At 39.5% G+C, this 72089-nt stretch overlaps 1 protein-coding gene and 1 long non-coding RNA gene across 3 annotated transcripts; one reads left to right on the top strand and one right to left on the bottom strand.

The window, feature by feature from the left end:
- Positions 1-42050: 42050 nt before the first annotated feature.
- Positions 42051-44928, top strand: LOC110872727. Of its 2 annotated transcripts, XR_004865041.1 has the most exons (5): positions 42051-42558; positions 42978-43045; positions 43553-43693; positions 44092-44183; positions 44621-44928. It is a non-coding gene; the product is annotated as an uncharacterized LOC110872727 (long non-coding RNA). The 2 variants fall into 2 exon arrangements; XR_002554668.2 differs by having other exon boundaries at positions 43553-44183.
- A 17223-nt stretch (positions 44929-62151) lies between these two features.
- On the bottom strand, positions 62152-63151 carry LOC110869912. The gene is made up of 2 exons (XM_022119115.1): positions 62971-63151; positions 62152-62771 (listed from the first exon to the last, which is right to left on the bottom strand). The coding sequence occupies exons 1-2, from the start codon at positions 63149-63151 to the stop codon at positions 62152-62154; spliced, it is 801 nt and encodes a 266-aa protein (XP_021974807.1).
- Positions 63152-72089: the final 8938 nt, after the last annotated feature.

Here is a 72089-nt window from a genome sequence, read left to right as displayed (position 1 = left end):
CCTATGCAACTTGGAAGCTTCGACGTTATTGTGGGTATGGATTGGTTAGCCAAGTATCACGCGAAGATAGTTTGTTTCGAGAAGATCATTCGTATGCCGCTTTCGACAGGTGAGATCCTACAGGTTCGTGGTGAGAAACCTGTTGGTGGTCTCAAACTCATGTCTTGTTTTAAAGCTCGGAAGTATCTGCGAAAGAACTATGTGGCATTGTTTGGCACATGTTGTAGCAGATAAGGGCAAAGGTAAGTCTATTCAAGATATTCCTGTTGTACGGGATTATTCTGAAGTTTTTCCTGAAGAGTTACCTGGTCTACCCCCAGCACGCCAAGTCGAGTTCCGTATTGATCTTAAAACGGTTTGGTGTTGACCATAGAATTGCTACTCCCTATCACCCGCAAACAAGCGGGCAAGTCGAGGTGTCAAATAGGCAAATCAAAGAGATTTTGCAAAAGACCGTGCAGGCGGACCGTAAGGATTGGTCAATTAAGTTGAACGATGCTTTATGGGCCTACTGTACGACACATAAGACACCCATTGGCCGAATTCGATAAACAATAACACATATAGACCTTTAATTTGCTTAAAGGTCTATCACCACAGTCACAAAGGCTTGAATGTATGCATTTTCACAATACCGCATAAATGTTTGTATCAGTATAGCATGCAATTGTTCCACAAAATGTAACTTTGACTTAAACTATGTTTAATTCAATACCCTGTTTTGTGCATTTTTACCTATGGCCCAATTGATATATTTTCACATGCCATACATGATATTTTGGATACACATTACATAATTTACATTAAACATAAACAATTTGACATTGATATACACATTTGGTGGTTTACATTAGACATGGACATTTTGATATGGTTTACACAATAACACTTGACAATTGATTTATACATGAACAATATACTTTGGGGGTTGGTTTGGATAAATGGTTTGAGTAACGTGGCGTATGTAATATGATACAAACATGGTGGATACGCCGCTGGTACTTCCTATATATAAGTGTTTGTATAATATTACATATCGTAGCGTTATCTAAATCATTTCAGTTTAGACATATTACGTTTTACACAAATAACATATTCTTTACAAGACTTTATTTTTACAAACAACTTATCTTATACAAACTCATTTTACTAGGTTATTCATTTAACCTTACATTTAATTATACACATCATCTGATCTTATCGTTTTTCAAATGATTTACAAGACAAAGCAAATTACAAGGTTCATGACTAAACATTTTCTCAAACATAAGTCATGAATTCGATTTTCACAAAACCTATGTATCTCACAGGCATTTTTATGCTGACGTACCTACTTTCAAATGTGTTTTCGGGAGCTGTTGCTTAGGATGATGATTCTGACACTAGGGCGGACCTGTGTCTTAGAGACATAAAACGAAGGTAGACTTAGTTTAATTATGTTATAAACTCTTTATTTCCTGTTTAATGACAATGTAACACGTTTGTTTGTTAAATAAAATATAACTTTGTATGCCATGGTTATGAAACAATTAATTCTGTCTCAACACTCCCCGACGTTTCCGCCGCGGTTGCATGTTATACCCGGTCGGGGTGTGACAGAAGAGTTGGTATCAGAGCCAATGGTTATAGGGAATTAGGTTATTAGTAATGCTTTGGCCTAGACTATAACTTTCTAGGACCCTAACACAAGTTATCTTGTGTTTACATTTTAAAACATGCACTTCACCTATCCTTAGGTGATAACCACAACGAGAACTTCGATTCCGAATCCGCTTTGAAAATTAATCATCTGTTCTAGGATGATTGATTACTAGGTTTTGAACCCTCTGTTATAAGGTTTTGAACCCTTTTGAATTTTCAAAAATCTCGTCAAAGTTTTGGGTTTTAATACTGTGAACACGTGCAAACTGGAAGAGTGAATGCCTGTACCCTGAGTTTTCTGTCTAAGGCTAGAGTGTTCGTACAAATCCACATGATCGGACCAGTCACTCTTACCTGGGAACTCTTGGGGTGAGTGTTCACTTATAGGCGAACATGTCTTCGCGATACATTGTTTTAACCCGTTTACTTTGAATAGACACTGTGTATCGCTTATTTGCTTTGCGATGCGGACGAATAACCACCATCTTTGCTTTTGTTGATTTTGCTTCATCTCATTCTCTTCATCCAATCATCTCACCCGTTTCGTTTCATGTTTTCCTCTTTTAGAATGCCTCCTCGACGCGAAAACCAGATAGCAACTGCCGAGCTGGCAGAAATTATTGCGCAGCAAATGGCTGCTCAGTTCCCAAATCTCTTTGCTCAATGGAACCAAGCCAACAACAACAACAATGCTCCATGCAATTTCAAGAATTTTAACTCGGCTAAACCACTCAAGTTTAGTGGTTCTGAGGGAGCAACTGGGCTTCTTCAGTGGTTCGAGAGCATTGAGAATACATTCCGGCACGTGCAGTGTCCTGACAATCGCAAGGTCGAGTTTTCTTCGAGTGTGTTTCAGAAGAGGGCTCTTACGTGGTGGAACGGGGTTATGAGGGATCGCGGTGCAGAAGTTGCTCTAGCTCAGACATGGGCTGAACTTAGGGCACTGATGATGAGGGAGTTCTGTCCTCGTCATGAGCAGCGGGCTTTGGAGAAGGAGTTTGATGACTTAAAATAATACAGTGGCGAGCACCGGGCATATACTGATAGGTTTGAGGAGTTGAGTCTGCTTTGCCCGACAATGGTTGCCCCACTCGACAAGGCCGTCGAAAGGTACACCGACGGCCTACCTGACTCGGTACAAGACATCATTACTGGTAGTAACCCTACCACACTCCGTCAGGCGATCGAGTTATCAGCGACACTGACTGGGTCGCAGATTCGAAAGGGAAAGCTTCACAAAAAGGGTGACAAGGGTAAGAAGCAGGCAGCTGAGAAAGAAGATAGCAAGAAAGGTCAAAACAAGAAGGGAAAGGATTCTGGTTCCTCAAGGGGGTCAAGGAAGCGTAAGGCTTCCCAAAATTTTGCTGTCACTGCCCAGGTTAACCAGGCAGCTACCAACCAACCCGCACAGCCTCCAGCGAAGAAACCTTATGCAGGGAATGCACCTTTGTGCAATAGATGCAACGGTCACCATCAACCGCAATTTCCGTGCCGTATCTGTACTAACTGTGGGAAGCCAGGTCATCTTGCTGGTGTTTGTCGTTTTGCTCAGAATCAGGCAGTTCAGAACCCGGTTCAACAAGTTGCTCAGCCTCTTGCTCAGCAACAAGGTCAAGCTGCACGACCTCATTTTCCTCCTGGTTCGTGCTACAATTGTGGGGATGTGACCCACTACAGAAACCGGTGGCCAAGACTAGCCAACCAGAACCAGAATCAGAATCAAGCTCAGGCTCGAGGCCGAGTCTTCAACATGAACGCACAAGAGGCACAAGCAGATGATAATGTGGTGAACGGTACGTTCTTTATTAATAATCAGCCAGCATCTGTTCTTTTTGATTCGGGTGCCGATAAGAGTTTTGTGTCTTTATTTTTTGAGTCATTGCTTCGCGTGTCTAGAACGAAACTAGGTAAACCATTGACAGTAGAAGTGGCTAATGGTGAACCCATTGTTCTTGATTCTGTTCTCCACAACTGCCAGTTGAACCTTAGCAACCATCTTTTTCCTTTTGACCTCACGCCTATGCAACTTGGAAGCTTCGACGTTATTGTGGGTATGGATTGGTTAGCCAAGTATCACGCGAAGATAGTTTGTTTCGAGAAGATCATTCGTATGCCGCTTTCGACAGGTGAGATCCTACAGGTTCGTGGTGAGAAACCTGTTGGTGGTCTCAAACTCATGTCTTGTTTTAAAGCTCGGAAGTATCTGCGAAAGAACTATGTGGCATTTTTTGGCACATGTTGTAGCAGATAAGGGCAAAGGTAAGTCTATTCAAGATATTCCTGTTGTACGGGATTATTCTGAAGTTTTTCCTGAAGAGTTACCTGGTCTACCCCCAGCACGCCAAGTCGAGTTCCGTATTGATCTTGTACCTGGTGCAAACCCAATTGCCAGAGCTCCATATCGACTTGCACCGTCTGAGATGCAAGAATTGTCTAAGCAGCTTCAGGAACTCTCCGACAAAGGTTTTATCCGTCCTAGCTTTTCACCTTGGGGTGCTCCCGTTCTTTTTGTCAAAAAGAAGGATGGATCTTTTAGGATGTGTATCGATTATCGTGAGCTTAACAATCTCACCATCAAGAATCGATATCCCCTACCTCGCATCGATGATCTCTTTGATCAATTACAAGGCGCTTCTTATTTTTCAAAGATTGATCTGCGGTCTGGATATCATCAACTTCGTGTGCATGAAGAAGATATTCCCAAGACAGCGTTCCGCACTCGTTATGGACATTATGAGTTCACAGTCATGCCATTCGGTTTGACTAATGCTCCTGCTGTTTTCATGGACTTGATGAATAGGGTCTGCAAGCCTTATTTGGATAAGTTCATCATCGTTTTCATTGATGACATCTTGATATATTCTAAGACGCGAGCTGATCATGAGCAACATCTTTGTCTTACGTTGGAACTCCTAAAGAAAGAACAACTTTTCGCCAAATTCTCCAAGTGTGAATTTTGGCTTAAAGAGGTTCAATTCTTAGGACATATTGTCAACGAACAAGGTATTCATGTAGATCCCTCCAAGATCAGTGCGATTAAGGATTGGGATACGCCTACTACTCCTACTGAAGTTCGTTCTTTTCTTGGTCTTGCGGGTTATTATCGCTGCTTCATTGAAAATTTCTCGAAGATTGCAGTTCCTCTAACTACTCTAACTCAGAAGAACAAGCCATTTGATTGGGGATTCAAGCAAGAGGAAGCGTTTCTGACTTTGAAACAAAAACTTTGCGACGCGCCTGTCCTAACTTTGCCCAAGGGCAATGATGATTTCGTCGTTTATTGCGATGCATCTAAATTAGGTCTTGGCTGCGTCCTGATGCAAAGAAACAAAGTCATAGCATACACATCAAGACAGTTGAAGATACATGAGAAGAACTACACCACTCATGATCATGAGTTGGGTGCAGTTGTCTTCGCTCTTAAGATTCGGAGACACTATTTGTACGGTACAAAATGTGTGGTTTTCACGGACCACAAAAGTCTTCAGCATATCTTCAATCAGAAAGAGCTCAACATGAGGCAACGATGCTGGGTGGAGCTTCTAAACGACTATGACTGCGAAATTCGCTACCATCCTGGTAAGGCGAATGTCGTAGCTAATGCTTTGAGTCACAAAGAACGTACTAAGCTTCATTGTGTTCGTGTTCAATCTGATATTCAAGCTCAAACCGATATCCAAGCCCGTATTTCTCAGGCTCAACAAGCTTGTGTTTCACAAGGTTTGATGGATAAGGAATTTCCTTATCACATAACACCTGCTCTTGAACTAAAGGACAATGGATCGTATTACTTCATGGACCGTTTGTGGGTCCCAAGCCAAGATAATCTTCGTACCTTGCTTATGGATGAAGCCCATAAGTCTCGTTATTCCATTCATCCTGGCTCAGATAAGATGTATAAGGATCTTCGTATTCAGTATTGGTGGCCTGGTATGAAGAAAGACATTGCCTTATATGTATCAAAATGCCTTACTTGTCTTAAGGTTAAGACTGAACATCAGCGTCCTTCTGGTTTATTGGAACAACCAGAGATCCCAGTTTGGAAATGGGAAAACATTACTATGGATCTCATTACTAAACTCCCGCGCACAAAGAAAGGTCACGATGCCATCTGGGTAGTTGTTGATCGTCTTACTAAGTCAGCGCATTTCTTGCCAATCCGTGAGGATTTTTCGGCTGACAAACTTGCTCAAATCTACGTGGATGAAATTGTAGCTCGACATGGTGTTCCTTTGAACATCATTTCTGACAGAGATGCTCGTTTCACTTCTCATTTTTGGAGAACCATGCAATCCGCTATGGGGTCCCAACTTAATCTGAGCACAGCTTATCATCCGCAAACGGATGGTCAATCTGAAAGAACAATCCAGACTCTGGAGGATATGCTTAGAGCTTGTGTGATCGATTTTGGTGGTAGTTGGGATTCACATCTTCCGTTGATTGAACACTCCTACAACAACAGTTATCACTCCAGCATCAACATGGCTCCTTTCGAGGCTCTCTATGGTCGAAAATGTCGTTCACCAGTCTGCTGGAATGAGATCAGCGAGGCTCAGCTTACTGGACCTGCCCTCATTTTAGAGACAACAGATAAGGTTAAGAAAGTTCGTGATAACCTTCAGACAGCTAGAAGCCGTCAAAAGAGTTACGCGGACCTAAAACGCAAGCCCTTGGATTTTCAAGTCGGTGATCGTGTATTACTTAAGGTCTCACCTTGGAAAGGTGTGACAGATTTGGGAAGAAAGGAAAACTTGCACCTAGATACGTTGGACCATTCAAGATCGTCGAAAGAATCGGTAAGGTAGCCTACAGACTTGAGTTACCTCCTGAACTTGGAAATGTTCATCCAACCTTTCACGTGTCCAATCTCAAGAGGTGTTTAGCTGATGAGAACCTCCACATACCGCTTGACGAAATTCGTGTTGACAAAACACTGAAGTTTGTTGAGAAACCGGTGGAAATCATGGAACGTGAAGTCAAGTGGCTCAAGCGCAAGCGCATTCCTTTGGTCAAGGTTCACTGGGAATCTAAGCGTGGACCCGAGTTTACTTGGGAACGCGAAGATCAAATGAAGGCAAAGTATCCGCATCTTTTTCCACGAGTTTCCTCTAAATAAATTTCGGGACGAAATTTCCACAAGTAGGGGAGACTGTAACATTTGTGCTTAAAATCATTGTGAATAGTTCAGTATCAATAAAACAAAGTTATTTGATCCCAATGTTTGTTTGGTTGTGTTTTACATTTTTCATGTTTTGACTTTTGTTCGATTTTAAACTCGGCATCGCTTTCTAGAGAATTATACGCAAACTGGTGCGTAAGCGTACTCAGTTTAATGCGAAAAATACTCCGGAACATCAAAATATACTCAACATACATTAAATAACCTTTACATAACTTAGAAATAAGTTTTGGAGGCCTTGGTATGACAAAAACAAGTTAATTTGCCTACAGGGACTAAATCCGACAAACTGCGAATGTATGCCAATTTGAACTGTAACAGACATTCCGGAACATGACCATAAGTTAAACACACCTTAAAAATCCTTTACATAGCTTAGAAATAGGCTATGAGGTGTTCGGTGTGCTAAAATAAACTTTTGGATCATTCAGGGACTAAAAGTGTCAAAAAGTGCATAAGTTTGCACTTTCGCGCATAACTTACGTTTTGAACACATCCGGACATCCAAAAATTTATGTAAGCATCATAATATTATGCCTTAGTGTTTAGCATGAGAAAAATCCATTCGTCGCGCAATTTGGATCGTTTTTCGCGCCTATGCGCATTCCGTCGTAATTAACCGAACATCGCGGTCGTACAGCCAAACGAACCAACATCCGACATATTTTTGAGCATGTTTCATGTCTTCAATGTTTAGGCATCATTTTAGGGCCTTAAAGATGGCTTAACGGGCCTTGAACGTGTCGGAAACGACCTTAAACCATAACAGGGACCAAAACTGTCATTTTTGAAACTTGGCTTTTTATCAGAACCTCCAGGCGACCCGCGTAAGACTAAGGGCAACCTTCACGTGGGCCGCGTCAGCCCTGCAGATGCAGAAACTCGTTTTCCTTGCAAAAAATGGCCTTTCAAGCATCCAAGGGGCAATGTCGCTTCATCTGGGGTTGGGGTCACATTTTGATACCACAACATCTTGACAAGTGTACGAATGAGATCAAGGCATGATATTCAAGAAACGATCCTAACGGTCTTGCTTTTCCTATAAATACCCCCCCCCCATTTTGGTTAAAACCCACAAAATCTGATCTAAAGCTCTAAGTTGAGGCCTTTGCTTCATACCTGAGCTCGTGGATCGAGATTAGCTTTCGGGGACCCTTCGTAAGTGTTCTTTCGTTCTTTTATCGCTTTTCGAGTGCTAAAGTCAAACTTTGTTTGACTTTCTGCGTTGACCAGCTTATGGTCAACACGAAGTTCGTTGGAACTTCATAACGTGAGCGTGATCACGATGGTTATAGTCCGTAGTGACTATACCTACTGATTACCACGTTATCTAGGCTCAGTGACGAGTCGTAGTTTCGGCCAAAATGCGCATTCTTGCGTATTTTGTAACCAAACTACTCGTGGGTATCAAAACCGTTTGTTTTGATACCAAACCTGTTTTCTCAACTTAGTTAAGCATGTTCTAACAGGATTAGCTCGTCACTTTTAGTATAGTGCTTATATAGGGTCGTATGGTAAGCGATCTAAACAATCGCTTATACTTTCGAACCCGACCCATTTGGTCGATCATTAGGATCCGACCAAACACATTAGGTGACCATAGTTGTATAGGGAATAACCTTCCGAGGTTATACCTTATGGTCACGACGTTAGGCGTTCCAAACGCGTTTTACGCGAATGACGCGTTAAGGTAGCATAAGCTACCTAAACGGGTCGTAATGAGTCGTAAGCACTTAGGTTAGGTTTCATTTTAGTATAAAGGCTTTGTTAAACCATATTACACGAGTCTCCATACTCGTTTGGTTTATAAACCCGCATACTATCCGATCCTTCGATTTAGGTCCGGTATATTAACATAGTTACCTATATTAGGTGCCGTTTGATATCCGTGATCTCTAGCATTATTTGGTTGTTATACAAGAACTTCAAAGCAATCTCAGGTGAGTACATAGACCCCTCTTTTACTGTTTTCCAAACTGTTTTGGGGTGAAACACATGTGCCTACTTGTTACTTTCATGCTTTCATATCATATGCTTGTTATGTTCAATAGTACATTTATAGTACACGATTTCATTACATTCTATGCTATGTATACCCGTTGTGTGCGTAGTTAGTACATTGTTTTACATTACATTCTATGCTATGTATGCCCATTGTGTGCGTACTTAGTACATTGTTTTACATTACATTCTATGCTATGTATGCCCATTGTGTGCGTACTTAGTACATTGTTTTACATTACATTCTATGCTATGTATGCCCATTGTGTACGTACTTAGTACATTGTTTTACATTACATTTTATGCTATGTATGCCCATTGTGTGCGTACTTAGTACATTATTTTACATTACATTTTATGCTATGTATGCCCATTGTGTGCGTACTTAGTACATTTATTCATCACATGCTCACTTTTTGGTATGACATTTGGTTTGTTTAAATTATACAATGTACATTCATTAACACCGATCATGCCACCCGTTAGTAGGTAATGGTACCATAGGACTTGACAACTCCCATTCTTGAAATCCCGGGTTTGTTTGGATTGGAAGGAATGGCCGAATTCGATAAACAATAACACATATAGACCTTTAATTTGCTTAAAGGTCTATCACCACAGTCACAAAGGCTTGAATGTATGCATTTTCACAATACCGCATAAATGTTTGTATCAATATAGCATGCAATTGTTCCACAAAACGTAACTTTTACTTAAACTATGTTTAATTCAATATCCTGTTTTTGTGCATTTTTACCTATGGCCCAATTGATATATTTTCACATGCCATACATGATATTTTGGATACACATTACATAATTTACATTAAACATAAACAATTTGACATTGATATACACATTTGGTGGTTTACATTAGACATGGACATTTTGATATGGTTTACACAATAACACTTGACAATTGATTTATACATGAACAATATACTTTGGGAGTTGGTTTGGATAAATGGTTTGAGTAACGTGGCGTATGTAATATGATACAAACATGGTGGATACGCCGCTGGTACTTCCTATATATAAGTGTTTGTATAATATTATATATCGTAGCGTTATCTAAATCATTTCAGTTTAGACATATTACGTTTTACACAAATAACATATTCTTCACAAGACTTTATTTTTACAAACAACTTATCTTATACAAACTCATTTTACTAGGTTATTCATTTAACCTTACATTTAATTATACATATCATCTGATCTTATCGTTTTTCAAATGATTTACAAGACAAAGCAAATTACAAGGTTCATGACTAAACATTTTCTCAAACATAAGTCATGAATTCGATTTTCACAAAACCTATGTATCTCACAGGCATTTTTATGCTGGCGTACCTACTTTCACATGTGTTTTCAGGAGCTGTTGCTTAGGATGATGATTGTGACACTAGGGCGGACCTGTGCCTTAGAGACATAAAACGAAGATAGACTTAGTTTAATTATGTTATAAACTCTTTATTTCCTGTTTAATGACAATGTAACACGTTTGTTTGATAAATAACATATAACTTTGTATGCCATGGTTGTGAATGTGACAACCCGAGTTTTCAAGTTCGTTATTCGACTTAACCTTGTACTTACTTAATTTGCAAAGTGTGCCTTATATATCTATTTGAGATGCAATATACGTGTTATTCGTGATGTGTATATTATGTGTGTGTATGTGTATTACATAATATATGATTGTATAATTATTAGAATGAAACCTTTGGCTGAAAACCCTTTACTCACGAAAACACACCTCACGAAAACACTTCATGTGTTTTCGTCCACCATGAAGCCAATGAAAACAACAGTGGGCTTCGGCCCAGTAATGATTGAATAAAAGAATTTGTTTTAACTTCGTGCACGAAATCGATACTTGGCATATGTGTGTGTATGTGTATTACATAATATATGATTGTATAATTATTAGAATGAAACCTTTGGCTGAAAACCCTTTACTCACGAAAACACACCTCACGAAAACACTTCATGTGTTTTCGTCCACCATGAAGCCAATGAAAACAACAGTGGGCTTCGGCCCAGTAATGATTGAATAAAAGAATTTGTTTTAACTTCGTGCACGAAATCGATACTTGGCAAACCTTAATCACATCTCCTCTCTCTCATCTGCTTTGAACCCGACGGCTATCCTCTCTCCTTCGAAGCCCGACTCTCTTTGCTCAATCACTCTTGGTTTCGGTTAGTGATTTATACGTTTAGTTGCTTAGTTCTTGATTTTGTTATGCTTGGTTAATTGGTTATGTAATTGTATGCGGAACATGATATGGATTTAGGGTTCTAGGATTTATGATTGGATGTGTAATCTTGAATCATATTGATGGGATCGTGGTGTGGGGGCATGCAAGTAATTTGAAATGGTTCGTTTACGTGATAGCCATGTTAACCGATTGATTATGTATGTAAACTAGGGTTCATGTTAGATGTTATATATGTCTCTGTGATGCTCCTGTTACAATGGTTAGTAGTACTTGTGAGTGTCATGATTGATTAACAACTATACGGTTAATAGTAAAGGATGATCAAGGATAATCGAATTCGGTTGCTGTGTTGTTTGTAACTGTTGATTGATGATGATGCCGTGACCACGAAGACACAGACACCACGAAAACACAAGGGTCAGACGAAATCCCTTTGTGTTTTCGTCACACCTCAAATTCAACGAAAACCCTAGGGATTTCGCCAATAGTGATTTCGTTCAATAAGGTTTTCGTCCAACTAGTGTTTTCGCCACAATGGGGATTTCGGCACTAGTGATTTCGCCACTATGGGATTTCGCCTAGCTTTCTGCACAGTAACGTTGTTAGCTAGTTACTTAAACCCTGTTAGTTTGTTGAATACTGTTAGTTGTTAACTTTATTAAGTCAGTGACACAGTTAAGCTATTTACTTGATTAACCCTATTATATGTATTAATTTAGTTAAACTTGTTAACTCTGTTATGCATGCTAAGAATGTAAACTCAGTTAAATCTATTAACTCTGGTTAGTTTATGTACCCTGTCAAACTCGTTAACTATGTTACGTCACTAACTCGGTTAAGAGTGTTATTGGACAATTATGTTAGAATAAACTGCAAAAGACCTTGATGTGGTACATGAACTGTACGGATGCAATTAACTGTTTGTGTTGCATGATGATTAACTGCCAAACACACTCTGTGATATTACTGTGATGCTAGTTACATGTGAAACATTTCGAACGTGAACTGATTAAGTATACGTGCACTATAGGACTTGACTGGTTGTTTGTGAGCACATAACTTAGCATACCGAGCAAACCAAGGTGAGTTCACACAGCCAAGGCATGGGGTTCCCGGGTGGGAATGGGATTGGATGACTTATTGCATATACTCAGATGATAGAACCCAACGATAAGATATGGCTAGACTAGTAACACTTATTGAACTGATCTTCGCACACCTGCCAAGGGTTGGCCGCGATATTATGACTGACTTCGCATACCTGCCTTAGGAAGGCCGCGAACTAAATTTACTAATCTTCGCATACCTGCCTGGGAGGCCGCGATACAAATAAACCTAGTCTAGAATACTTGGGAAGAACATCCCCTAATCTTCGCATACCTGCCTGGGAGGCCGCGATGGAAACCATTACGATACATGACATAACGAACGAACATAATGCTATTCATACTATTACCATTACTGAACTATACACTGTGAACTCGCTCAACTAGTTGTTGACTCTCTACTGCATGCCTTGCAGGACCTTAGGTACTTATGGAGCTTGCACTAGGAGGAGCAGGTCGTTGTGGAACATGGATCGTGGATGCCATGTTAAAACGTTTAAACAATCAAACTTAACATTACTTTGGGTTTACACTTACATACTTTGTATTTTCATTATTACGCTTCCGCTATTGATATTATGTTTGGTTTAGAACATCAATTGTATTGAATTGGGTTTTACGAACTATCTTATTTATATTATGCTATGTTCAATATGATTGATGGCTTGATCCTGGTCATGTCACGCCTCCAAGCGGTGGTACTCCGCGTGTGGATTTTGGGGTTGTGACAGATTGGTATCAGAGCCATTGGTTATAGAGAACTCGGTTTTAATATGGGAAAACGTTTTATTAAAACCAGACTATAACTAGAACAGTGCTCTCAACGATCCACAACGACGCTTCGCTCCACGTGCAAGACTCGACATCCTAGGTAATAAGGTTTATGTTTATTACCTGCTTGCTAGAACTGCATAGAACTTTGCTCGTAGTATGCTAGATTACATTGCTTACTATACGTCGTTACATGAGAACCCCTATGTGCTTACACTCTTCTGTCATCGCTCTATTTGCGAACCTCTCTAACTCACGTTGCATTTGCTATGAAGATCATGTCTGGACGTGTGAACATGACTCAAGCCCAGTTGATGGCTTTCGTTAATGAACAAATTGCTGCGGCACTTGCAGCTGCTCAAGCAGGTAGTATACCTTGCAGTATAGACTCACACTAGGATCTTTAGATCCTACATTAACTCTCGTATTTAACTTTGTCCTATTCGTACACAATAGGTCAACACGCGCAGCAGCCTGTCTGCACTTTCAAGAACTTCATGGACTGTCGTCCAAGCTCATTCAGTGGCACCGAGGGGGCAGTGGGACTCCTCCATTGGTTTGAGAAGCTAGAGTCGGTGTTTGAAATGTGCGAATGCCCTGAGGCTCGCAGGGTCAAGTATGCCACTGGCACGTTGGAAGGGATTGTGCTCACCTGGTGGAACGCGCAAGTACAGATCCTAGGGTTGGCAGCTGCTAACGCCACACCTTGGGAGGATTTCAAGGAATTGATTAAACGTGAGTACTGCACACGAGACGACATTCACAAGTTGGAGAATGAGCTATACCACTTGAAGATGACGGGGTCAGAGATTGAGGCTTACACGAAACGGTCGAATGAACTGGCCATCTTATGTCCAACGATGGTGGACCCTCCAGTTAAGCGCATCGAGTTGTATCTTAAGGGGCTTGCGCCAGAGATTCAGAGCCACGTGACGTCGGCTAACCTCAACAATATCCAAGACATTCAGCGTCTTGCCCACCGACTCACCGATCAGGCAGTGGAGCAGAACAAGCTGCCAAAACGCATCAGTGCTACCACTACTGCGACTACTACTCCAGCTACTACTTCTGCCACACCCAGCGAGAACAAAAGAAAGTGGGATGGGGATTCCAGCAAGGGATCAGTTTCTGTTCAGTCCCAAACACAGCAGCGCCGCACCAACGACTACCAGAGTCCGAATCAGCAATCATCAGGCAGTCAGGGGCAGGGTGGATATCGGGGAATTCACCCATGGTGTAGTAGGTGCAACAAACACCACAGTGGAAGATGTCGCAGGGAACGTTGTCAAAGATGCCTCAAGCCGGGTCATGAGGCTAAGGATTGTAGAAGCTCACGGCCAGCAAATCAGAACCAGCAACTCCCACCGCCAGCTCCACAGAACAAACAGCAGCAGCCACAGCGTGGAAATCGGGGATGTTTCCAGTGTGGGGCTGAAGGTCACTTCAAACGTGATTGCCCTCAATTGAACCAGAACCAGAATCAGAATCGCAACAACAACAATAACCAGGGCAACGGGAACAACAACAACGGGGGGAACAACAACAACAATGGCAACGAAGCTCGAGGTCGTGCTTTTGTGCTGGGTCGGGGCGACGCAATGAATGATCCCAATGTGGTTATGGGTAAGTTTCTTCTCGACGATATTTATGTTACTGTCTTATTTGATTCGGGTGCTGATACAAGTTACATGTCCTTGAAAATGAGTAAATTGTTAAAACGTACACCAACACCCCTAAACACCAAACATGTCGTAGAATTAGCGAATGGTAAAAGTGTAGAAGCCGCACATGTAATCAAGGGTTGTAGCATCGTTTTAGCTGGTCAGACCTTCTCGATTGATCTTATACCAATAGTTTTGGGTAGTTTCGACGTCGTCATCGGTATGGATTGGCTATCCCAACATCACGCAGAAATTTTATGCAAGGAAAAGATCATTCGTATTCCTCGCTCTAGTCAAGAACCTCTTGAAGTTCAAGGCGACAAGAGTGGTGCTGTGGTTGGCATCATCTCTTTCTTAAAGGCGCAGAAATGTTTACGAAAAGGGCACACTGCAATTCTGGCACTTGTCACTGACGCATCAACAAAGGAAAAGAAGCTGGAGGATATTCCAGTTGTACGTGACTTTCCCCAGGTGTTTCCTGAAGATTTACCCGGTTTACCACCTCACCGCCAAGTCGAATTCCAGATTGAGTTAGCTCCTAGAGCAGCACCAACAGCCCGCGCACCGTATCGTTTAGCCCCAACCGAACTGGAAGAACTGTCGAAGCAGCTACAAGAGCTCTTGGAAAAGGGCTTTATTCGTCCAAGCTCATCGCCTTGGGGAGCTCCAGTACTTTTCGTGAAAAAGAAGGATGGCACTTTCAGGATGTGAATCGACTACCGTGAACTGAACAAGGTGACGGTGAAGAACCGTTATCCTCTTCTGCGTATAGACGATTTATTCGACCAGTTGCAGGGGTCGAGTTACTACTCCAAGATAGACTTGAGGTCAGGGTATCATCAGCTGAGAGTCCGGGATGAGGACGTCTCCAAAACCGCATTCAGAACTCGCTACGGTCACTACGAGTTTCTTGTCATGCCATTTGGGTTAACGAATGCGCCTGCCGTGTTTATGGATCTGATGAACAGGGTGTGCAAGCCATACTTGGACAAGTTTGTGATTGTCTTCATCGATGACATTCTGATTTACTCCAAGAGTCAAGAGGAGCACGAACAGCACCTACGATTGATCTTGGAACTTCTTCGAAAGGAACAACTGTACGCCAAGTTTTCTAAATGCGACTTCTGGCTTCGTGAAGTCCACTTCTTAGGCCATGTGGTGAACAGGGATGGGATTCATGTCGATCCATCCAAGGTGGATTCGATCAGGAACTGGCCTGCACCGCGTACACCAACGGAAATACGCCAATTCTTGGGTTTGGCGGGTTACTACAGACGGTTTATCAAAGACTTCTCCAAGATCGCACAGCCGCTTACACTACTGACACAGAAGGGTGTCACCTACCGTTGGGGAGGTCCCCAGGAAACCGCTTTTCAGTACCTAAAGGATAGGCTTTGCAGCGCACCTATTCTCTCACTGCCAGAGGGCACGGATGATTTTGTGGTTTATTGTGACGCATCGATACAGGGGCTTGGTTGTGATTTGATGCAACGGGATAAAGTTATTTCCTACGCTTCTCGTCAACTCAAGGTTCATGAACGGAACTACACGACGCACGATTTAGAGCTGGGAGCTGTTGTTTTCGCGCTTAAGATATGGCGACACTACCTGTACGGTACCAAGTGCATAATTTACACCGATCACAGGAGTCTCGAGCATATCCTTAAGCAAAAGGATTTGAACATGCGTCAACGAAGATGGGTTGAACTTCTGAACGATTACGAATGCGCCATCAAGTACCATCCAGGCAAGGCCAATGTTGTGGCTGATGCCCTCAGTCGGAAAGATACTACACCTAGGCGTGTACGAGCTTTGCAACTCACCATTCAGTCCAGTCTTCCTGCACAGATACGAACCGCTCAGATAGAAGCATTGAAACCCGAAAACGTCAAAGCTGAAGCCTTACGCGGCTCAAGGCAACGAATGGAACAAAAGGAAGACGGCGCCTACTATGTAACGGGGCGTATTTGGGTCCCACTTTATGGCGGTTTACGAGAGCTTGTGATGGACGAAGCACACAAGTCTCGCTACTCGATACATCCAGGTTCGGATAAAATGTACCATGACATCAGAACCACGTATTGGTGGCCTAGCATGAAGGCCCACATCGCTACTTACGTCGGCAAGTGTTTGACATGTGCAAAGGTCAAAGTGGAATATCAGAAACCAGCGGGCCTACTTCAGCAACCTAAGATACCACAATGGAAATGGGAAGAAATTTCCATGGATTTTGTTACAGGCCTACCCAGATCCCAGCGTGGGAATGACACCATATGGGTGATCGTGGATCGACTCACTAAGTCTGCACACTTCCTGGCCATAAAGGAAACAGATAAGTTCTCCACTCTCGCAGACGTTTATCTCAAAGAAGTTGTTTCGAGGCACGGGGTGCCCACCTCCATCATTTCGGATCGGGATGCACGATTTACGTCAGAGCTATGGCAAGCGATGCATAAATCTTTCGGCTCACGGTTAGACATGAGCACAGCATATCATCCTCAGACGGATGGACAGTCTGAGCGAACGATCCAGACTCTTGAAGACATGCTTCGGGCATGTGTTATTGATTTCGGCAACGGCTGGGAAAAGCACCTCCCTTTGGTGGAGTTCTCATACAATAACAGTTATCACAACAGCATACAAGCCGCTCCATTCGAGGCATTGTACGGGCGTAAATACCGGTCACCTCTCTGTTGGGCAGAGGTGGGGGATAGTCAGATTACGGGTCCTGAGATTGTAGTGGACGCCACGGAAAAGATTGCGTAAATACGACAACGCATGGCGGCAGCACGCGACCGTCAGAAAGCCTACGCGGATAAGCGTAGGAAGCCACTGGAATTTCAGGTCGGGGACCGGGTTTTACTTAAAGTCTCACCCTGGAAGGGTGTGGTTCGCTTTGGCAAACGGGGCAAACTAAATCCGCGGTATGTCGGACCGTTCGAAATCGTTGAGAAAATAGGCAAAGTGGCCTACAAGCTAAACCTACCAGCTGAACTCGGTGCAGTGCACAATGTATTTCACGTGTCGAATCTGAAGAAGTGCCTGTCAGATGAGACCCTCATAGTTCCTTTTAAGGAACTCACTATCGACGAGCGGTTGCAGTTCGTCGAGGAGCCAGTTGAAATCACGGACCGGGATGTTAAGGTCCTCAAAAACAAGAGAATCCCTCTTGTTCGAGTTCGTTGGAACTCCCGTCGGGGCCCAGAGTACACCTGGGAACGCGAAGACCAGATGACAGAAAAGTATCCCCAGTTATTCGAAACCAACACAACCACTGCTGAGGCTGAAGCTACTACCACGGAATTTCGGGACGAAATTCCAGATCAACGGGGGGAGGATGTGACACCCCAAAAAAACCAGTGAACGATGCAACCTATCTAGCTTCCTAAGTGGGTACGTACTAAATTTCGGGATGAAATTTCTTTTAAGTTGGGGATAATGTGACAACCCGAGTTTTCAAGTTCGTTATTCGACTTAACCTTGTACTTACTTAATTTGCAAAGTGTGCCTTATATATCTATTTGAGATGCAATATACGTGTTATTCGTGATGTGTATATTATGTGTGTGTATGTGTATTACATAATATATGATTGTATAATTATTAGAATGAAACCTTTGGCTGAAAACCCTTTACTCACGAAAACACACCTCACGAAAACACTTCATGTGTTTTCGTCCACCATGAAGCCAACGAAAACAACAGTGGGCTTCGGCCCAGTAATGATTGAATAAAAGAATTTGTTTTAACTTCGTGCACGAAATCGATACTTGGCAAACCCTAATCACATCTCCTCTCTCTCATCTGCTTTGAACCCGACGGCTATCCTCTCTCCTTCGAAGCCCGACTCTCTTTGCTCAATCACTCTTGGTTTCGGTTAGTGATTTATACGTTTAGTTGCTTAGTTCTTGATTTTGTTATGCTTGGTTAATTGGTTATGTAATTGTATGCGGAACATGATATGGATTTAGGGTTCTAGGATTTATGATTGGATGTGTAATCTTGAATCATATTGATGGGATCGTGGTGCGGGGGCATGCAAGTAATTTGAAATGGTTCATTTACGTGATAGCTATGTTAACCGATTGATTATGTATGTAAACTAGGGTTCATGTTAGATGTTATATATGTCTCTGTGATGCTCCTGTTACAATGGTTAGTAGTACTTGTGAGTGTCATGATTGATTAACAACTATACGGTTAATAGTAAAGGATGATCAAGGATAATCGAATTCGGTTGCTGTGTTGTTTGTAACTGTTGATTGATGATGATGCCGTGACCACGAAGACACAGACACCACGAAAACACAAGGGTCAGACGAAATCCCTTTGTGTTTTCATCACACCTCAAATTCAACGAAAACCCTAGGGATTTCGCCAATAGTGATTTCGTTCAATAGGGTTTTCGTCCAACTAGTGTTTTCGCCACAATGGGGAATTCGGCACTAGTGATTTCGCCACTATGGGATTTCGCCTAGCTTTCTGCACAGTAACGTTGTTAGCTAGTTACTTAAACCCTGTTAGTTTGTTGAATACTGTTAGTTGTTAACTTTATTAAGTCAGTGACACAGTTAAGCTATTTACTTGATTAACCCTATTATATGTATTAATTTAGTTAAACTTGTTAACTCTGTTATGCATGCTAAGAATGTAAACTCAGTTAAATCTATTAACTCTGGTTAGTTTATGTACCCTGTCAAACTCGTTAACTATGTTACGTCACTAACTCGGTTAAGAGTGTTATTGGACAATTATGTTAGAATAAACTGCAAAAGACCTTGATGTGGTACATGAACTGTACGGATGCAATTAACTGTTTGTGTTGCATGATGATTAACTGCCAAACACACTCTGTGATATTACTGTGATGCTAGTTACATGTGAAACATTTCGAACGTGAACTGATTGAGTATACGTGCACTATAGGACTTGACTGGTTGTTTGTGAGCACATAACTTAGCATACCGAGCAAACCAAGGTGAGTTCACACAGCCAAGGCATGGGGTTCCCGGGTGGGAATGGGATTGGATGACTTATTGCATATACTCAGATGATAGAACCCAACGATAAGATATGGCTAGACTAGTAACACTTATTGAACTGATCTTCGCACACCTGCCAAGGGTTGGCCGCGATATTATGACTGACTTCGCATACCTGCCTTAGGAAGGCCGCGAACTAAATTTACTAATCTTCGCATACCTGCCTGGGAGGCCGCGATACAAATAAACCTAGTATAGAATACTTGGGAAGAACATCCCCTAATCTTCGCATACCTGCCTGGGAGGCCGCGATGGAAACCATTACGATACATGACATAACGAACGAACATAATGCTATTCATACTATTACCATTACTGAACTATACACTGTGAACTCGCTCAACTAGTTGTTGACTCTCTGCTGCATGCCTTGCAGGACCTTAGGTACTTATGGAGCTTGCACTAGGAGGAGCAGGTCGTTGTGGAGCATGGATCGTGGATGCCATGTTAAAACGTTTAAACAATCAAACTTAACATTACTTTGGGTTTACACTTACATACTTTGGATTTTCATTATTACGCTTCCGCTATTGATATTATGTTTGGTTTAGAACATCAATTGTATTGAATTGGGTTTTACGAACTATCTTATTTATATTATGCTATGTTCAATATGATTGATGGCTTGATCCTGGTCATGTCACGCCTCCAAGCGGTGGTACTCCGCGTGTGGATTTTGGGGGTGTGACAGTGAAACAATTAATTCTGTCTCAACACTCCCCGACGTTTCCGCCGCGGTTGCATGTTATACGCGGTCGGGGTGTGACATGAGAAATTGTCGGGGCAAAAATTTTATTGCTTCTTAGATGGCTATTCTGGTTATAACCAAATTGCCATCCATCCGGAAGATCAATCAAAGACCACCTTTACTATTCCCTACGGCACCTTCGCATTTAGGCGAATGCCGTTTGGATTATGTAACGCCCCAGCCACCTTCCAAAGGTGTATGATGAGTATCTTTTCAGATATGGTGGGGAAGTCTTTGGAAATCTTCATGGATGATTTCTCAATTTTTGGGTCATCATTTGAGGCTTGTTTGGACCAACTAGATAAAGTGTTAAAAAGGTGTGTCGAAACTAGTTTGGTCCTAAGTTGGGAAAAGAGCCATTTTATGGTTCAAGAGGGAATTGTGTTGGGACATGTGGTGTCAAGTCGTGGGATAGAGGTTGATCGTGCAAAGGTACAAGTTATATCTACTTTACCGTATCCCACGACTGTTAAAGGTGTTAGGTCATTTCTAGGTCATGCGGGTTTTTATCGGCGGTTTATTAAGGGTTTTAGTGACATAACCAAGCCCCTATGTAACTTGTTGTTAAAAGATCAACCGTTTGATTTTAACGAAAATTGTCAAAACTCTTTTAACAAATTGAAAGAAAAGTTAGTTGAAGCCCCAATCTTGCAATCGCCTAATTGGTCTCTACCTTTTGAAATTATGTGCGATGCAAGTGATTATGCGGTGGGGGCCATGTTGGGACAACGGGTTGATAAGAAACCCGTTGCCATATACTACACGAGTAAGACTCTTTCGGATGCACAATTGAATTACACCACTACCGAAAAAGAGCTACTCGCGATGGTATATACATTGGATAAATTTCGGTCATATATATGGGGTAGTAAAGTGATTATTTATTCTGATCACACTGCAGTTAGGTACCTCATGGAGAAGAAAGATGCTAAACCGAGATTGATCCGATGGGTATTGTTGCTCCAAGAATTTGATTTGGAGATACGGGATAAGAAGGGTATTGAGAATGTGGTAGCGGACCACTTGTCCCGGTTGATGGTCGAAGAGGATCCTAAGTCATTAGAGATCAATGAGTCTTTTCCCGATGAGCATATTATGAAATTAGATAAATTACCATGGTATGCTAACATTGTAAATTATCTTGTTACAGGTGACATGCCAGCACAATGGGATAGACGGAAGAGGCAACACTTCATGTCTCAAATCAAGTATTACCGGTTGGAAGAACCGCACTTGTGGAAGGAATGTGCGGATCAAGTGATAAGAAGATGCATAGATGATGAGGAAATTCTAAGCGTGTTGCAGCATCTACACTCGTTTGCGTGTGGTGGCCATTTTAGTGGTTACAAAATGGGTCATAAAGTGTTGAATAGTGGTCTTTATTGGCCTATTATTTTTAAAGATGCAAATGAGTTTTCAAAGAATTGCATAGAGTGCCAAAAAATGGGGGGTATTTCAAAAAGGGATGAGATGCCCATGCAACCAATCCTTGTAGTCGATGTTTTCGATGTGTGGGGTATTGATTTCATGGGCCCATTCCCCAATTCTTATGGCAACTTGTACATCTTGGTGGCCGTTGACTACGTGTCAAAGTGGGTCGAAGCAATAGCCACCAAGACAAATGACCATTCCTTGGTTTGCAATTTTGTTCAAACCAATATTTTTTCAAGGTTTGGGATTCGTCGTGTCATCATAAGTGATGGAGGATCTCATTTCAAAAATTTTCAGTTTGGAAAACTCTTAAAACGGTTTGGTGTTGACCATAGAATTGCTACTCCCTATCACCCGCAAACAAGCGGGCAAGTCGAGGTGTCAAATAGGCAAATCAAAGAGATTTTGCAAAAGACCGTGTGGGCGGACCGTAAGGATTGGTCAATTAAGTTGAACGATGCTTTATGGGCCTACCGTACGGCACATAAGACACCCATTGGCACTACACCTTACCGGTTGGTTTATGGTAAAAATTGTCATTTACCGGTTGAACTTGTGCACAAATCGCTATGGGCTATTAAAGAGGTTAATGTTCAATATGATGATGCAGGTAAGGAAAGGAAACTCAAACTATGCGAGTTGGAGGAGCTAAGGGAAATGGCATATGAATGCACGTCCAAATACAAGGACGGAATGAAGAAGGCGCATGATGCTAAGTTGAGAAAGAAAGATTTCGAGGTTGGGCAAAAGGTGTGGCTTTACAATTCGAAGCTCAAGTTCTTTCCTGGAAAGCTCCGGAGCAAATGGATGGGACCCTATGTGATCACTCGGGTCGGACAATTGGGTGATGTTACGATCGAGGACCAGAAGGATGGGTCACGGCAAACGGTAAATGGACATTGGCTAAAACCGTTTCTCGATGGTAACGAAAAGATGGATGAAAACAAGGAATCAGTGAGCTTCGTGGTAAGCATCCCGGTTTATGAGGTCGAATGAAAAGGACCGGTAACGTTTGGTGTAAAGTAATGTATAATTATTTAATTGTTTGTGTGCTTCGGATATAATCGTTTTCGTTTCATACTAACCCCGTGTGATTGTGTGAAGTCGGATATTCCGAACGAGTTTTGAAGACGTGGGTATGTTTTTAGACTTTGTCATGTGCATTGAGTACAATACACGGCTATTCGGGGGGTGGTAGGGTCGTTAACGGTTTTCGTGTTTTCAAAAATTAACAAAAACAATTTTAATAATTTTTAGGATTTTTTATTGTACATAGTTCCTTTATTAAAAGTTCATATTTCCTTATATTTTTCATAAAAAAAATTAAAAATAAAAAAATGGAAGTTCTGTATACCGTCCCGACGACGTGTTTGGTCGTCGCCTACGGCCCCTACAACATGCCCGTCGCCCAGTTTTCATCGTAGGCAGCGAGTTAGGGCGTCACCCAAAAGGTTGATCTCCCGTGTCCGTCGCCGACGGACCTTCCCACCGTCGCCGACGGTGCCCTGAAATTCACTCGACGCAGGTTCAAGTTTAAGCTTTATAACCCGAATTCAATTAGTCGCGTGGGTATCCAAACGTGACGCGACTCAGTTACTGACCACACAACTCACCCAAATTCGATCCCACATCCATCAAACACCTAAAAACCTCATCAAATCAGTATCTACGTCACTTTCTCTCTCCTTAATCTCCATCTTCTTCCCCAACTCACCTTAAAACCCTAATCCTTCTCCTTCTCATAACTCCTTCAAATCTCCACCAAATCGAGTGATTCTTGAGCCTAACTTGTGTAGTTTTTCGAGAGGAACAAAACCCCCTTAACAGTTTCCATCAATTCTTGCTCGTTTGCAAGAATTCTGGGCGTGAGTTTTTAGGGTTTTGAAGAGTGTTCATCCAAGTCTCTTGCTTTGCACTTTTCCTTAGTTCTTCTTGTTATTCAACATCAAAGGTATGAACTTTCAGTAAATTTATGTATGACTTGCATATGTATTGTCGATTTCTTTCGAAATTTTAAGCCTAGTGTTTAAGAGTAGATTGTTTATCCTAATGTATGATGTTGTAGCATAAATTTAAGAATGTTTGCTTGATTTGGGTGGGATTTGAACATGCTCTAGTCTTGGTGATGTGATTACACTAGATAGTTGCATGATTGAACATAGTTGTGATGTTGAATATTGTTAAAACCATGAATTTTTGAGAAATTTTATGATTAAACATGTTTAATTGATATAGATGATAAGATGTGCGACTTTGGAAGTTTAAAAAGGCGATTTTACATCTAATTATTGATTGAAATTCAACATTGCATATTATGTTCAAAGTTTGAGATTATTTGAAGATTTGGGGTATACTAATTGTTGTTTTCTTTGTCTTTTGATTGTAGTCATGTTTCGAGGAAGCAAGAAAGCAAAAACCTCCGGTCAAGATTCATCTTCGGGAGCCGGTTCAGGCTCAGGGATATATCAAAGGCGTTGGGAACAACTAAGTAATGTAGAGGAAGGTGATGGGCAACTTGGCCGACAAGATTGGGATTGGGAGGAAGCCAAGAATAGTAGGTCGGCTTCGGCATGGAAAGACGACAAGTTGAAAGCTCTTTCTCGGTACCGAAACAAGAAATTGGATGCGAAGATGTGGAAGATGAAGATGGTTACGGGTGTCTCAAAGCCCGTACCCGAGAGGGCAGTGTGTGAACATACCGTGAATGTCGAAGAGTTCCGAAAAATAGGCATAGTTCAAAGGTTCAAAAAGATTGGTTGGGAACGAGTGCTTGACTGGTGCGAGGATATCACCACTCGGGTGTATTTGGGGGCTGTTTGTGAGTGGTTGTCTACTCTCCGTTTTGAGAATTCTGATGGGCCAGCTCCTACGTGGCAGTTGGTTGGCAAATGTCGTCGGGTAGTGTTAACTTCCCCACCATTCTTGTAACTGTCACCTGTAATCCTTATTGGAAAAAACCAAATGACCATGTCATTCGTACACATGAATGCTATAGCAAGGTTTGATTCGCTTGGGATTGAAGCGTATGATTACTATGGGTATGATCAGTTTTTGGATAATAAAAGAAATGACGCTGATCCGGTGCGAATGTTAGCATCCATATTGCCAGGTTCCGGGGGTGCAGGGGATTCAAGAAACGACTTGTCTTTGGAGGGCAAAATACTTCAAGGCATTTCGTTAGAGAATGTTATGGTACGGTTTGGGGACCGTGGAACGGTGAAGGCACCCGACTGTCAGGTTTTGCATGCGTTGTTATATGGGACGCCCAAGCTATCATGGCGTCAAATTGTGATGATCAATACCTGGGACACAAGGGAATCATTCAAGCGGAAGATGATTCCTTATGTCAGGTTGATTAGCGCAATGATTCTGCAGCAGAATGCATTGCCTCAGGAGTCACTGTGGGTGTCTAAGCCCATCGATCAGTTCAACTTCGCCACCATGAGGCGACATTGGAAGATAACTGTGAAAGCTTTTGGTCACCTTCACTCGGTTAAAGATGAACAAGGAGATAGTTACCGATTCAATGAACATAGAGAAGGTGATGAAGAGGGTGACGAAGAAGAAGGTGATGAGGAGATGCCTGATGTTGAGGAGGAGACGGATCCTTCTGGTCAGCGGGGACCAAGGCGGAGGTACAGGAAGCAGCATAGGGAAATCTCTGCCAATGTGGCAGACTTTGTGAACCAAAGGCAGATACCGTCATACCGGTTGTGGACCCGTGAGCAACAAGCGGTTTACGATAATGTCTCGGCCGGCATTGGTGAAGCGAGAGAATACCATGCGAGCAGGAGAGAATGGGAAGAGGCGCAAGGGGCGTACTCGCAAGAGCAATGGGGTTTCAAAGCATCCTTTCGTGCGAGGGTAGAGAAACAGATGGGGGAGCAACAACTGCAACAAGCGTTACAACAGTCACAAATGGAACGCTTGCTACAGTTGCAAGAGGAAGAAAGGGCCCACAGACGGGCATGGGAAGAAGAGGAGGCTAGGCGTCAAACTGCACAAAGGGAATTGGATCAACGCCGATGGGGAGCGTTGGCTTTCTCTAACCAAATGGCGATTAATAACGCTAAGGTGCTCCACGATCAAGTGCGCCATCAAAGAGATTATCAAGCCGGTCTCCCTTTTGCCGAACACTCGGGGTGGACCGATTACCCCAACCTTCCTCATCCGCAAGGCCCATCCGATCCAACCCCTCATTGGCCCGAGGCAGTCGGCTCTAGTTTCATTCCGATCCCGTACCAACCGCCACCTCAAGGAGAGTCGAGCCCACTAGATAACTACAAGGATATGTTTGAGGCCCTCACTGGTTATCCATACCAGCCGAACCCGCCAGTGAACCTAACGAGAGATATCAGCGGTAAAGGCAAGGTATGTTTTTGTTGTTGTTGTTGTATATTATTTTGTTTTCATTGTTTTTGTTTCGTTTTATTTAAATTTTTGCCTAGTTAAATGAACGTTGTGGGTGTGTGAGCCCCATAGCATAAGACGTTAAACCAAAACAGCGGAAGCATAAGAAAGTTAACCAAGTTCAAATTAAACAGCGGAAGCATAAGACGTTAAACCAAAACATAAGTTTCATAAGTTCATAAAATTTATTTATTGAGTACGGGACAAAATGGTTCGCATCCCACAACGACCACCTCCATGTGGCATCTAGCGACCTGCAAAGCATGTAACAACGAGTCAACAACAAAGTTGAGTGAGTTCAAGGTTGGTTGTCCATTTTAGAGTTATTTCCAAAAACGTAGTTAATTCTTAATCAGCTATCCAGCCGTGGGGGTTACCCCATAGTTCGAAAACGTTTATCAGTTAACCATCCCATATCCACCTTCCCTGGCTATCCAGCCCGGCACTCTGGCCGTGGGGGCTACCCCATTATTTAAACTACCAGACTCGTTTATCATATCGACTACTAACAAAGATAAATTGTGCCCTAGCGTTGGTGTCTATCATCACCGACGTGCCATAGTCCATTAGTACACACCCGTCCCACTGGCACGGTGTGAGGTTTGTTAAACCTAATAGCGCTATTAACTAATGACCCGCTCAACATAGCCTCGGTGATTAAGTCGATACAAAAGGGAGGGACTTCGCTGATAGAGTTCTAGTCCAGTAAGTCTAAGTACGTCCCAAGGACGAGGAATTCACATTCCTGAACGCGTCCCAAAGGACGAGGAATCCCTATTCCTGAACCCATTCCCATTCCCACTGGGAATTTACCATGCTTTGTAGAAAAGTGTGAACTCACCTCGGTTTACTCGGTTAGATTAGTTACTCTAATAATCAGGAAATCAAGCACGTCCTAATAAGGTACAGATAACAATCAATTTCTCATGCTCAACACGTATGGTTTATCTACCCATTACTTCTATCACATATCACACAATTTAAACGTCAACGCACTTTGTTAAGTTATATATTATTTTACCCTAAAATAATATAACGGAAAAATAAACAAATATTCACACAAGAGATTTTAGTATACAATATATATATTTTATATATATATATATATATATATATATATATTTATCAAATTTTATTTACGAAAGTCAACCTCCGATATTTGGTGTTTCGTTACAAAAATTATGGCAAAGTTTATATTCGAAGAGCAAGTTATAAAATACACTCGTAACGCTTGTTTTAGAAAAATATTTTATACAATATATATATTTTAAATATATATATATTGATCAAATTTTATTTACGAAAGTCAACCTCCGATATTTGGTGTTTCGTTACAAAAATTATGGCGAAGTTTATATTCGAAGAGCAAATTATAAAATACACTCGTAACGCTTGTTTTAGAAAAATATTTTCTAAGTGTTGGGATTTTAGAAAATTTCGCCAGAGTTTCCTTTGTAAATGGAGGTATCCATGCTTACTAGCATATCATTTTCTTTTCAAAAATTCATTCAAACAACTCTCAATCATTAACATACAATCCCTATTTACCAAACTTGTCAAAAACAAGCATAAACTATAAACTTAGGGTATAAGGAGTGGTTAAACACTTTAAAGTGGCAAACCAAAAAACCGACCAATGAGAGCGCGCCATGTCAATTAGGCAAAAGTGTTTAAACTTTGGTGAAAAGTGTTGGCAATGGTTTAAACACTTGGTGAAGCGGTAAACTATTTTTTTAAAAAAAAGGAAAAAGGTGTGATTGGTTGAGATAGGAATGGACCCCACCCACAATACCCTCCCTCTCTCTCCTTCTCCCTCTTCTCGAATCGGTAATCCATCACCGATTTTGCTCCTTTGCCGCGTCCCAAGTTTGCCGGCGGCGGTGTTTGCCGCTCGGCAAACACGTTTGCCATTGATTGCCGCATGCCACTCCGTATCCCCTTATGAACTTGAATATTTAGGAAAATATGTAGTAATCTTACTAGTATACTTAGTAAGTCTTGTTACCTTCCAAAATGTGATTAGTTCTTTAAAAACTTTATTTTTAAAGACTTTAAGTGTTTACAACTTCCACCATATTTTCTAAAAATATTTCCTCATGAAAGTTTCTAGTTACACAAGTGTTTCTACACTTGTTTATTCACCAAAAATGTGTTAAGTTTATGTAAGATCCATGTTTTATCTCAACTCATACTTTTCACTTGGTTCTTTCGAAAAACCACTCATGGATCTTTAGATCTACAAGATTATAACTCACTTTGATCTCTATTTTTCAAGAAAACATTTATTTATTCAAGTTCATAGTTTATGTGTGGATGATTCCATCATCCTACACATTTCTAACTTTCTCATCTTGCTAAATCATGTTTTTAATCATGATTTAGCAAGACCATATGATGATGCATCAACTACATAAGTAACAACAACCAACAATCATCACAACACATGAATATCATAATTTCTTCATCTTTTAACCATACTTCTATCACCAACTAGTTTATGTTCAAGACTTCTTCACAAGATTCATTAGAGTTCTTATCATTTTGATCATTAAACACTATTAACCACTAAAACAAGATGTAAAAAGCAAAGATCTAAGTTCTTACCACTAGTTCAAGACTAGGGAAGTTCAAGTGAAGAAATGTGGTGGTTAATAGCAAATAGAGAAGGTCCTTCCACTTCCGAGAGTACCAAGCTTCGTGATTCACCTTGGTGCACCTTGGGATAAGCTTGGAACACTTGAACAAGAACCGAAAATTTGATGGTGGTGGCAAGGGGGTTCGGCCGAGATTTCTTAGAGGGAGAGAGAGAGGTGTTTGTGATGAGGAAGATGATAAGAGTGAGGGACTTGTGGTTTATAAATAATCATCTTCCAACATGTCCTAATCCTTTGGTCCATGTGTCTACCAAAGTACTAACATAATCTATTAAACAATTACAATAAATCAAGGGGTGGGGGACATCTCATAACCGGTTGGGGGGGGGGGTAGGTCTAGTTGGGTTTCAATTGTTTAGTTGCAAGCTAGTTAGAATTCAAGTGTTAAGTTGGTGCATTATGGTGTGTCATATATTATATGGTGTGTTAGGGTGTTCGGGGACCCTAACTAGCTCAGAAAAATAAGAACAATGTGTTTGACAATATTTTTATGTTTCGGGTAAAGTCCGGTTGTTCGGTTCGGTGTTGTTCCGTTAAAGTGCTTAATTATTCCGTAACGTGTCCTATATATATATATATTTTTGTAACACTTTTAATTCTCAACACTTAGGAAAGCACACATGACTATTTAGTAACTTTTCTTTATGCTACTAGTATGTTAACAAGCATATGTAAGTATAACACAGTAACCAGAAAGCAGTTAAGTAATTCCACACAGTCATCAAGCACTTTAATTATCATTAATAAATTGTACGGTTACATGGAATTATGAGGGTTGTCACATTCTCCCCATGTTAAGAAAATTTCGTCCCGAAATTTAGCTCGTGGTTACTGAGGAAGCTAGTTATGTTGCGTTGGTTTCCTGGTTTTCCTGGGGTGTCACATCATCCCCCCGTTGGTTTGGAATTTCGTCCCGAAATTCTACAGTAGCTTCAGCCTCAGTAGTGGTTGCACTTTTCTTAAACAGCTGGGGATACTTGAGTTTCATTTGGTCTTCTCGTTCCCAGGTATACTCTGGGCCACGACGGGAATCCCAACAGACTCGGACGAGAGGTATTCTGGTGCGTTTGAGAATCTTAACATCTCGATCAGTGATCTCTACTGGTTCATCGACGAATCGCAGCTGGTCGTCGATAGTGAGCTCCTTTAGGGTCTCATCTGACAGACACTTCTTCAGATTCGACCCGTGGAAAACATTGTGAACTCCGCTGAGTTCTTCAAGTAGGTTCAACCTGCATCAATGTTCAAACGACTCGGCCTAGGAAAAACAAGCCCTACAGAGATGAGTATACAACTTGCCAACAGATCCGTCAAATACCCGCAAGGTTTCGCTGAAAATCTATTGGTCAAAGTCGACAATTTCATCTACCCGGCCGAATTTGTCATACTAGATATGGAAGAGGACACCGAAGTCCCCCTCATTTTAGGGAGGCCATTTCTAGCCACTGCAGAAGCAGTGGTAGACATGAATGACGGAACACTTACTTTGAAGTTTGGGGATAAGGAAGTGAAGTTTGGGGTTGGGAAGAGAGTAGAGGACGATGACCCAGTCAATTACATGAAGGTCATTGATTCGAGTTTGGATGATGCTCTCCGACGGTGCAACATGGGATGCAAAACATCCCGCTCGGATAACATGTGAACTGACTTTGGGTCTAGCCAAGAACCCTTATAAATGTGGCGCACCACGGAGGCATTCCGCGGAACTATCCTTAGTTTAACTTAGATTAATTTTTAGTTTAATTTTAATTTCAGGAATAAAAACACTCGGGGTGGTGAAGGATAACAAGGGAAACTTGCACCAGCACCCCATGCACAAAAACAGGGCCATCCGACAAAATTCCTTCATTACAGCAAGTTCGACACGGGCCGTGTCCGCCCGACACGGCCCTGTGCTGCACGATCTGCAGAAAACGCCCAGTTCAGGTAACTGGACATGGGCCGTGTTTACTGAACACGCCCCCGTGTCCAGGCTTCTGTTTCTTTTTACTAAATCTTGTTACTGGCACTTGAACATGGGGCCGTGCCCGGTCACCGCAGGGCCGTGTCTAGAGTACCAATAACATAAAATTTTGCTTTTAACACCCTTTTACACATTCAATCAACCTAAAAACTTATTTTTGGGACACATTGAGAAAAATGTGTAATTTAAGTGTGGGGGGGATGCTAAAACCTTGAATCTTGCAAGACCTAATTAACAAGCCTTACACAAAACTCTATTGGAACCGCTAATCACCCCAAATTTTTTCCAAAATTTTTCATTTTCTTTTTACTTGTCTAGGTTTAAGTTGGGAATTTCAAATTCTAACAAGGTTATATTTTTACAAATTTACAACCGATAGCGTCGTGATAAAAAGAACCAACATAAGAAAATTATGAAACGGCATGACAAGCTTAGTTAAAATTTGATTATATATACTTGACCACAAAAAAAACCCATTCCACAAAAGTGAGTTTTGAGCCTTTATTGAGCATACATATACATATCTTTAAACTAAATGCTCATTTTTCGTTTCTTGTGTGAATAGCCGCTTGGTTCTTACGACTCTAGAACTTGCCACAACAATGCATTCCCGGTCCTTACCAACTTAAACCCGAGTAAGTAAATGATGGAGGCATTAGGACTAACCCTTTTTCTTTCTACACCATTATTTTTCATTTTTTTTACCACCTACCCAAAATCCCCCTAGTTAACCCCTTTGAGCATAAACCTTTTCATTTCTTAACCCAAAACAATCACCCTTTTTACCCACCTAAACCTTTTTTATTTTTACCATTTCTTTTAGTAACAAAGCTCGGTTTTTCTTATGACTTCCTAAAAAAAATGATGATGAAACCAAATAAACAAACAAGTTCATCAAAAATAACTTTGTTTGAAAAGAAATGGTTCATCAAAATAAAATAAATTGTGAAAAATAAAAAGTCTTTCAAAAACCGATGCTTTTTACGCTTTTCGCCCTTTTACTAACCACTAAGCCAACCACCCACCTTTAGCCCAAGCCTAACCCTTCATCCAAAAAGTCCTCTTGATATTTACAAAGGTATATAGTTAAAAAGGAGGAGGATTGATTGCTTGGCAAGCTTATGGTAAGAGTAAGTTCCATGCCGCTCTCGAGTGATTCACTAAAAATACACCTTCGGCCGAGTGTTGAGTGATCCCCCGTGAGGTATGTGAACTTGTATATAAATGGAATTTTAAAAGAGGCATGTTATGCCCTAATAAGTAATTTATCTTATGAAATGTTTTTAATAAATCATGACGAATAGGATTGTAAATAAATAAAAATAAAACTTATTAAAAGAATCTTAGAAATCCCGACACTCTATGACAAGCCCAAAAACCTTCTCTTCTACCCATTCCATTTGGGAGTGAAAAAGTCACATTATAAAGAGTTTTGCTTGAGGACAAGCAAAGATTCAAGTGTGGGGGTATTTGATGTGCACAAAATGCAACATATAATTACATCAATTGTGGCATAAAACTAACCCTTTTTAGTACTAATGTTGGAAAAAGTGTGCTTTTGTCTTCCTTTTGCATTTTCAGGATTAAATGAGCTCAAATAAACAAAAGAAGCAAAAAGGCAGCTAAATCTAACATAAATACAAGAAAATGAGCAAACGTGGCATGCCCGACCTCCCGACAGCATCTTCCCAAGCAAAACAAGAAGACAGAAGTCTGAACACGCCCCATGCTCAGTGAGCACGGGGGCGTGCCCAAGTGTCAGCAGAAAAGACAAAGTGGTAGAAGCTTCCATCGCCCACCACGGGGCCGTGCTCAGCGGACATGGTGCCGTGGCCAACTATAAGATTCGGGGAATCCAGGAAAATCTTGATAGTACAGATATGCTTCTGCACACGGGGTCGTGCTCAGCGGACATGGGGGCGTGGTCAACTAATGCAGACAAATTGCATTTAATGAAGAAAGAAAGGAGGATGGACACGGGGCCGTGCCCAAGCTTCTGTTCAGCCTATAATAGGAGTGCTTGGAGCTCTTGCAACTCATCCCTTGGCACACCACCTCTCTCACACTTCACCCACCACCCACCACCATCACAACACCACCATCCACCACCATCATCCATTGTCCATCATAGAGTGTGTGAGTCGTCTCGAGATCCAAGATTGATCGTAAGAGTTCTTGACAATCAAAGGCCATGTTTGCCTAAGTCTCTTACATCACTTGGTGAAGACAAGTGTTTAGTGTAATACTTTTTATTTTTAATCTTTTGCACTTTTTAATTGGTTTTGTATTAATGACTTTAATTACTAGTTTCTTATGTTGAAGGTGATTCTTTCTTATCGTTTGTCCGTGGTGTCTTGGCATTATTTTACTGTCTTTATAAAATAAAAGATTTTCACCATTCATATCTCCATGGTCTATATGGAGGTATGTTGGCTACCTGGTCGGGGGTTAAGGGAACGGTTTGGTAAGAGTCTTGCCATTGTTCAGTGTATAGATCCTGTAAAGGACCTGGATCAAATTTAGTAGGACCTCCTTCAATACCCACCGGTATTGGATGGCGGGGGTCCAAACTCCTTGATCCCCTCATAAGTTAAACTACTATTAAAACTTTAACCCGGCTACTTAGGACTGTATCCCTGCTGACTCAGACTACTTAGCCGAGGGTAACGTCACCTTCAAAAGAGGGGCCTACCACATTATGCATTAATAACTTAATTAATTATCTTTCAATAATCCGACCCTTTAGGATTGTATCCTTGCTGACTCAAACTACTGGGTTGAGGGTAACGTCACCTTCAAAAGAGGGTCCTACTACAATAACTAAGATAATCTCTTAAACAAGTGCAAAAGTGCGAAAATAATCAAAGGTTACACTACACACGAGTCGGATCCAAGTGATTCATCTTGTCTATCTGTTTTTACTTTTATTTTTATTTTCATCATTTTAGTTAGTTTTATTTTTCTAGTTTAAAAAAAACCATTTTTCTAACATTTTGATTTGATTAGACGTTGAGGATAAACCGATACTAAAAGCTCTTGTGTCCTTGGATGACCTCGGTATCTTACCAACACTATACTACGTCCACGATGGGTGCACTTGCCCATATGTGTGTTTAGTGTTAGTGAATATCGTGTTTATAAATTTAAAACTTGGCTAAAAAGTGTAAAAAGGGCTTAAAATATACACCTAAAATAGATACACACTTCACGCACATCACTTGCAGAAATTGCAATGAGTGGAGCATCTTTCAGAATGCTTCTTTCTGCAGGTTTGCAGTACGGTGCAGAGGTAGAACCTATATTCCTACGGTTGGAATTCCCAGAACGAAATTCTTGGTTATGCCTTTGAGTTAGGTTTCTCCTCTGATCTTCTTCTCTAGTACGCACTAGTTCATCAGTCAAGGTATTTGCTAGTTCTACAGCTTCTTCTATAGTTTGGGGTCTAGCTGTCGTGACTACATGCCTAATCTCCCCGATTAGTCCCCAGATGTATCGGGAGATTAATACTAGCTTAGGTGATGCAAGGGTTGGTACTATTCTAGCATATTCAAAGAATGTAGTAGTGTACCCCTTACTATCTACCCCGGTCATTCTAAGTTTCAGAAATTTATTTGCTATCTGTTCCTTTTCATTGGGAGGGTAGAATTTTCTTTCTACCATGTTTTTAAACTCCTCCCATTCCTGGTTGTAAATCCTATCACTTCCTCTTGACTGGAGGATAATGTTCCACCATTCTAGGGCTGAGTTCTTAAATAGATTAGATGCAAACATTATTTTATCTTCTTCAGCGCACTTGCTTATTTTTAGAACAACCTCAGTTTTCTCTATCCAGCGTAGAGCTGCAATGGGTCCTTCATTGCCCGAGAATTCTATTGGTTTGCAGGACCAGAATTCTTTATAAGAACAACCATATGGCATGGTTCTTCTTCTTTTGGGAATGGGCACTTGAAGTACAGGTCCATTGTTCACGCTGTGTTCTGGTTCAGTTGGTCGCTTACTGCTATGCTTACTTTTATTTTCGGCTTCCTTAACATTTTGGATAATAAATGGTATTGCATCTATGATTCCTTGTGCCACTATATGTTGAAGGGCACTATTATCCACTTGGTTTCCATTGTTATTGTTGTTTGGATTCTCATTATTCAGATTATCATTATTTGGGTGGTTATCACTCTGGTTTTCCTGGTTCACTTCGTTGTCCATCTGAATTTTAAATATTTACCACATATTAATATCACTAAATATATTTGAATATAGCCAATCACATGTCACACACTTTTGGTCAAAAGCGTCGAGCATTGCGACTTTTACTCTATTCATATATTATGCATCTATTACACACCAGTACTTAAATAAAAATTACAATACCGACTGAAATTTAAAGCTACACTACTAGTAGTAGGCATCCGCAGTTTTTTTATACGCATACACACATATTTTATTATTATATTATATTATTATTTCTACCGTCTCCACCATTGATTCAAGGATATGGATTCATCCAAAAATCCATATTGCGTTCGTCGTATTTCCATACGAGACGCTCTCCCACCTATCACATTCTTTCACTACTCTCTAAAATTTCCTCACCGAAAGTCCTAAGTTCTTTTACATTGTCTGCACTCATTGGGGGTGCAGGTTCTAGGACTGGGTTCGGAATCTGGGGTGCGGGTTCCTGGTACGGGGCCTGGTATGGGTAAGGATTCTCTAAAATCTCCCTAATGAATGCATCGTTATCGTAATAGGGATCTAGAGGATCTAACCCTGGGTAGGCTCCTAGATTGGGCATGGGTAAATCTTCATGTATCGGGTAGCGTTGCACATAGTCCCTGTTATCGTCCCACCATGGGTCGTAATTTGGGTCTAGGGGATTTGGTGCAGGTACCCTAGGTATTTCCTTCGGATTGAAATCATGCATTTCTACTTGGTTTTCAGGGTTTTCTATCTCCATGGGTTGGTCAGGAATTGGTGGTTGTGGTGCTAACATTTGCTCCAGGTTTGGGTCAGCTGCAGTGGTTGCTAAGATATGGATATTGGCAATACCCCTATTAAGCATATCCTGGGCATAAGCATCGGTTTCTCTCTTAGCTGCGACTAGTGCTCTCTTTTCATACGCTTTCTACGCTCGTGTGCTCCCCTACTGAACCATCCTCTCTTTTTCTGAGGAAATGGCTCTTCAGATTGAGCCTTAAATACGAATATTTCTTCTTCTGTATCAGCAGAGTACCCCGAGAGGGCAGGCTGAGAAGAGGCACCTTCGCTTCTAAGCGAACCAGACAATTGACGGTACGCGTCAGATGGTCCTTGGTCGCTCATACTGAAAACTAACAAATAGTCAGATAACACATAACAAGAAAATACAATTATGCACGTATTCCCGTGATTTATTTCCTAACACTTTGAATTTTGGTGTCAGCAGAACACTTCTGTGACTGAATCAGTGTTAGGAAATATTTTATCAGGACCGTAGTTAGGAAATATTTTATCAGAGTAAAATACCACATTTTCATATCCTTAAACACATAGGTAAAACCCAAGTTTTCAATACACACATTTTCATAGGGATACACCCTATTCTATTGAATAAAAACATCTATTTTATTCTTAGGTAACTTTATTGCCACTTTTCCAAGCCTTCAGTGTTGTCCAGCTGGCTTCTATTTGGCTTTCACATTTTGTTACCTGAAACGCGTTTTAAAAATATTTTGTCAGTGGGAAATACTGGTAAGTGAATCCTAGTTTAATCAAGTTTCAATAAAAAGCATTGTACAGTATTGAGGGCGATCTCGCAATTACATTTGTTTCCAAGTTATAACAATTAACATCCATGGTACTGTCATACTCAACTTGTGGAAATGTTACTCCTTGACCAGGTGGTAACAAATTTTGTATACAAAACCCCAACATACTCATGATAATTGTATTCTTACAAATACTCAATAACTGTTTTAATATATAATTAATCATGTGAGGTTTTGTAAAAACAGTTAACACAAAAAGAGGATTACTCACATTGCTGTCTTAGATTATCCATAAGGGTTTCCTGATGACAATCTATAAATTACACAAATGCACACGTGTTAGTATAATAACCCAATTTAACATTAGTAATACCCTCCCCGAGACGGCATTCTAACGACTACGTCGGGCAGAACCACGACAGCCATTACGGAACCCAGATCAATCAGGCAGAGTATCTAATATGTCTCCAGGGGTTATGATACTTACATCGTAGCAGAACTTCGCTATTTAGGGGGGGTATTAGACTCGAGTATAATGCCTACACTTTAGAAATTGAGATTGAGAAAAGAAAACTGAACGAATTCGACTGAAGGCCCGATACCTCCTTTTATAAGGGTTGATCTTGGGTTTCTCGCGGCCCGCGTAAAGGTAAGCATAAGCTTACGCGGCCCACGTCGTAGCTGGACTAGGCCGTAGCTGGTCCGGGTCATCACGTAGGTTCAACAGGTGTTATGACACGTGTCATCTCCGGGGTTCGCCTGATCTTTAAGTTGTCGCGGCCCGCGTAGGTGTAGCCAAAGGGCTACGCGGCCCGCGAGCGCACCAAATTTCATTTTTTAATTATTTTTAATAATATTTAAAGTATTCGGGGCTCGTTTTCACGTATGGGGTGTATTTTGAGATATATTGGGATATTTTAAATATTTTTTAGGGTGTCGGTAAATATTACGAGGGTATCGGTTTACGTTAGGGTTGTTATAATATGTAACAGCATGCTGTGTTCTCTTTTAATTGAAATCTTTTATTATGATAGACGATATATGATATCATATTTTATTATTTTTTTATTTTTTGCGATAAATGTTCTTTTGGGATTAAGATCCACTTGTGTCTAACAAGTTGATGATACAAAATCAATAAGAGGTGGATTGGAAATGAGTCAAACTTGTAGCACACATCTGTATATTGAGAAACCTATTTCCTTAGTTTGATGTTATAGTTTGGTCTTCATCAACTCAATATTACAACGTATACTATTTTACCTAATATTGTTCCTATAGGACTCAAACGCTAAATCACGACACTGATAACTACTTTCGTTGTGTTTATCAAGTATGTACCCTCGTTTTTTTTTTAGCTAATTTTGCTTAATTCGTGAGTTTTGTTTTTTTCTTTTAAAAATAACGCTATTTCTCAAAAGCTTTTCACAACTAATGTCACCTTGAAAAAACTTTCAAAACTAATGCCATTTCCATATGTAGGGCTTGTAAATAGAGTGTATGGGAATGTGTCGGTACGAGGTTGATGAAAATTCTGAAAATGGTACAATTGTTATTACTAGTTATATAATAATTACTAACTTAATAAAAAAAACTCTCATACGACTTTGTTGATAATTTAAGATACTTCCTTTTAAACAATTATATAATAATTACTTATTTTTTTTAACGGCCAACAGAATCAATTCCGAGCACGTTTGGGGCACCCACTGGACAAACGGAGCACTTCGAGAGTAACCCGAGTCCACCTCCAATTTCGGGGAAAACCCAATAACCCACCTGTGAAATTTCCGGTAAAACCTGTTTACTTAAAGATCCAACCCAGGTTTCTCTATGTCTCATATCATTGCCCACCAGTACCTCACTCTGCAATAAGTGAAAGTTGAACCTGTATCTCTCAAAAAGAAAGGTAAGCAAATTGCTAACTTATTTTGTATTTGACTTCTAATTCAGAATCCCAACATCTTTATCTAAAAGTTCGCTAATAAGAATTCTAATATTCTTGACGCTTGAATTGGCCAGCATGAAAGCCCAAGTATGCTTACGTAATAAGTATATTTATTTGAGTATTTTTGTTTAAAATATAAGATTTTATCATCATATTTAATATAATATCAACTTATGGATAAAAAAATATGTCTACATATTGACACACATGGATGTCTTACTAGAAGGTGTAAAAGTTTGGTTTTTGGATGGTTGGATATAGAAGTCCCTCTTGCATACGTCTTTGCTAAAATTGTTACAACAACGATCGACAAAAAAAAGCACCAATATCAACTGCTAATGATATTGTAATGAACAACATTGCAATCATTCGAAATAAATCCATGAAATTTGGCTACATTATTTTTTTCCTTTTTTTCCAGAAACAAGTGCTTGAATTATAAAGTAGTAAATTGTATGTATAATACTTCATATAATAATATTAGATGACATAAATACATGTATAGACATGTCCCTTAGGAGACAGTGTAGTGGTAAAGTGGTTCATTTCCAACAAATAACTGTGGATTCAAGAGGGGGTGTGGTGAGATTTAACCGTTGAAAATAAAGAAATGAAAAAGATGATAAAAACATAATAACCGTCTTAACTTGTACATAATAAAAATAACTTATGTGTGACAGTCTAATTATTACTATATATACATTTGAGGTAGATACAAACTAAAGTGAGTGGTTGCTAATTTGCGTCGCTTAAAAAGTCAACAATATATATTGCTTCTTTAAGTGCTGGGTCTCCGAGGTTTCAAGTAATTGGGCACCGAAATTCGTCAACAATGATTCAGCATTTATCAACATTCCTAGCGAGGTAAACTCAGAACTTGGTGTCTTCGCAGAAGATTGGACGAGAAAATAGTCAAGAAGTAGAAACAAATATCGGGAATAACGAATCTCCGATCGCCACAGATGATGAATCGGAGAAGATAACAGGACAGGAAAACGAAAAGTCGCCGGAACAGAACAACGAAAAGTCAGATGGGGGACAGACAGAAGGTGCAACAACATTAAATTTCGGCGGGAATTGGAAAGAGACTTTTGCTGATTGCATGGGGAATGAAAATTTGCAAGATACACAGTGGCCAAGGAATAATAGAAACTTTGAAAAAAGTAGAAGCTTAAGTGGGACCAATAGAATATTTAATTTCAATCTGGATCCAGTAACATTGGTGATGTTGATCAAAGTGGGTCGATAGAAGATGGGGTCAATGGGGACACTGGGCATGAAGACAGGCCCAATAGGAATGAGAACAATGAAGAAGAAATAGAAGATGGGCCTGATGACGATCCATTTAACCTGACTGAAATCATATGGGGGAAAGGAAACACAGCGTTAAAAAGGAAAAAAGGGATCCTCCTCTTTTACATTCACGAGGCAGGATAATTTGGCAAATAAGAGAATTCGTACTGAGAAGGGAGCCACAGATGTAGGGAGTGCACTTAACGAAGACGCCCTGGATACAATTGATCTCACATTCAATCTGAATAAAGATCCAACTGTGGATTTGAACGACGAAACTGAAGCCACATTAGCGATCGGGAAAATAATTGGCGGGTCAGGGTTTCCAAACACGGACAGGAGATCCAAAACATCGTTCGGGAGGAATTGGAATCAGTCGGTGTATCATGAATTATATGGCCATAAACATAAGAGACATTGGGGGTATGGAGAAACCGGGATGGATAAGTAATCTAATCAAGGAACACAAAATTTCTTTCTTATGCATACAAGAGACACAGGTATCAAACCTGGATGCAGTGACCATTGGAAGATACTTGGGAAAGGTAGACATGGAATATGAAACGGTAGATGCCAGAGGCAGCTCAGGGGGGCTGGTATCGGCCTGGGACCCCGGGGTTTTTTTCAAAACAAAAAGTGGTAAAACATGACTCGTTTTTATTAGTCAGTGGAATAGTGTCTGGAACAAGTATTTGTGTGAATATACTTAACGTGTATGCCCCGTGCGATGGGGCAAAAAGAAGAACTCTATGGGATGAGTTAAGAAATATCAAGGAAAGGTGGACTGAAGGATTATGGATTATGATCGGAGATTTCAACGAAGTTAGAGAGGAGGATGAAAGGAAGCACTCCAAGTTTGATAATCTAGGGGCTCTGATTTTCAACAATTTCATAGCGGAAGCAGGGTTGGTTGAGTACTAGATGGGAGGACACAAGTACACGTTTATGTCGGAGGACGGATCAAACTTAAGCAAGATTGATCAGGCCCTTGTGTGTGACTCGTTCATGGAAAAATGGCCAGATGCGAGATTTGTAGCTTTAGGACGGTACCTGTCATATCACTCTCCTTTGCTACTTTCCTGTGCAAAAACGGATTTTGGTCCAATACCTTTCAGGTTTTACAACAGTTGGCTGGAAGATGATGGGTTGGATAATGTGGTGAAGAAAGTTACGGAGAAACATAGCAATGGAAAATATAGTATGAAAGACTTGGCAAGTATTCTCAAAAACCTTAAACTGGATATAAAAGAGTGGAGACGGGTTAAGAAGGTTAGCGAAGAAAAGGAAGTACAAGAGGTGACAAAAGAAGTGGAAGTGTTAGAGAAGATGGTGGAAAGTAGAGGTCTCACAACGACAGAAAAGGAGAAAAGGGCCATAAATAGATGGAAAATTAAAAATTACGAGAGGAAGAGGCTGAATGACTTGAAGCAAAAAGCAAAATTCAAGTGGGCTAAACTTGGCGATGAGAATTCGAAATTCTTCCACAGGATTATAAACTGCAGGAAAGCTAGGAACCGAATTAATGCCATTAATATAAATGGTACCATGGTGTCCGAACCAAAGGCTATCAAAGAAGAAATTAAGTCAAGATTTTCAGCTAGGTTCACTGAACCGATGATGCATAGGCCTACACTAGATGGCAGGGGTTTTAGACATATTTCACAGGAGCAGGCCTTATTTCTGACTAGAGGATTTTCGAAAGAAGAGATAAAAGAGGCGGTGTGGGCGTGTGGTAGCGATAGGGCCCCGGGCCCAGATGGTTTTTCCTTTAAATTCATTAAAAGGTATTGGGCACACTTAGACAACAAATTCGTTGACGTTCTAAATGATTTCCACGAGAGAGCTTTCATTGAAAGAGGGTGTAACGCATCGTTCATTGCTTTAATACCAAAAGTGAGGGACCCACAGAATGTGAACGATTTCAGGCATATTTCCCTGATCGGTGTGATTTTTTAAAGTAAATGCTAAGTTGTTGGCTTCGGTTACTCCATCCATCGTGTCCCCGGTACAGACAGCTTTCATGGAAGGTAGATCTATTTTTGACGGGCCGCTGATCACTAGTGAAATCATATCTTGGGCAAAGAAGAGTAAGAAAGAAGTTTTCTTTTTCAAAGTGGACTTTGAGAAAGCTTATGACTCGATAAATTGGAAATTTCTAGTTTCAAACCTAAAAGCTATGAAATTCCTAAGTCGGTGGACGAAATGGATAGGAGCTTGCTTAACAGTACCGGTCTCCAACCGGTCTCCAAGCTTCCCAAACCTCCATCTGCCAGTCATTGTCTTCATCTTTGTTTCCCCACTATGTGACACTTCTTCCAGCAGAGAGAGACATTGGAAAGCAAGAGGCCGGTAACGGTGGTTTCATGGCGCCAACGAAAGCAAGAGGCCGGTAACGGTGGTTTCATGGCGCCAACGACCGTCATTCTGAGCCGTCAGCCGGTTCCATTTCATAGGCTGGCAGGGAAGCCAGAGGTGGTGGTGGTTGTGCATCCGAGGGGCGGTGATTGGGTCCAAACGGCGTTACAGCTCGCACGCCGCGTCACCAGTACTCAACATCGACGGCTTCATCTTTGATGAATTTGGTGGCGGTAGTTGAAGATGTGGATAAGGTTTTACGGTGGCCTTGGTGGCGGCGAGCAGGTTTCGTGACGGTATACGAGTGGAGAACCACGAGGGATGTTAGATCGGAGGTTTGCATAGCTTCGCCAGTGACGGCGATCAAGCGCCTAGGCCTAGGGTTCCGATCAGGTTCTGGCCACTTTCCTTTAAGCCCTTTTTCTCTTGCATGTTTGCTATTTGGTTAGATCGGCTATTAATGAACCTTAACCCAACGAGTCAGATGCTACTGGTAGGCCAATATAAGTTTAAAACTCAATTAAGGAATGTGGATGGGTGCTTCTCTTGGTAGTTCGTGATGATTTAAAAAAATGCCAAATTGGTTTCTTGGGCGAAGGGCAATGTGAATGTGATTCCTGATTTCACATACCAAATAGTGTTAAATAGTATTATCTGCAACCACAAGGATTTAGCAATTCTGAGCCTCCAAGACAACGATTTGGTTTTTAATTTTCATATTAGTCAAAATCAATCGTCCCATGAAATTGTGAAAATTATGATTATTGCTTGGTGTGTCAATCTAATTATACTGGTTATGGCAATATTGATAGGTGTACTTTCACACTTGGATGTTGGCAAAGGGCTGTGACAAACTGCGGAAAATAGTTTTGAATCCCAGGTTTGCTTTAGTATGCAATGTATCTCTTAGAGTGAACATACATAAACTACTGGAAAAAAAAAAGCACTTCGATTATTCAGGCAACAGTGCAGTGTAGTAGTCAACACTGATGGTATTAGTTATTTTTTAATGTTTACGATATGTAATATTTCTTTGTTCGAAAATTTGTATAGATCAAAAGTTTTCTTTTGGCAGAGTAAAACGTATGAGAAAGTATAATCGACTGGGTGAGAATAGGTAGAAGTCAAAACTGGTTGCAAATGATATTGTAGTTAGGGGATTGATATTTTGGTGTACTTTGTTTGGATGACATTTTTGATGAAAAGTTTTTTGCAAGTTTCATTTAGTTGTGGTGTCTGCTGTTAATGAGGTATAAAAAGTTTCGTAGACAGCCCTTGTATTGTCGGTTTGGGTATAAATCATATGTGAAAAGTTGTCAACAGCAGTAACTATAAGTTTTTATCCTCAAAAAACTCTATTAATATCTTTCGTTTCTGTTGAAAACAGGTCACAGAAGATGGAAGACGCAGGCATATCAGTCCTTAGACCAGAGGGAGCTGTATCAGCAGTTGAGGTACTCGGTGTGTAAGCAAGTGGATTCCAGCCTTTAGGGAGAACGAAACACACTATGTGTTGGTCGACCTAGAGGTACGCCCATAAACCTCACCTGTTTATCCATAGACAACAATCAACAGCATAATCGTCACATGGTTCCACATTACCTAAATAGGCCCGGAATGTGTTTTGCGTTTTATTTTACATTCTCTGCACACTCCATTTTATACATATATATATAAAAGTAATTTCCTAAACTATATATATAGTATGTAGCAGGTGGATCAACATCTCTCATTTATCATATACCAACACCCATTAACCTTGGTAATCTATGCCTATACTACAAACTTCTAGGTCCTTATAAACTGTTGTTGAGTCATTATTCGTCACAGTTTTTCTTGAATTGGCGAACAAACAAAATGTGAGTCATTATTCATCAAAGTTTTTTCTTAAATTGAGATTGTTCCGTTTACTCTACGTTGATCCAGTAACCGGGTTCAACTTTTGGAAAGCATATTGCAACCGATATCTGGTTGAAATCAGGCTGCTATGTGATAATGTGCATCTTTCTGGCTTCCAGGTAGTTCTATTCGTTTTATTTTTTTGTTGGCTATGTTCACCTACCAAGTTAGTAACCTGTGAAACACATTTTTATGACCAAAAATGTGCTCTGTGAATAATTTTTAAACACTACAGACATGAAATCTATGGAAGTTCTTTGGTTTTTGATGGGCTGTATTGTATAAAGACATAGACTTCCAAGGTTACCATGACTACATCCAATATTTATATTTATGTATTTGAATAATAAAGCTAGATAAATATATATAACTGAAATGTGTTTTTAAAGGACAAAAAGCTCATTTCATCAAACATAAAATGCTCCATACAGAACCTCATATATGAAAAATTGTGTAGGTTACTTTACGCCACACCAAACCACATGTAACTATGTAAGCAACTAATTAAGCCAAAAAAAACCACCCATAAACCGCTAATACATGCCTTATTGGGCAGGTACTGAATTACAGCCACCATCTCTGACAAAACCGGAGAGAAAGGGTGGAGCTACGGCTGTGCTCCGGCGACAACCCATGGAAGTCGGCGTTTGACGACCTGAAAAGAGGGGGGATCAGTTCTGGAATAGCAATCGGTTGCGGTGCCATCTTGGGGGGTGGTATTCGTTAGGGAAGGGTTCGGTTTGTCCCGCGCAAAGCGCGGGTGAAAACCACTAGTTATAATACATTTCCTATGGGCATTATAAATTTAAGGAGTACAATTAAAGTTGCTCATGGTACAACACACATTGCATACGGTAACTACTTTTTTAGGGGCAAATTTATCTTTAAAACAATACTACATTTGCCCCCCTCAATACTTACCGTTTTACCCTTTACTTTTACCCATTTGTTCCTCAATTTTATTTTTCTTTGTTTTTCTATTATATTTTTAAATACTTTATGTTTTTTTGTTTTTCTCTTATATCTTAAAATACTTTATGTTTAAAAAAAAATTAAACATACCATTATGACGTACTCATTTTTGTTGACGAGTCAATGTAAATAAACTAAAGTGAGTGGTTGCTAATTTGCGTCGCTTAAAAAGTCAACAATATATATTGCTTCTTTAAGTGCTGGGTCTCCGAGGTTTCAAGTAATTGGGCACCGAAATTCGTCAACAATGATTCAGCATTTATCAACATTCCTAGCGAGGTAAACTCAGAACTTGGTGTCTTCGCAGAAGATTGGACGAGAAAATAGTCAAGAAGTAGAAACAAATATCGGGAATAACGAATCTCCGATCGCCACAGATGATGAATCGGAGAAGATAACAGGACAGGAAAACGAAAAGTCGCCGGAACAGAACAACGAAAAGTCAGATGGGGGACAGACAGAAGGTGCAACAACATTAAATTTCGGCGGGAATTGGAAAGAGACTTTTGCTGATTGCATGGGGAATGAAAATTTGCAAGATATACAGTGGCCAAGGAATAATAGAAACTTTGAAAAAAGTAGAAGCTTAAGTGGGACCAATAGAATATTTAATTTTCAATCTGGATCCAGTAACATTGGTGATGTTGATCAAAGTGGGTCGATAGAAGATGGGGTCAATGGGGACACTGGGCATGAAGACAGGCCCAATAGGAATGAGAACAATGAAGAAGAAATAGAAGATGGGCCTGATGACGATCCATTTAACCTGACTGAAATCATATGGGGGAAAGGAAACACAGCGTTAAAAAGGAAAAAAGGGATCCTCCTCTTTTACATTCACGAGGCAGGATAATTTGGCAAATAAGAGAATTCGTACTGAGAAGGGAGCCACAGATGTAGGGAGTGCACTTAACGAAGACGCCCTGGATACAATTGATCTCACATTCAATCTGAATAAAGATCCAACTGTGGATTTGAACGACGAAACTGAAGCCACATTAGCGATCGGGAAAATAATTGGCGGGTCAGGGTTTCCAAACACGGACAGGAGATCCAAAACATCGTTCGGGAGGAATTGGAATCAGTCGGTGTATCATGAATTATATGGCCATAAACATAAGAGACATTGGGGGTATGGAGAAACCGGGATGGATAAGTAATCTAATCAAGGAACACAAAATTTCTTTCTTATGCATACAAGAGACACAGGTATCAAACCTGGATGCAGTGACCATTGGAAGATACTTGGGAAAGGTAGACATGGAATATGAAACGGTAGATGCCAGAGGCAGCTCAGGGGGGCTGGTATCGGCCTGGGACCCCGGGGTTTTTTTCAAAACAAAAAGTGGTAAAACATGACTCGTTTTTATTAGTCAGTGGAATAGTGTCTGGAACAAGTATTTGTGTGAATATACTTAACGTGTATGCCCCGTGCGATGGGGCAAAAAGAAGAACTCTATGGGATGAGTTAAGAAATATCAAGGAAAGGTGGACTGAAGGATTATGGATTATGATCGGAGATTTCAACGAAGTTAGAGAGGAGGATGAAAGGAAGCACTCCAAGTTTGATAATCTAGGGGCTCTGATTTTCAACAATTTCATAGCGGAAGCAGGGTTGGTTGAGTACTAGATGGGAGGACACAAGTACACGTTTATGTCGGAGGACGGATCAAACTTAAGCAAGATTGATCAGGCCCTTGTGTGTGACTCGTTCATGGAAAAATGGCCAGATGCGAGATTTGTAGCTTTAGGACGGTACCTGTCATATCACTCTCCTTTGCTACTTTCCTGTGCAAAAACGGATTTTGGTCCAATACCTTTCAGGTTTTACAACAGTTGGCTGGAAGATGATGGGTTGGATAATGTGGTGAAGAAAGTTATGGAGAAACATAGCAATGGAAAATATAGTATGAAAGACTTGGCAAGTATTCTCAAAAACCTTAAACTGGATATAAAAGAGTGGAGACGGGTTAAGAAGGTTAGCGAAGAAAAGGAAGTACAAGAGGTGACAAAAGAAGTGGAAGTGTTAGAGAAGATGGTGGAAAGTAGAGGTCTCACAACGACAGAAAAGGAGAAAGGGCCATAAATAGATGGAAAATTAAAAATTACGAGAGGAAGAGGCTGAATGACTTGAAGCAAAAAGCAAAATTCAAGTGGGCTAAACTTGGCGATGAGAATTCGAAATTCTTCCACAGGATTATAAACTGCAGGAAAGCTAGGAACCGAATTAATGCCATTAATATAAATGGTACCATGGTGTCCGAACCAAAGGCTATCAAAGAAGAAATTAAGTCAAGATTTTCAGCTAGGTTCACTGAACCGATGATGCATAGGCCTACACTAGATGGCAGGGGTTTTAGACATATTTCACAGGAGCAGGCCTTATTTCTGACTAGAGGATTTTCGAAAGAAGAGATAAAAGAGGCGGTGTGGGCGTGTGGTAGCGATAGGGCCCCGGGCCCAGATGGTTTTTCCTTTAAATTCATTAAAAGGTATTGGGCACACTTAGACAACAAATTCGTTGACGTTCTAAATGATTTCCACGAGAGAGCTTTCATTGAAAGAGGGTGTAACGCATCGTTCATTGCTTTAATACCAAAAGTGAGGGACCCACAGAATGTGAACGATTTCAGGCATATTTCCCTGATCGGTGTGATTTTTTAAAGTAAATGCTAAGTTGTTGGCTTCGGTTACTCCATCCATCGTGTCCCCGGTACAGACAGCTTTCATGGAAGGTAGATCTATTTTTGACGGGCCGCTGATCACTAGTGAAATCATATCTTGGGCAAAGAAGAGTAAGAAAGAAGTTTTCTTTTTCAAAGTGGACTTTGAGAAAGCTTATTACTCGATAAATTGGAAATTTCTAGTTTCAAACCTAAAAGCTATGAAATTCCTAAGTCGGTGGACGAAATGGATAGGAGCTTGCTTAAAGTCTAGCTGGGCATCGGTTCTTGTTAGTGGATCGCCAACGACAGAGTTTAAGCTTCAAAGAGGCCTTCGACAAGGGGACCCGTTATCGCCTTTCCTTTTTATTTTGGCAATGGAAGCATTAGAAGTCATAATGAAGAAGGCGGATAGGAGAGGAGCTTTTAAAGGCATTAAACTACCTAACGACGGCCCAAGATTAACACATTTATGTTACGCAGATGACGTCATTTTCATGGGTGAATGGTCCGAAACGAACATCATAAATCTCAATCGCATATTGAGATGCTTCTTCCTCTATTCAGGATTGAAAGCGAGTTTAAAAAATCATGCTTATATGGAGTTGGAGTAGGAGAGGAAGAGATCGAAGAAATGGCTGAAAAATTAAATTGTAGCAAAGGAAAACTGCCTTTCAACTTCCTTGGTCTAACCATTGGTGCGAATATGAAAAGAGTGAAGAATTGGAAACCTGTGATCGACAAGTTCAATTCAAAACTATCGGCCTGGAAGGCTAACTGCCTATCGTTCGCCGGTAGAATGGTGCTGGCAAAGGCGGTTACGGGAGCATTACCAAATTATTATTTCTCTATGTATTTAGCACCAAAAAAGGTTGTTAATACATTAGATGCGATACGCAGAGATTTCATTTGGGGACGGAAGGCGGGTAAGCACAAAATAAGATGGATTGCATGGGATAAGATGACAAGATCAAAACACAACGGCAGCTTTGGCTTGGGAGACTTGAGAAGTGCAAACCTCACTTTTATGATAAAGTGGTGGTGGAAGTATAAGGCGAAACCAGAGGAACTGTGGACGAAAGTGATAAAATCAATCCACGATAGCAAAAGATGTTATAAATTTTTACCTATTAATAACAATTTTGCAGGGATCTGGAAAGATATCGTAAGGGCAGGAAAAGAACTTGAAACTATGGGAGTATCGGTCTCGAAAGAACTTGCTGTGGAACTCGGAAACGGGAAATCGGTGAAGCTTTGGCTGGATAACTGGATCGGTGACAAGACCTGTAAGGAAAAATATCTGGCGCTTTTCAAAATTGCAACAAAAAAGCATGCTACAATCGCGGAAAGTGCTACTGTACTACAACACAAAAAACAATGGAACATAGGCTGCGATCGACCTCCGGCTACGGATGAGGAATGGGCTCAATGGACCAGTTTAATGCAACAACTTAACAGCGTAAAGATCATAACAAAAGAAGATCGGTGGCACTGGAAGACCAATAGCAGGGGTGAGTTCTCGGTTGCTACCGTTAGAAAACAATTAAGCAAGATCGAAGCCGCCGAAGAGGAGGAGACGTGGAAGTACTGGAACCAGTGGACGCCGCCAAAAGTGAATTATTTCACATGGCGTGTGTCGTTAACAAGAATTTCGGTCAAACAAGAGTTGGTCAGGAGAAGGATTCCATTAAGTAATCAATTGTGCTCAAGATGTGGTTTACAGGAAGAAACAGTGGACCACCTAATATGTGGTTACATGAGATCAAGATCAATATGGAAAAACATTCTCACATGGCTAAAGTTGCCTGCCTCCACTGAATTTCGGTCATGCAAAGAAGTTTTGGAATTTGTAAACAAGTTAACAGGATCAAGCGAATGGAAGAAGATTATAAACATGTCAATACAAGCGACCATCTGGAACATTTGGAAATCTCGGAACGACAAGGAGTTTGAAGGTTACCTGCGAAATGACAACGAAATAACGGAGACAATAAAAATGGATAGTTTTATTTGGTTAAAATCTAGGTCGGTAAAAAACATAGTGTGGGAAAGGTGGGCGGATTTTAACATAAGAGATATAGTAAGATAGGAGCGATGTAATAAGGGGGTGTAAGTTTTGTAAGTTTATTTTTTATGTTTTTGTTTCCTGTACTGTTATGTTGGGTTTTTTCAGCATATGATGGCCCTGTTCTATTATCACAGAATCTTACCGTTAAAAAAAAAACAAAGGTTTTAGAAAATTAGTTTCACATTGAATGACTTGAGGGTTATTATTATTATTATTAAATTAATTTTATGAACCTATGGCTTCCCGTAAGTTGAGTAAATTTAAACAATTACATTTATAAAAGCTTTAAGCTTTTATCAAAATACACAACAAAATTACAAAATATCATAAAAGTAACAAAACATTTAATAAAAATTGAGTTTATGTGATGATTTAATTGTTTAAGGCCTACCTTAAAGTTAAAAAATTGTCCACATGGTCTAATGGATTTCAGTTTGATTTGGCTAAATGCATTATGGTTCAGCTGTAAACCAAAATTGATGGTGGGTTTATTGTGTTTTACACGACGCCGTGACATAAATTCATGTTTTTGTTTTACAATATTTTTTGATTATACTCATCGCTTGCTTACTACTTAACATGGTTTTACGACCTCCGATCCCGCAATGCGGAGGTTAAACACTAGTTATATATAACATTTAAGGGTGCTTAGTAATAGTGTTATTTTTGTCTTTTAGCGAACAATTTTCATTTACAAGCCTTCATCTTTAATTAGGTTCAACATTTGGCTTTTCAACTTTAACAAAGTTATACTTTGTTCTTTAACCGATTTACACTATAATCACAAAACGAATTCTTACTTTTTATTATTTTGTGAATAACTAAAAGATTCTATATTAGTTAGGATCAAATACAAAGTCTCCTAATATAAGAAGTCGTAAGAAGAATATCAAACGGACTCCGATTTGACCCCATTCAAGCGGCATTGGAACCGTCTTATCGGTCTCTACAATATGAAATTTTAGGTTTTTACATTTGGATTTATATCTTGTAGATTATAGAATTTTTGTTTATATCATTGTGTCTTTTTATTTAGCATTGTGTTTTTTTTTTAAATTTGCGGCATTGTGTCTTTTTTTGCGACTCATTGTGTTTTTTCCTCGAGATTGTGTTATATTTTTCGGCATTGTGTTATATTTTGTTCGACATTGTGTTGTATTTTGCGATCTATTGTGTCTTTGTACACTTCTTAGATTAAGAAGACTTTGTAAGATGACTTTACCCATAAGATTAATTGTTCTACAAATGCTAAAGTAAATGAGAATGTGAGATGCCACCGTAGAGTGACTAGTGTCTAATAAGGAATCAAGTGGAAATGATATTTTTGTCCAAGAGAAAAAAAATCAATATGCACATGTTTCTCATATGATAAGAAACATGCACATGCAAGTCAAAAGCTATTCCCTCTCCCTATTTTTTAAACGTCCGCAACTTTTTTATACGTCATTTTTTTAAATGTATACCATAAAGTTTAGTATCTTTAATACGATTACCCTATTGTTATACTAAGAAAATCGAAAACCTGGTTGTATAAAACACAATGGACATAATATAAAACACAATGAATATCAAACTAAAATCGCAATGGAAAGTAGACTAAAAACACAATTGACAGCGGATAAAAGACACAATGGACAATAGACTAGTACACAATGAACAACAAACTAAAACACAATAGGCAGCAAACTAAAACATCATGGATAGTAGAACAAACACACAATGGACAACAAACTAAAACACAATCGATAACATACTAAACACAATAATCCGAACCTATAACACAATATATAAAAAACTCACCCATGTTGAAAAACACAATAATCATAACCAGTAACACAATGTATAGAAATCCAAATATAACATTATCTTCCTTGTATCATACATTGTATTATAGGTTCTGATAATAAAAATACAATGGACAGAACCCAAAATAGCATTGTGTTATAGATTATGATAATAATACAATGTATAGAAACCCTAGTAAAAACATAATGACCAAAACGTAGTTGAAAAATACAGTGAATAGAACCGTTGACACAATGACACAATGCATAAAAACCCAACTTCGTTGTGTTATACATTGTGTTATAGGTTTTGATAATAAAAACGCAATGGAGAAAACCTAAAATAACATTATGTTATAGGTTCTAATAATAACACAATGTATAGAAACCATAATAAAAAACGTAATGACCAAAATTCAGTTGAAAAACACAATGACCAGAACGTTCAACACAATGCATAAAAAACCCAGTAAAAATGTAATCTTTTATTTTATATATAACAATATCTTACTTATATTAAAGATAAAAGAACACTTGTTATTATGGTTATCTTTTTTTGTAAAAAAAAATTGTATGAAAAGTTATAAATGTTTTAAAATAATGAGGAATTGACATATGTCTTGCATGTAGAGAGAAAATAACGGTACCAAATTTGAACAAAACTAGGTATCAAATTCCGTACCAAATATATAGGTACGGTACGGGTACGGGTACGAGTACGGGTACTGGTACGGGTATTTTCGGTACAGTACCCGCTTGGTACCATTTTGTTTTTATTTACTTTTTGAGCACTTGTACGAGTTCTAAATAGGTAAAATTGACATGAGTACCAATATAGTACGAGTACCAAATAGGTAAAATTGGTACGAGTACCAATACGATACAGGTACCATATAGGTAAAATTAACACGAGTACACTATAAATACCATAATATGAAATAAAACATAATACAAAAAAACATTTAAAGGTATACATAGAATTCGGTACCAGTACCCGTTTTTACCCGTACCCGTACCCGTACCAATACCCAAAGTACCGAATACCAAAATCAATAAAACTGGGTACCGATACATGTACCAAATACCTAAAACCAGTACGGGTACGGTACGGGTACGAGTACGGGTATTTGGGAAAAAAAGCCCATCCCTACTCATGGTTGATCATAAACTACACCCTGTTGTTACCGTTTCAAACATCCGAACCTCCGTCCCTGTCACCCTAGACAATGAAGCATCCGACTACAATACTTGGTCGGAATTGTTTCGAATTCACTGCATGGCGTTCCTTGTAGCCGATCACCTCGAACCCCGTACCCCGTACCCCTGCCTCCTCCTCCTCTACCGATAAAGACAAACAACCAGCCACCCCCACTGCCGACTCCTGGGAACGCCTTGATGCCATAGTCCTCTAGTGGATCTATGGCACTATATCCACCGGCCTTCTAAAAACCGTTATCAAAAAGAGCACCACCGCCTATGATGCTTGGAAAGCCATTGAAAATCTGTTCCAAGACAACAAAGCCACACGAGCCCTCTTTCTCAAACAAAAATTCGCAAACACTCGCCTCGAAAACTTCTCATCAATGCATGAATACTGTCAAGAGATTAAGGTCTTGGCCGATCAACTGAATAATGTTGATGCCAAAGTTGACGAACAAGATCTTGTTTTACAAACCATAGCCGGTCTCACCGAACAGTATGAAACCGTGGGCACCATACTCCGAAACACCAAACCGTTACCATCATTCTTTGAAGTCCGCTCTCAGTTATGCATAACCGAAACCACCAAAGCTAACCAAGCTATTCATTCCGTCAACCAAGCCGCCACCGCCCTTCACGTCCAAACCCAAACCCGGTCGCCTTCCACCAATCCCAACCACACCACATCCCAACACGCCGCTGAATCTTCACACGGCCGAGGCCGCTCCACTTTCTCACAGTCAAATCGCCAAAGGGGACAGCCCGCGTACTCGGCCTAGTCTCCACATCCATATATCATTTTTCCGAATAATTGGGCTTCCACCCAATGGGCCTCTCTCCTCAACAGCCCACAACCTCCTCCTGCCCCACCATGTCCTTATCCTTCCACCCCACGACCCAATGGTTCTCAAGGAATTCTGGGCCCACGGCCCGCGCAGGCCCACATGGCAACCTACAGCCCTACACCAACCGACATTGCCCAGGCACTCTATACTCTCTCGATGAGTCAGCCTTCAGACCCAGTTGGATACATAGACACCGGTGCCACTGGCCACATGGAGCACCCAGGTATGAATTCCCCGTCTGTTTTTAATACTTGCACTAATAAACAAATTATCGTTGGTAATGGCACCACCATTCCTGTTGTTGGACAAGGCAACAAAACCTTACCTCCACCTTTCCCACCTTTAAAACTAAATAATATCCTCTATGCCCCTAACCTAATCAAAAACCTCATCTCTGTCCGTCATTTAACGACAGACAACTTACTTTCCATAGAATTTAACCCGTTTGGTTTTCTTGTGAAGGATCTCAAGACCAAGGAACCTATCATACGATGCAATAGCTCGGGAGACCTCTACCCTCTGACAACCAAAGCCTCCCACCAAACCTACTCCTTTAGCTGCTATCACTCAAGACCGTTGGCACCAACGCCTTGGGCACCCGGGCAACTCTTTATTGCATTCGTTAAAGTCTAGTTCCTTTATTAATTTTAGTAAACCAAATAATACACTTTGTCAATCTTGTGTTTTCGGCAAAAGTGTCAGACTTCCATTTTATGATTCATTAAATAAAACTCATTTACCTTTTAATATTATTCACAGTGATTTGTGGACCTCCCCGATATTAAGCACCGGCGGTCACCGCTATTATGTATTGTTTCTTGATGATTTCACGGACTTTCTTTGGACCTATCCCCTAACCAATAAATCTCAAGTTTACAACACATTCACCAATTTTCATAACCTCATTCACACACAGTTTGAATGAAAAATTAAACAGTTCCAATGTGACAACGGTACCGAATACACGAACAATAATTTCAAACAATTTTGCCAAAATAATGGACTGCAATTTCGTTTCTCCTGTCCCCACACCTCCTCCCAAAATGGAAAAGCCGAGAGAAAAATACGAACCATTAACAATATGATTCGTACTCTTTTATCTCAAGGCTCCTTACCTCCCTCATTTTGGCATCATGCTCTTGAACCACCACATACCTTCTTAACATCCTTCCTAAGAAAACCCACAACTTCTTATCCCCTACTACACTTCTATACAACGTCCTCCCAACCTACACACATCTTCGTGTTTTTGGCTGCCTATGCTACCCCATCACCCCCTCTACCACCATACACAAACTCACCAACTGCTCTAAGCCTTGTGTCTTTCTTGGTTACCCCTCTAACCATCGAGGGTACAAATGTTTTGACATGTCTACACACCAAATTTTTATCTCCCGCCACGTCCAATTTGAGGAGTCCACTTATCCCTTCTCAATACAACACTCCCACTCCACCCTTGACTACAATTTCCTTTCAACTCCTTTCAACCCCCTTTACTGGAACAATATTCAAACTCCCCAACCCACTATCCCACCCAACGCCCCACCTCATACACCTCTCGGCCCAACCCCTTCTGGCCCAAACCACCCCAACCAATCCCCACCTACATCCCACCCTTCCGGCCCACATTTACCCTCCAATACCGGCCCAACTCCCATACCCGCAGCCCAATTTTCTTCACCGACCCCTCCTACATCCCCAACCCATTCTTCGGCCCCACAACCGCACCAACCTACCCCACCTCAGCCCTCACCTCAGCCCACTCCACCTACCTCGGCCCCTCAACATCCGATCCGTACCATGCGCACTCGAGCGATGGACGGCGTCACCAAACCTAAGAAATTGTTCAATCTTCATGCTACCTCCATTGTCCCGATCCCTAAAAACCCTCACATTGCCTTGTCCACACCAGAATGGTACGATGCCATGCAAAACGAATTTAGTGCACTTATTAAAAATGAGACTTGGGAACTAGTGCCACGTCGCTCTGACATGAACATCATTCGTAGTATGTGGTTATTTAAGCACAAATTTCGTTCAGATGGCTCTTTAGAACAATATATAGCAAGGCTGGTATGCGATGGTCGTAGTCAACAGGTTGGCATTGACTGTGGTGACACATTCAGTCCGGTGGTAAAACCAACAACTATCAGAACCGTTCTCACTCTGGCTCTCTCTCAGTCATGGCCCATACATCAATTGGATGTTACAAACGCCTTTTTACGTGGTCACTTGCAGGAAACCGTCTACATGCACCAACCCATGGGATTTCGCCATCGGGATTACCCAGATTATGTTTACCGCCTCAAAAAGTCCCTATACGGTCTCAAACAGGCACCCAGGGCCTGGTATCAACGGTTCACTGACTTTGTTATTCAGCACGGCTTCACTCAGTGCAAGACAGACAACTCCTTATTTATTCATCACCACGGCCATGACGTCGCCTATTTTCTCATCTATGTGGACGACATTATCCTCACCACCTCCTCCGACCGTCTCCGACAACGACTCATGACTATCCTACCAGGTGAATTTGCTATGAAGGATTTGGGTCCCTTATCCTATTTTTTGGGCATTTCAGTCACTAGAACGGCCGATACACTGTTCTTGTCTCAACATGCATATGCCAAAGATATCATTCATCGCACAGGTATGGATTCGTGCAAACCTGCTGCGACACCGGTGGACACTCAGAGTAAGTTGCCCAGTGAACCAGATTCACTGTACGATGACCCCACCACCTATCGAAGCCTAGCAGGTGCATTACAGTACTTAACCTTCACAAGACCAGATATAGCATACGCAGTTCAGCAAATATGTATGCATATGCACTCTCCTTGCATAGCTCACTGGAACGCTCTTAAGCGTATCATTCGATATTTACAAGGCACTGCTGATTATGGTCTTCTCCTTCATTCTTCTTCGGCACTCTCCATTCGGGCCTACACAGACGCTGATTGGGCCGGTTGCCAAGACACTCGTCGATCCACGTCCGGCTATTGTGTCTACCTCGGAGACAATCTAATTTCATGGTCCTCTAAGAGACAATCCACCATTTCCCGTTCAAGTGCAGAGGCCGAATACCGCGGCGTTGCAAATGTAGTTGCCGAAATATGTTGGCTGCGAAACCTTCTACTTGAGCTACATCGTCCGTTGACAAAAGCATCTTTGGTCTATTGTGATAATGTCAGCGCCATTTACCTGTCTGGGAACCCGGTTCAACATCAACGAACCAAGCACATCGAGCTCGACATTCACTTCGTCAGGGAACATGTCCAAAAGGGACTGGTTCGTATTCTTCACATGCCTTCACGCTTTCAGATTGCAGATATCTTCACTAAGGGTCTGCCTCGGGTTCTCTTCGATGATTTTAGATCCAGTCTAAGCATACGGTTGCCTCCCGCTTCGACTGCGGAGGTGTAATAGACGCCGCCAGTTATGCCATTATTATTGTTATTGTATTTTGTTATTATTGTGCCAATCATCTCAAAAAATAGGAGATTGCATTCTTCCTGTATATATTCTAGACAAGGGATTATTTCATCTTACACTAACAATATATAATATTTCCTTTATGTCATTCTACTGATTTTTTCCTCCTAATAATTAATTTTAACCCTCCAAATCAATAGATTAAAATCTTTCTCACCTTCTCATTTGTTTTGGACTATGTATTTGATCTTAACCATAATCAATTATAGATTAAAAGATATTATAGTAGTAATCAACATGGAATCAATGGCTAGATAAAAATCTATACGTCTTTTATCTATCTTTTTATATTATAAACTTAATACATCTTTATTTATCTTTATAAAAAATTAGTCATATTTTATTTATAAATCTAATCTAATCTAACTACTATAATAAAAGAAACCAACTTTTGTACACGTATCATTCATTGAAGGTATCCTTAAATCTATATTTATCTTATATTAACTAAATAAATAAATAATAAATTAATATTAAATCTTATCATACTTTAATAAAATATTATCCTTAAATCTAAATTGTTAATTTAATATATTTTTAAAATAAATAACTCTCTTATCTACTTATCTTATAGTAAATATATAAATAATAAATTAATATTAAATGTTATCCTAATTTATTAAAAATATAACTTTTTTATTATTTGATATACAAAATTATATTTATTCAACTTGTGTAAAACGCGGGGTTTTTAAGGATATATATTTTTTTTATTATTTGGTAGATTTTTCAACCCGACTATACACGGTTTTTTTAAAGATACGACGCTTTTAGTATTTAATATACAAAATTACATTTATTTAGGATATAATTTTTTTTTATTATTTGGTAGATTTTTCAACCCGACTATACATGGGTTTTTTAAAGATACGACGTTTTTAGTATTTAATATACAAAATTACATTTATTTAATCTGTGTAATACACATGATTTTTAAAGATATAATTCTTTTTTAGATCTATTCAACACGTGTAATATACGGGGTTTTTAAGTATGTATTTTTTTATTATTTTGTAGATTTATTCAACCAGATTATACACGGGTATTTTAAGATACGACGTTTTTAGTATTTAGTATACAAAATTACATTTATTTAATCTGTGTAATACACATGGTTTTTAAAGATATAACTTTTTTATTATTTGATATATAAAATTACATTTATTTAATTAACCTGTACAATATACAGGGTTCATAAAGATATAATTTTTATTACTATCTATTTAATATATAAAATTACATTTATTCAACCCGTATAATACACGAGGTTCTAACCTATTAAATAAATATAAGAAAGATATTAAACTAATAAAACACCGTTGTAAAATATATATTGCTAGCCTTTTGAGACGCACATATTTTTTTAACGGCAAAACCACTTTATTTATGCAAATATTTTAATATACAATATCCAATGAGTTGAATACAAATAATTTTTTTGATCTTTACTGTAATGAAGTGAAGGAATACCGTCATGACAACATCAGCAACGTTACCACTATTCATTTTTACAGGTTTTCGACGTTCTGACATAAATTTCGTAAAAAAATAGAGTTGTAAGGGTAAAATATAATTGCTTTTTTGTTCTTTACATGTAACAAAGTAAACCGGTACCGCTCGAACAACATCGCGACAGATGTTCATTTATGTTGTTTTCTCGACGTTCCGGTATAAATTTCGTTGAACATGTATCATATTTTATAGCAATTATCTATACCGTACCAGTTTCGCGCCGACAAAACCGATGCCGTCCAAACAAAATCAGAAGTTGTATAGTCATTTTTATCTCTTTCGGTTGCTAAATAAGTGCTGGTATCATACGAGTACTATAACGAACCGAACATATACCGACTGAGAGCCTGTCACGAATTCCAAATAATAACACTAGTTAAAAATAACATAAATAGCATACTAACTACTTCAATAACTTCAACCAGGGCCGGCTCAAAATTTTCTAAATTTTTCTAGACCCAAAGCGGATGGCAAAATTGGAGCCCTTTTTGTAAACAAAAAAAAATTGCTATGGATCCTATTATTCATATATTATCTTTGTAGGGTGGAGATACAATAGGAAGTTTATTTGGCTAGGAAGGCTAGGAAGTGATCTTTACTATCCATTGAGTTAATCAAGGGCTAAGATTAAATCAGGGAAATTGAAAGGAAGAAAAGAGGCGCGTGAGTTTGTTCAATGACATTCTAGTCAATCCAAGCCAATAGTTTATCTCTCCTCCAATTCCCCCCATTTTTTAAACGTTAATCACTCTTTCATACGACATTATTTTTTTTTATAAAAATTGCACCAAAAAAACGAGCGTTTTTTTATCTTTAAAACGAGTATACTATTGCTATATTTAAAAAAAAATTTAAAACCCAGTTGCGTAAAACGCAATAGAAAAACTACCAGTTACGTAAAACGCAATGAAAAAAAAAAACCTAAAAAATGACATTTTTCTAAAACGCAATGCACCAAAAACACAAAAAAATGACTTTTTTTGTAAAACGCAATGGCAAGAAAACACATAAAAATGTGTTTTACCTAAAACACAATGCACCAAAAACACATAAAAAAGTGTTTTACCTAAAACGCAATGCACCAAAAACACAAAGAAATGTCTTATTTGTAAAACGCATTGACCAGAAAACACTTAAAATGTCTGTTTTCTAAAACGCAATGGACTGAAAACACATAAAAAATTGTTTTACCTAAAACGCAATGCACAAAAAACACAAAGAAATGTCTTATTTGTAAAACGCAATGGCCAGAAAACACTTAAAAATGACTCATTCTAAAACGCAATGGACTGAAAACACCTAAAAAATGCGTTTTACCTAAAACGCAATGACTAAAAACACTTAAAAATGTGTTTTTTCTAAAACGCAATAGCCAGAAACCACATAAAACTCTCTTATTTCTAAAATGCAATAGACACATAAAACTGTCTGTCACTGTGAACTGTCTGAATTGTCTATGAATTACTGTCTTTGAAATGAGCCAGGGGCTGCCGCCCCCGGGACCCCGCTACCAGGGGCTGCCGCCCCCGGACCCCCCGCCAAGATCGTAAAACGCAATGACTAAATAAAAAACCCAGATCGTGAAAATGAAATTAAAGAATTTCTTACATGGATCGAAGCCAATTTCTTCATCAATTGACGAAATTTGAATGATAGAAACACTTGTCAACGCTCGAATCGAACGATTCGAGTGATTATCTCCAAAATCACCGGAAAAAACGAGATTTTTTTATGAAATTAAACTGGGTTTTCTTCAAAAAAAACTGAAGAAAACGTTGATCGGGTTTTGAATCATTGATTGGTGATGAAAATCGCACTATAATGTAGTGATTATTGAGATAGAAAGTGAAGAAATGGTTGAATATGGTGGGTTTTGAAAATGGTGGGTTTGAAGTTACTGGGTTTTGAAAAAGGAAGAAGAAGGAGTTGGATTGACTAAAATACCCTTTTTCTTTATTTTAAATGTTGCCACATGTCATAATTCTATGGCTTCCTATCCTTCCTAGCAAAAATTAACTTCCTATTTGATCTTTTCCCTATCTTTGTATACGCATAATTATAGATCATAAACCTCAATATTAACAATCTCAAAGCCAAAATTACCAACATATAATATATTTTGTTAGAATTTGAGGCCCTAGGAAAATGAAGGACTAAAGCTCTTGCTTTATTTCACTCTCCTTTGAGCCGGCCCTTACTTCAACTTAAATATACGAATATTCTAGTTAATACAATGATACATATTCACAAGTTAGATAACTAATCCATGCCAAATTCTATAAATTATTATTTGTATATCTTTATGATTCCGATTGATCGACAATCTTCACTAACTACCAATAAAAGTTTGAAAACTTGTGGTGTAAAAGGAAAATGCGACCATGTCACAAAGATGATCGCACAAACTGTAGATCTCTTTTTATTCGCTTTGCTCGACAATGGAGTAATTGACGAGAAGGTGGCATATGTATTTAGTAACTTTCTTTGAATTATGAAGTGATTATCGAAGGACGGACAAAGAATATGGAAATACCTATGAGATTATGACGCAAAGTGGAAGCTGATAAAAGAAGAAAATAATTCTCAAAGGGAAAATGGACAAATCTAAATGAATAAATTCATATAACATTACATGAGGTATCCTTTTAGAGGAAAGTTCTAATTTTGGCATGTTTGCGAAATTTTCAAAATTATAAATTAAAAAAGAAGTACTAGAATTTAGGACGTAAATTTATTTAATCAAGGTTTCACACGTTTTAGGTTAAAACATGAAAGTGTCAAAATTTGATGAAATTTGGGGGAAATCTTGATTGGCACAAGATCCGGCTTGTTGAGATTCATTCACTAGTCATTAGCCCCATAAATACAATCGTAGCCCGAGTTATGCCCGCTCAAAATTTGGGTCTTTTTGTTCTTTTTCCCTTGTCCAACCGGTCAAAATAAGAGTCCGCCCACTCTATAAGAATGAACTCCTTGTTAGTTTGGTCGTGTAATCACATCTAAGTTTATATCTTTCGCAAATACATTCTATATTTCCTTTTTGAACATTTACATGTTCTTCTTTATTAGCCTAATTTATTATTATTCTAGTCTTCCACATATTAGCCTAATTTATTATTATTCTAGTCTTCCACAAATTGGTGTTGGGTTTATAGTATGCTAGTGTTGCATAAATGAAGGAGGCTTTTTGAATTATGAAGTATGAACCCATGTGGATTTTGGATTGCCATTGTCCATTGGTGCTAAGGCTGGAAGGTATGGTTTGGCTCATCCCCACCGGGATGAGTCTCCACGTAGGCGCCACGTAGGCGGCTAGCATGGGATGAGCCAAAATGAAGATGGAGGGGGATGGAGGATGGGGCCCCACCACATCCTTTAACTTTTATTTTTTATAAAAAGTATTTAACATTTAAATAAAAATACTACATAAAGGAAGATAATAAAATCCATTACATAAAAAAAATAAAAATTACATAACCTAAAAAAAAAAAAAATTACGCTACCTAAAATTTGGAAAAAAAGACTAGATTTAAAAATTTAAAACAAACACACTACTCGTCTTCGTCTTCGTCTTCGGCTCCGTCACCCTCCACAATGTTAACGTTGTTCCAAATATGTTCTACCAAATCTTGTTGAAGGTTTGCATGCGTGAAGTCGTTTGTTAGCGAGAACGAGTTTAAATCCTGTTGTGGGGGATCAACCGGGACAGTGTTCCCCCAAGATGCATTCTCATCATACTCACAAATCGCCCGACCTTCGTCTTCAATAATCATGTTATGGAGCAAAATGCAAGCGTACATACAAAGACGCAGCCTTTTTGGGGTGAACGCACGTGCCCGTTGTGCAACGATGGCCCATTTTTTTCGTAAGACACCAAAAGCGCGTTCGATGTCTTTTCTTGCAGCTTCTTGACGCTTGGCAAATTTTTTTCGTTTTTCGTCCTCGGGATACGGAATAGTCTTCACAATTGTAGACCAAGACGGATATATCCCGTCAGCAAGATAATACCCACGTCTATACTCAACCCCAGAAACTGTAAAACTTGTGTCCGGTCCCGTTCCATTAACGACATCGGTAAAGATGGCCGATTGGTATAACACGTTGAGGTCGTTGAGTGAACCAGGGAGACCAAAGAAAGAATGCCATATCCACAAATCTTGTGATGCCACAGCTTCAAGTATCACAGTTGGATAGCCGTGATCACCTCGCGTATCCACGACTCATTCGGAACCTGCGTCTAAAAATGTCGGCGTTGTAAAGTGGCTCATCCGAAAAGTAATCGTTCACCAATTTCTCGTGCGCTCCTGTCGTATAAAATATATAAGTACGAGATAAAAAAATTAAGGACAATGAAATTTTGTAATGAAAACCTTGGCGGTCTCTGTTAATGCGTATTCGTCTGGTAATAACATTTTCACCAATTTCTTCCTCTTCCTCTTCGTCTTCCTCTTCCTCTTCGATTAAAATCTGTCCCGCCCGTAGAACAGCGTTTGCGAAAAACATCTCCTCTTCGTCATCCGAAGACGAGGGCCACCAAGGATTAGAAGCCATTGTGGGTAAAAGGATATTTTTTTTTTTTATAAAAGTAGGGAGAAATTGGTATAAAATTGAGAGTGTTTTGGGTTGAAAGTGGGGAAATAATATTGAAAGTGGTTGAATTTATAGGAAATTTTTTTTTTTTTTTTATTAAAAAACTAGCCGTTAAACGGCTATATGGTTTGAATTTTGGGGCGGCACACCCGTCTTGGGCACGCCGGTTGTGATGATTGCCGGGCCAGGGGGCGGTGTGGGGGTCCGGCGCCGGGCCAAGCCGGGCCAAGCCGGCCCCCATACCTTCTGGTCTAAAAAGGCCTAAACTCCCACATGGCCACATGCCCATTTATACAATTTTATATACGATGCCCATGTGGTTTAGTATTCCTCAACTCCTCATTGGGCCAACATACCCTCCGCAAATTTTAATTTGATTGATAAAAACATTTTTCCTATTTAAATAATACAACAGTTTTCTTATTTTGGAAAAATCCAAATTTTTGGTTGATGGTAATTCATAATATTGTTAGATTGACAATAATGTATGTATTTTGTCATTTTTATTCAATTAAAAGTATTAAGAGAGGCCAATGATCTCTACATTAAATGGTAAAAGATTTGCATTTCTTTTGTAAGATGTAAGTTTAACTCCTACTTAGTGTAGAGTGAGGTACAGGTAGGAGACCCAGGGAAACTTGGGTTAGAACCGTAAGCCAAACGGGTTTTACTGATAATTTCATTGTCGTACCTACGGGCAGGTGGGTTACTGGGTTTTTCTAGGAATTTGTGGTGGATTCGGGTTACTCTCGGAGTACTCTGTTTGGTCCAACGAGTACCCCGATAGTGCTCGGGATTTATTCTGTTGGCCGTTAAAAAAGTAATAAGAGAGGTTATATTGTTATTTGGATTTGTATGACTGTAGCACCTACTACTCCTTAATCTAACCTTTTTTAAGTAATGTTGTAACTTAATAGTCCTAAAACGTGGTATGAACCTTGTGTTCACATATTGTATCAGTAGGAGTAGGAGCAACAACGGTGGTAGTAGGAGCAGGCTGTGCAGCAACAGTAGAAGCAGAAGCAGCAGCGGCGGCAACAACAGTAGAAGTAGACAGTGAAGCAGTAATAGCACTAGCAGTAACAGTAGCAATAGTAATTATTATTGTAGATTTCTTTCCATTGAAGGAATAAAAAACACCTCGTTACTAAGTAATAAAAATTTCTAAAATGGAAGGAAACACATTCCCTATGGAACAATCCATTTGATAGCTAAACATGTTTTCTTTCATTCCATTGGAATTATCTACCCATTTCACTTTCAATTCTTTCATACCAAACACTACCTTATGAATAACAATGGCAAAACCTACAAATAGTATAACCATTAACTTTATTTTTAATAGAGTTGATTACTAGAATGCTCCCTGTGGTATGTCTATATTTCATGTTTAGTCCTCACTTGTTGGATTATGTAAGATCTACTTATGATGAAAGCCAAAACCCAAGAGAACCATCATCACTGTCTGAATAAATAAGTTAAAATACAATCACAAGACCATAAGCCCCCCCCCCCCTTTGAAGGCTTCCCAAAATAACTACCCAAACTACTGCTACATTAGACTACTGCCTTCAAGGATTAGAGTATAGAAGAACAAGTGTTGTATTGTCATAGTGCTGGTCAACAAGTCAACCAAAGTCAAAGACTGAAGACTAGAAGACCAAGTCAACAAGTCAAAGACAGAAGTTATGGATTTCCAGAAGTGCTAGTTCTCAACTAGCAGTTCTCTGAAATCCAGCACTTCACTCTATATCACATCAGAAGCAACAATTCAATGCAACAGTGTAACTATCCAACGATTTTGCTAATTGGTGGCAGTTACATAACTTAATGAGTTGTTAAGAGTCGCTTTCATGGTGACGTCACCATGTCACACCCTGACTTTTGCGGAAGCGTGATTATGGTGTGACTTTCTTAATATCATTGCATTCAATCATAACAACTATATGATAAAAACCATAGATGGTCATCCATTAGATAAGTTTAAAAACATCACAACATCATTGTTTGAAACATAGACTTCAAATTTAAGTTTTACAAGCCATACGAATTGTTTAGAGTTCACTAAGGACTCATCAAAAGACTCTAAATAAAATCAGGCTTTGGTAGATGTGTCTCGTCCAGGAATAAGACACACTAACCAAACCCTCTGACAACGGATGACATCGTTTATTCTTAACGCAACTTGAAACATCCAACGCCCGCCAGATCCACTTTTAATTCCCTGAAATACATGTATTTTGAAAACATCAACAAAAGTTGAGCGAGTTCATGTGTTTGTTTGTGTGTATGAAGAAAACCTTGTAAACATTGTATGTATGTATGTTTTGTAAGTCCCGGTATGAAAGCAAAACAAGGAAACAAATCGATTAATGGTTTGCAAGGCCATTAACATGCGTGCAACGGCGTAAGAAGGCTCAAACCTAGCAGATTTTGTACCGGGCCTCCGGCTGTAAGACATAGTCACCTCATGGGCCAAACCCATGTCCACACGGGTGTGGGCTCGCTACACTCAAATAGATTTATCACTCATGCCCCTCGGTCCTAACACGGGGATTAATGGTCTTAGGAGTGCGCCTACCCATTCACATGATCTACTGTACTTTCTAAAGCTAACCATATCAATTGTAATTGTTTGTAATAATTTTGTAACATGTACTTCACCCCCGAAGTTATAAAACAAAACAGTTTAAAGAAAAGGGGGGGGGGCATGAACTCACAGTCTTGCGTCTTCAATCACCGTAACTCAACCTACTTCGGGTAAACACGACTACCTACAACGTACTATGATCTATTAGACGAGAGGGTCATGCCTTGATTTAGTATTATTGTCTTTGAGTTACGTTTCTTTTGTGTCTTCGATATTATTCCAAGTTATATCATTATTTGTTAAAATAAATAATATTTTAACTTAAATTATATTTATTAAATATTGGAATAATTGTTAAAACAATTATTTTAACTTAATACTTCCCAAGTATTTATACTTATATTTCCTTCTCAAGGATGGGTATATTTGTACTTGCAATCTTATACTTGTATATTTTTGCCATGTATTGGGGTCGTATTCCGGTGTGTATTTATAAGTATGAGAATACGTATTTTTATTGTATTCATTAAGTATTTTTATACTTAATTTCGTATTAATTTTCCGGAATATTATCTTTAATAAAAGTCCACCAATATATATTTTCAAAATATATATTGTAATACATATTATTTAGAAAAATTATTTATAATTTTTCTTTTGGCAAAAATATTTGTATTCTCTCATAAGTTTCAAAATAATATATTTTTATGTCTATCTTGGAAAATATATAAACTGATTTTTCTCCAAAAATGATATTCTTCATATTTATTTGAGAAAATATATCTTTCACCTCAAAATATGGTATTTCGTGTTTGTGTGAGAAAATATATATTTCTTAAAAACAATATATCTTCTAAAAATTTTAAGAAAAATATATTTTTATTCTTCCCAAAAATAATATATTTTTCCTTTGTCAAAAATATGACATATTCTTGTAATATTTGTAAAAATCATATTTTCATTTCCTTGGTGTCCAAAATATTCTTCACCAAAATATACTTGTGAATTAAATTTCGGAATATTTTTGTAAGTTATATTCCTTGTTCGGTTTCACCAATATTTTGTGTACAACTTGTATATTTATTCCTTGTAATATTTTGGATTGTAATTCTTGGTATTTTGATGTGTTATATTATTTCATGTCCTAAAATAATATAACTAATACACAAAATATACAAATAATCACACACATGGTGTCTTCTAAATATATATTTCCTAAATACATATTTAGTCACTTTTATTTATAAAAACCAACCTCCAATATTTATATTTTTGTAACCAAAAATTATGTCAAAGTTTTTGTTACAATTTATGGTTTAAAATACACTTGTAAATACTTGTTTAGAAATATTTTCCTAAGTGTTAAACTTTTAGAAAATTTTGCCATAGTTTCCCCTAAAAATGGAGGTTTCCATGCTTTCAACCATATCATTTTCTTTTGTAAAAATCATCACAATCAATCCACATACAATAATAAACAACCTTTACTTACCGATTTGCCAAAAACAAGTAATAATCTACCACTTCATGAACTTGAATATTTGTAAAAATTTGTAGTAACTTACTAGTATCATTAGTAAGCCTTGTTATCCTTTAAATTGTGATTAGTTCTTTAAAAACTTCATTCTTGAAAAAGATTGATCTTTACAACTTATGATCATCATTTCTAAAAATGTTTCTTTATGATTTCTTCTTGTTTCACAAGTGTTTCTACACTTGTTTAACCACTAAAAATAAAGTTTGTTTATGTAAGGACCAAGATCTAGCAAGACTTATATTTTTAACTTGGTTACTTTAGAAATCATCCATAAATCTTTAGATGTACAAGTGTTACTACTCACTTTGATCATTATTTTTTAAGAAAACCATTTGTTCATTCAAGTTCATGCTTCATGTGTGGATGATTTATCATCCTTTAACATTTCTACTTTCTCATCTTGCTAGATTATGTTTTTAATCATGATCTAGCAAGATCATATGATGATCTACATCATATACATAAACAAACAACAATCACCAAGCAAATCAACACATAAACAACTTTGTTTCTTTATTAATCATGCTTATGTTCAAGTTTCATTCTTATGATCTTTAGTGTTCTTCAAGATTATGATTCTTCTTTAACCACTAAAAATGGAAGTAAAATGGAGTTTATAAGGTTCTTACCACTAGCTCAAGGCTAGGGATGATTCAAGAGAAGAAATCAAGTGGGTAAAAGTAAATAGAGAAGGTCATTGCACTTCCGTAAGCTCCTAGCTTCCTTGTATGATCTCTCGCACCTTTGTATATGCTTGGAATGGTTGAGAATGGATGAATGATGGTGGTGGTGTGTGTGCTTGGGGTCGGCCGAGAACACGGGAGAATAGAGGAGGATATGTGTGTGTTTCAATGTGTGTAAGAATGAGTCTTATGTCCCATGGTGCCTTCTTATAATCCAATTTCATGTATTTTCCTATGGTTATTATGTTCTTAAAAGCACAACAAGATCAAATATTATATTAAAACAAATCAACATTGTGGGACCCTTGTTGGGCCGTAAATAGGGGGTAGTAGATTAGGCTTGAACCAAGTTAGTTAGTTTAAGGTTAAATTGTAAGTATCTAGTTAGTTATATTAGTAAATAGATATTTTAGGAGGTGTTATGATGTTCGGGGATCATAACTAGCTGGTAATGTTAAAACAATGCTTCTAGTGTAAATTTGATGTTTCGGGTAGTGCCCGGTTGTTCGGTTGGTTCCTAGTTCCTTAAAGTGGTAAACTATGCAGTTTAGTGTGCTTTATGTTACCTTTTGTGACACTTTTGATTCCCGACACTTAGGAAAACATTCAGGACCATTTAACCATTTTTCTGCATGATTTCAGATAGTTTAAATGCTGATTTTTGATGAATTTTGCTGAATTCAGCACTTTGGGTGAGTTTTAGTCACTTTCCGACACTTAAACTATCACTAGAAAGGCAGTTTTGTGATCCTTACTTTCCTACATACTATACCAGTGTAATACTTGGTTCCTGGCTCATTCTGTGTCTCTATGCACTGTCTGTCTATGTGCTGAGTTCTGTCAGCATTTTCCTGATTTATCAGATAACTGTGCTAACTGTACTTAATGCATCATTTGAGGCAATAAAGCTTTTATGTAATAATGGTATGACATTAAACAATGTATGATGCACATGTATGTATATGGCAGTAATCAGAAAGCAGTTAATTGCAATTCAGCACAGTCATTAAGCACTAATCATGGTTAATTAATTGTACGGATACCTGGATTTTTGACAGTTGTCACATTCTCCCCCTGTTAAGAAAATTTCGTCCCGAAATTTTAAGCTTTACTACTAGCTGCAGGGGTGTTAGGGAATAAATGCGGGTATTTAGCTTTCTTGCGGTCTTCACGCTCCCAAGTAAACTCTGGGCCGTGACGTGCGTTCCATCGAACCTTGACGAGTTTAACACTACTCCTCCGAGTTTTGTTAACTTTCCAATATGTGACCTCATCAGGTTCTCGGTAAAGTGGAGTGTGTCGTCAACGTGAACTTCATCAGTGGGAATGACCACTGTTTCTTGAGTTGGACTCTTCTTTAGATTAGATATATAGAATGTATCATGAACAACATTAAGTTCCGCAGGTAGTTCCAACTTGTATGCTACATGACCAATCCTCTCCAGGATTTTGAATGGTCCGATAAATCGTGGGTTTAACTTTCCACGCTTCCCAAAGCGTGCCACACATTTCCAAGGTGAGACTTTCAACAGAACCATATCTCCCACTTCAAATTCCAAAGGTTTCCTTCTTTGGTCCGCATAACTCTTTTGTCGATCACGAGCCACCTTGATGCGTTCTCGGATTTGCATGATCTTATCTGTCGTTTCCTGGACCAATTCGGGACCAACCGGCTGTCTATCGCCTGCATCTGCCCAGCATAATGGCGATCGCCACTTTCATCCGTAGAGAGCTTCAAACGATGCAGCTTGAATGCTTGTATGGTAGCTGTTATTATAGGAGAACTCAACCAAAGGTAGGTAGGTGAGTGTCCCAACTGCCACCCAAGTCCATTACGCAAGCTCGAAGCATATCTTCTAATATCTGAATCGTTCTTTCACTTTGACTGTCCGTTTGTGGATGAAATGTTGTGCTCAGATTCAACTGAGAACCAAACGGTTCTTGGAAAGATTGCCAAATCCTTGACACAAATCTCCCATCTCTATCAGATATAATCGAGATAGGTACTCCATGACGTGCAACTATCTCCCTTAGGTACAGCTCAGCTAGCGTACCTGTGTTATCCTTTTCTCTAATTGGCAGAAAGTGCGCAGACTTTGTCAGACGGTCTACGATTACCCAAATCGTATCATGACCTCTAGGCGTCTTTGGCAACTTTTTTATGAAGTCCATCGAGATATGCTCCCACTTCCACATGGGTATCTCAGGTTGCTGCAGAAGACCTGAAGGCTTCTGATACTCGGCCTTCACCTTGGCGCAAGTCAAACATTTTCCAACATAAGTTGCAACATCACCTTTCAATCTCGGCCACCAGTAGAAATCTTTCAAATCTTGGTACATCTTATCCGATCCTGGGTGGATCGAGTACCTTGATTTATGAGCTTCATCAAAGATCACGTCTCTAAGACCACCAAAGAGGGGAACCCAAATTCGTCCCATGAAACATAAGGTTCCTTCCTCACTGGGTACCAACTGGTTCTCCATCCCACGGAGATATTCATCCTTAAGATTCTCCTTCTTAAGAGCTTCTCTCTGCGCAGCACGAATGCGCAACGAGAGGTCTGTTTGAATGATCATCTCTAAAGCCCTAACCCTTATGGGCTTAATCCTCTCTTTTCGACTCAAGGCGTCTGCCACCACATTCGCCTTACCTGGGTGATATTTGATTTCGCAATCATAATCGTTTAACAACTCAACCCATCGTCGTTGTCTCATATTAAGCTCTTTTTGATCGAATATGTGCTGTAGACTCTTGTGATCCGTAAAGATCGTGCATTGGGTACCATAAAGGTAATACCGCCAAATCTTCAAGGCAAACACCACTGCGCCTAATTCTAAATCATGTGTGGTGTTGTTCTTCTCATGAACTTTCAACTGGCGCGAAGCATAAGCGATAACCTTCTATCGCTGCATCAGCACGCAACCCAATCCCTGACGCAAGGCGTCACAATATACCACGAAGTCGTCGGTGCATTCGGGTAGGGATAGAATAGGTGCATCACAAAGCTTGTTCTTAAGCAACTGAAAAGCTTCTTCTTGTTTATCTCCCCATTCATACTTCTTGTCCTTTTGAGTAAGGGAGGTCAGCGGTTGAGCGATTTTAGAAAAATCCTCAATGAATCTGCGATAATACCCAGCTAAACCTAGAAACTGACGGATCTCGGTTGGCGTCTTCAGAGTTTCCCAATTCTTAATCGCCTCGATCTTGGTGGGATCCCCATGGATTCCATCATTATTCACTACATGACCAAGGAATTGTACCTCACGTAACCAGAACTCGCACTTTGAGAACTTAGCGTACAATTTCTCCTTCTTGAGCAGCTCTAAAATGGCTCTAAGGTGTTGCTCGTGCTCTTCATTTGTCCTTGAATAAATCAAAATATCATCGATAAAAAAAATCACGAATTTATCGAGATATGGTTTGCAAACTCGGTTCATCAGATCCATAAACACTGCTGGCGCGTTTGTCAGACCAAACGACATCACTAGGAACTCGTAATCTCCATAACGGGTTCTAAAGGTAGTCTTCGGTATACTCTCTTCTTGAATCCTCAGCTGGTGATAACCTGATCGAAGATCGATCTTGGAGTATTAACTCGAACCTTGAAGTTGATCGAATAAATTATCAATCCTCGGCAAAGGATACCGATTCTTGATGGTCAACTTGTTTAAATCTCGATAGTCAATGCACATACGAAAACTACCGTCCTTCTTCTTGACAAATAAAACTGGAGCTCCCCAAGGCGAGAAGCTTGGTCTAATAAATCCCTTGTTCAAAAGCTCTTAAAGCTGCGTTGACAATTCTTGCATGTCGGAAGGCGCAAATCGATAGGGTGCCTTGGCTACAGGCGCGACGCCTGGAACCAAGTCAATATGGAATTCGACTTGTCGTTGCGACGACAATCCTGGCAAGTCTTTGGGGAAGACTTCAGGATATTCCCTTACCACGGGGATATTTTCCAGCTTTGGCTATTTGGCTTCTTTATCAACAATGTGAGCCAAAAAGGCAACACATCCTTTCTGTAAAAACTTTCGGGCCTTCAAACAGCTGATAATCCTTAGAGGCGTATCATGCTTCTCTCCATGCAC

Source organism: Helianthus annuus, chromosome 8, assembly GCF_002127325.2.
Source record: "Helianthus annuus cultivar XRQ/B chromosome 8, HanXRQr2.0-SUNRISE, whole genome shotgun sequence".
Classification (NCBI taxonomy): domain Eukaryota; kingdom Viridiplantae; phylum Streptophyta; class Magnoliopsida; order Asterales; family Asteraceae; genus Helianthus; species Helianthus annuus.
Note: the sequence above shows the minus strand (reverse complement) of the source record. Positions and strands in the feature narration are given on the sequence as shown.

What these genes read in the sequence shown, in the direction of transcription:
- LOC110869912 (XM_022119115.1), bottom strand. Translation starts at nt 63,151, where the DNA reads ATGGCTTCTAATCCTTGGTGGCCCTCGTCTTCGGATGACGAAGAGGAG. An exon ending in CATTAACAGAGACCGCCAAG is followed by an intron (nt 62,772 to 62,970) that starts GTTTTCATTACA and finishes TGATACTTGAAG; the next exon opens with CTGTGGCATCACAAGATTTG.